Source organism: Zingiber officinale, chromosome 3A (genome assembly GCF_018446385.1).
Source record: "Zingiber officinale cultivar Zhangliang chromosome 3A, Zo_v1.1, whole genome shotgun sequence".
Lineage (NCBI taxonomy): Eukaryota > Viridiplantae > Streptophyta > Magnoliopsida > Zingiberales > Zingiberaceae > Zingiber > Zingiber officinale.
Window position 1 is genome coordinate 21,719,677 of NC_055990.1, and position 72,089 is coordinate 21,791,765.

The window sequence follows — 72,089 nt, forward strand, 5'->3', positions numbered from 1 at the left end:
AGGGTGGACCATTTGGCGTCCGTCAAGTCCAATGGCTGCTTCCGTGACGCCACAGAACTAGGAAGATCCAATCGAGGAATGACGATTGAGCTGATGGATCCGACCGCCAAGATCGAGTCTTGTCGGCCGCGTTTTGTTTTGTTTTTTTCCTAGCTCTTTCCTCCCTCTCTCGTCTCTCGTTCGTTTTTGTTTCTAATCCTCATTCCCAAAGCAAACCACCACTTGCGGAATCCTCATTTGTTTCACTCGCCGGAATCGCTCCGGTTTTTGATCGACTTTGGTTTTTCTTCTCTTGATTCTGCTTGTTTGTTTGCAAAAGATTGCTGTTTTGCGGAACCCTGGCAGCGATAGCTCCTGAAGTTCGCGTCTTTGGGCGATTCCTTTTGTTCTATTTCCGTTTGATGGGTGTGGCGCCGCGACCGATCTATGTTTTTGTTCAACAATAGGAAAGATTCCTCCCGCTCGGGGCGGGGCAAGATGGAGTCCAAGCAGCAGCAGCAGGGGAGGCCGCGGCTGGAGCGGCGAAACGCGGTCAAGAAAGTGGAGCATGAGGCGGCGGAGGTATCGTGGTCCTCTTTTGCCTCCGCCCCGTCGGAAGAGACTCACAATCTCCGGGGCACGCGATCTTTGGATATCTTGCCGTCGGGGTACGCGCACCAAACCAGCTTCCGGATCGGCGGCAGCATCGAGGGCGAGGTCCATATGTTATGCCGCAGCCTTGGCCTCGACGGACCAGATGGGTTTGGAATTTCTATTGCCGACTGGGAGAGGCACAAGGTGAGGTCGTCCTCCGACATCCTTCCGAGGTCAAGGCTTCTCCAGATGGACAGTTCGACCCATACAGATCTCACCTTTCCGTCTGAAGACCTCACCTCGGCATCTGACTCAGTTCCTTCTGAGCCTATTTCAGCATCTGGAGAAGAACAAATTCACCAGACGGATCCCACAGAGAAAGATGTACAGCTTCGGCCAGATGATTTTGGCGTTTCTATTGCCGACTGGGAGAGGCACGAGGTGAGGTCGTCCTCCGACATCCGGCCGAGTTCAAGGCCTCTCCAGATGGACAGTTCAGCACAGAGAGATCTCATCTTTTCGTCTGAAGATCTCACCTCGGCATCTGACTCAGTTCCTTCTGAGCCTATTTCAGCACCTGGAGAAGAACAAGTTCACCAGATGGATCCCGCAGAGAAAGATGTACGGCTTCCTTATGCCCAAACAGCTGGAGCTACAGTTTGTGACCCCGAACCTGCAAAGTCTCCTATGACTCCCGTTGCTGGTGGAGATAGAGGAATCAGAGGAGTTAGGCCTCCGGCTCTTTCTTCTCCAAGGCCAAGGCTCGACAACAATCCACCCCCAATTCTTAAACCACCACCATCAATGAACCGCCCAGTCATCGATCATGAAAGCTCGACTTGGGACATTGTTAGGTCGTTTGCACAAGAGGAAAGTGATCTTGATGCAGACAGGTGGAAGCCTGAGGATTTGGAGAACAACGAGGATGAGGAGATTCATGTGGCAGATGAAGTCAGTGAGGAGGAGTTGCGGGAGATATGGTTCGGAGAAACGTCTGAAGATTTCACAGGGACTTCTTCTTACTCAACAATGAATGATGATGACTCATGCAGTACAACTACTGAGACAATGCTTACCATATCGCCAAATGGGAAGTTAAGAAGAAAGATAAAGTCCTGGACACGTGGTGTTCTCCTGGGAAATGGTTCCTTCGGCATGGTGTATGAAGGGATGAGCGAGTAAGTATCAGAATCTCTGCAACTCCTTGTTTATCTATGACTTAGATCCTTGATGCTTTAATTCTTTTACTGCATGATTATGATGACTTCCAGTTGGATTATGTTCATCAAGTAAGTTGATTATTGTGAAGAAAGCCTCTCTATCTATTGCATTTGATTATGATTATCTTAACAGAATTCTTTCCATTCTTGATTTTTGTTAGAAATATCCACACAGTTCTTCCTTTTTATAAGTTGTGCTCTATCTTACATATTGATCAACTTAGAATTTAACCCAATAGTTTGCTCACCAATATGTCTATGACTACTGTCGTGTCTAAGTGGTTATGACTACTTTCATGCCTCCTCATGCATGTCTTAGTTGTTTAATTTGAATTATCATGAGTGTCATCTTGTTTGAATCATGTGTATTAACCCTTTGCTTATTTTCTATGAATTAGCCATGTGCTTAGGTTCTTTTACTCATGTTTATGTTGTTAAGTTACAGGTTAGGATTTTTTTGGAAAACGACTTTACTTTTGGATGCCAATTCCTTTTATATACCCATGAGATAGAAGGGTTCCCTCATTCAATTTTCTTACATTCACTCATGATAGGAAGTTACTGGTAGAATTGGAGGCTAGTTTAGAAAATTGAAAGATTACAACCAAATGGCAAGTTGAGTCTTTTCTAAGCACTATGCGGAGGTGCTATTCTGAAGTAGTAATTGCACTACTTAGCCATAGACAAATAATCCAACACGATGGAAAACTACTTTAATTTTATGGGAAACCACTACTTAGATAAAAAAAATACATGTTAGTTCATTTCTATTTTTGTTTCTTTATGGAGTTTTGGTAGCTGAGACTTACTAATATTTGACTATTCTTTAAACATGAACCAAGTTAAAAACTTGAGTATGTTCAAGTATATTTGGTTTTCAGATGCGAATTTTTATGAGTAAGAGGAGGTTGTAAGTATTACCTTTATCTCATGTTACACCTTAAAGTATTTTCACATTTCAACTACTTTGATGGTCTTATTTTCTACACCGAAGATCATTTTGTTTTTCATCTTCTCTGTCTCCTCTCTCCATCCAAGTCAAGGTTTCTGTGTGGTTAATCTGTCTCTTTGTGGGTTTGCAATTTAGCTTTTAATCATCCAAATCTCGTGGCATGTTTATATTTGATATTTTATTTTATATTTGAGACCTATTTGTTGTCAAATGAAGTTTATTTTAGTGGGTATTGTTACTATTTTTGGTAAATGCCATAATGATGCTATTTGGTGGATCTTGCTGCATTCGGAATTTTTATTTTTGTCCTTCCTCAACTAACATTGATAGTTATGCATCAGTGACTCTATTTTTCTTCAACTAAGCCATGTTTTTTTCCTTTTTCCACATACAGAGAGGGGTTTTTTTTCGCTGTTAAAGAAGTGTCCTTGCTTGACCAAGGAGCCAATGCCCAGCAATGTATTTTTCAACTTGAACAGGTGAGTGGATGTTAGTTGGAATCGAGCTTTGTTTTCTTTTCTGCATTAATCTGTTCTTAGCGGTGTTGAATGTAAGTGAAAGTTTAGCTAACACTTCTTTTCTGTGTTATCATTTTGATTTATCTTCCAGGAGATTGCACTTTTGAGCCAGTTCGAACATGAAAATATAGTTCAGTATTATGGCACAGACAAGGTATCCTGTTTCTCCAATCCTGCTCTTTTACTTTCTCAATTCTCATGATCTTCTCTTCTGATTGATACTTTGCATTAATAGACTAGTCAATGAACAAATTCATCAACAAAAAAGTTTCTTTGCTGAAAACTTTTTTTTTTATCATGATTCTCATTCCTTTTACTTGCCTTGATTATGAGAAGCATAATATTTCTGTAAGAAAATTTTACAAGTTTATCTAGTAGTGAGATCTTTCACGTTCTATCTCGATGCCTCTCATTGAATTTGAAACTAATTGTGTGCATTCTATAATTATTTAATACATGTATTTTATAGGAAGACACAAAATTATTTATCTTCCTGGAACTCGTGACACAAGGCTCTCTTGCATCCTTATATCAAAAGTATTCCCTGCAAGATTCCCAAGTTTCAGCATACACCAGACAGATTCTAAATGGCTTAAAGTACCTTCATGATCGGAATGTTGTGCACAGGTGATGCAACTTGTTTTTGTTTGTTTTTTGGTTCCCGTAACATATAATGCTGAAGTTATGAAATCTGTATTCCATGATAGTGTTTCTTGTGCGATGCCCTAAGATTGAACGATGAGGGTTAAATAAGCTATATTCTGGAATAGTGTTTGTGGTTCAAACATATAAAGTTTAAAGTTGATATTAGATGTATGCATATCCAAGGAAGTGTCACCTTTCCCCATCCCTTTTTGGTGGAATGCTACACCCCAACTTCCATGATTTTAACTTCTTAGCTGCAGTTACGCCAATCCTCCAGAAATAGCTTGAAATTAAGGACCGACATCAAACCGTGTTTGTGACTTTGTTCCAACTATTTGAGGTTGGCTATATAATCTGAGATATTGCGATGGCAAGATTTTAGTAGCGTGCCATCACTTGGATCATGACGTAAATGTTAATATGGGTCCAAATATGATTTAGTGACATTTTCTTTACTTCTTCCAAGTGTTATTATGTTTATTAGTTGGTAAAAGGTTTTATTAAGACTAACTCTTTTTCAGAGATATTAAATGTGCAAACATATTGGTTCATGCAAATGGCTCTGTGAAACTCGCTGATTTTGGATTGGCAAAGGAGGTCGGTAGCAACATGTACATTTTTTTTCAATACATGTTCCATTTGGGTAATGCCATTATTTTTATACATAATACTGCTTTGTGAACATTTACAGATGACCAAAATCAGTATGCTGAAGTCTTGCAAAGGCAGTATATATTGGATGGCTCCTGAGGTTAGTTGCATGTACATTTTTACGAGAGTATACAAATTGACTTTTCATGAGTTACAAGTTTGATGCTACTAATTATATTGGGCAGTGGAAGTTTTTTTCTTTTGCAAAAAGTGTTTGTAGCATGCATAACAAACACCATAGTAAAGAGTATGTACTCGTATGGTTGTTTTACTGGAAGTTCATATCAGTAAAACTAAATCCAAATAAAGAATGAATGAATGACTGGAATAGAGAGAAGATTTTAGTTTTGTTTAATGGTCGAGGCTATTGTAATGTTAGAAAGTAGCCAATAAAAGAAGTTATATTATAACTGATAAAATAAGAACTACTATATCAAAGCAATTAGATAAAGGTCTATGATAAAATGAAGGGAAAAAGAACAGCTTAACATGGTTCGGATACATTTGAAGATGGCAATAGATTATATAGCTAGTGATTACAGTGGGAAGTGTACTGAATAGTGGAATGTTTAAAAAAATACTAGGTGAATAATTTTAACATTACTACTGATGATATTCTCAGGGATAAGAGTCATATAGCCGAGCTCAAATAGTCAGGATAAAAACAGTTTGAAAATAATGATAATTTTAGGCTTGGACCTAGGGGAAAGAGTAGCTTTCATCTGAGATGTTAACTAAGATTGTTCATTCTCTCTTGATATTCACGTGATCTTTTCTTTCTCTCTCTTTGACTTCTTTCCATTTAATAGAGTTAAATGGACTTGAAATTGCCTAATTAAGATACCGAAAGTGAGTCATTTCTATGCTCCTTGTAAGCAAGTTCCAACAATTCAAAAATTACCCTTTGAAGTTGCTCGACTATTCAAGGCAGTATATTGAACAGAACTAAACCGGATCATCACACAGGATCTATCTCGACCACACAGTACTGAGACATGGTAATTGACAGAGTCATTTGATATTGCAGTTCCCACTACTTCAAAGAAAATACCACATTCTGACATTTATATGTTCACTTCGAATCTGACTATTTATTGTGAAATTCGGACTTTAACCTGCCAAAATCTAAACTTGCCTGCAAGCTTAAATTCCAATCCATTTTTCTGCAAAACCTTGCAAACCAATTAGTGAAGTCACTGATGCCGCAGATGATATTCGGCTTGACATCTTCTTATTTTCAACTTTCCAGGTTGTTAATCCCAGAAGGTCATATGGACCTTCTGCTGATATATGGAGCCTCGGATGCACCGTTTTGGAGATGCTTACTCATCAGATACCATATCCTAACCTGGAGTGGGTAAGTAATTCGTGTCACGATTATGTAAATACTATTCTCCTTTTAAAATGCTTTAGATCAAACCACTTGGCTAGTAGTTTGGTGACATTTTTCTTCACCTTCTAGTTATCCAATAGCCTATTTTCTCTAATGGGGCATGTGATTCATAGGAATAGCTACTCTATTCCTTATAAATTCTCACGCAATAAACATTTCTGTGTGTTTGGTTTCGAAAAAAGAACTTGAGAGACCAGAATTCTTATGTTTGGTTCATAGATGTATTCTTACACTTCATCAAATTCACTTGCGGGTTTACGTAAACCTGATTACAAACTTGTCTTCAAATTCAACTAAAAATCTGGTTATCTTTGTCTTCAGTTTGCAGTTTAAGCTTTTTCAGCAATGTTCATTGTTGTTTTCTCTCTTTCAGCTTTTTTTTTGTTCTGCTGAACTTTAATACGAATAAATTCCTCTACATTGCAGGCACAAGCTTTGTTTAGAATTGGCCGTGGCGAACCACCTACAATTCCGATATCCTTGTCTAAAAATGCTCGTGATTTCATTAGCTTGTGCGTGAAAGTGAACCCCGAGGATCGTCCCACAGCTTCTCAACTGTTGAACCACCCATTCGTCATGAGATCTAGAGTTTCTCCGGGATCGAACTCTTCCTCCTTCAATAACGAGCGATGACAATTCGCATACATGCCAATACGAGACTTTTAAAGCATCTAGGTGAGGTTCTCTTGGTTCATTCAGAAGTTTAGAAATCTTATTCCTATTTTTACATTTCAACTCTGTACTTCTCACATATTCTTCAGAAATCTTATCCGATCATATGATTCTTCACTGTCAGAATCTTACAGTACCACAAGCTGGCGAGTCAACACAATCAGGTTGCGCAGTTGATCTCTCGTTTACTCGAAAGTTGATCCATGAGGAAAGGGCCCATGGAATTTGGCCGCACAGGAAGATCGATAATTCGATATGCATTCCTATCGCACAAGGTGAATGCATGAACTTTGTGTTCTTGACTTGAGCAAGTATTATGAGGTCGTATTTAGTTGAGACAGGAGTGTTCTAATGTGGCCCTCGTCAAGGTGGTGTTTGGTGTAAAAGTGTTCAGTGTGCTTTTCTTTTTTCAAGTGCAACTTGTTGGTAAATTAGGTTTCTTTTTTCTTTTTAACAATTAGGTTGAAATTGACTTATGTGATGCCTTTGGAGCTTGTACAAATGATATTTAATTATTTTTAAAAAAAACTTTGCCATAACTCTTGTGGTCTTGATTAGAGCCATCAATTTGGATCCGTCTGGTTAAAAGGAATTAAGTTAATTAAGTTAAAATTTTATCAATCAATTTAAAGATGGGTCTAAATAGGTCAATTTGTGTAAGTTGCGGATCTAAATGAGCTAACATGTGACGTATAAGTTAAAAAATAAATAAAATTGAATTATGGATTTATGATGATATATATTTTTTTTAATAAAAATTATAAAATGTTTGTGCCAATCAATTTTATTAGGGATCTTTTTAGAAATATTTATTTATGAAATATCAAATTTAACGAATTATAATAATAATAATTATTATTATTATTATTTTTGGGTGGCCTAATTTATTTTGGGTTGGATTTGATTGGACTGAAAATTTCTCAATCCATTATGATGGATTTTTAATGGATCGAGTTGGTATGTTTGGCCGCTTTAGTTTTGATATCCTTAGTAGAAAGGATTGTGTACTTAATGGAGGGTTGTGTACTTAGTTGGAAAGTCAAGACTGAGGGAGAGAGATTTATAAAATTAATTACATAAAACTCCATCACTCACTACATACTTTATAGTTCGGATCTTCTGTCCCGAAACTTTTCTATTCGCAAATTTTACTGGTGATCGGACGGTCCAGATTACATCTTAAGGCATCATGACATCTTTAAGATATGTGCAGTATCTTTGTGATGTGCAAGACATCCTTGAGATGTAATCTGGACCGTCCGATCGACAGTGGGATATAGGGACAGAGAAATTTCGGGACAGAGGATCCGAACTGTTGGAAATGGGGATAGTGGGGAACGTGGCCCATGTTCCCCACTACACATAATGGAAAAGTCCATTATGCCCATAGTGTATTTCCCTATATAAAGGGGATCCGTCCAAGGCTCAGGGTGCGTTGGAGACGAGAGTAAGAGGAGAACATTCAAGGCGGCGGGATTTGGTTTGTGGAATTGCGGAGGGCTTTCCGATCTTGTGATCGCTCTTCCGACAGCGAGTCTTCGCCACTGCCGACTGCGGATCTGCGGGAGATCGCTGTAAGTTTTTATCGCATTTAATTAATTCGTCTATCATGCATTTAGAACATATTTTCTACATTGGTATCAGAGCGCGTAGTTATTTCTAAATGCTTAGAGACGAATTATGAAATCTCTATTTGGAAATTTTCTATGTCGTTTTGTCATTTCCCGTCGTTGTTTTGCACGACTAATATGTCGTAGCATACACGTTGTGCCAAATTTGTAAAATCGCTACCGTTGAATTTGCCAACGACGGCAGTCTTTGGCCGTTGTTGGCGTCCTGGCTAGCCGACTATGTGTTGGTGGCTAGGACGGGTAGAACTACCGTCGGCGATCTCGTCGAGCCTATAGATGACTGGTTTATGGTACCGGAAAGGATCGATTGGCACCGGCAGAAGGTAGGCATGACCGGCGACTGTGTCCGTCGCGGCGTGGGCGGTTTCCGCGGTGTGATTGAAGAAGGCAGCGTGGCAGCGTGCACAACGTTCACAGAATGCGTGGCGTGCGTGCGTGCGTGCATGGGGACGTGGCGGCGAAGAAAACGGCGAAGAGATCAACATGATGTTTCTGTTTTGTTTTTTTTTCTCAAAACAAAACGAAAAAAAACATGCAGTGCTGTGATATGTTCACACTTGAGCCTTGCATTAATTTTTTTTCCAGTACTGTGATATGTTCACAGAATTACTGCATGTAATTAAATAAAAAAATGAAACTTTTAGTTTCGTATGGTTTTTCCATGCAAAATTTTTAAGCTTCTGTGTTTAAAATTTTTTTTATATGCATGATGAAATTAATTAAAATTAGGATTATAGATCCATTTTTAATTAATTATATGGGTTTAATCTGGTTGGTCCAATTAGACCTGGTTCAGGTTAAATTATTAGTTGGTTTAATCGAACCAATTTGATTCAACGCCAAATTAATTTGGGTTGATTAATTAGAGCTTAGACCAAATATGATCAAATGACCAGATTTGTTCTAATAGGTCAGATTTGATCATAACAATTAGATTTGTTCTAATTGATCGGACTTAAACCAATGGGCATTGGTTTGATCAAACGGACCTGAATTTGATCAATAGGTCTGAAATTGGTAAAAATGGACTTAGAGAAAAAAGTAACAGAACATAGGTACAAAAATCCCTGTCCAATTAGATTAGTTCTAATTAAAGACAATGGACCAAGCTTAGGATCTGGATCCCTAATCAACCGATCCAATGGATCTGACCAATTAGATTAGTTCTAATTGTCGACTTAACTCCTGAAAATTGAGAAGATTTGTTTTTCTTGATTTATTATGTTGGTACTATGCCTGTATAAATTGAAATAAGCCGGTTTTGTACTGGTTAGTCGGTTTTGTACTGACTTATTTATTTTCAATTTTTCAGATGGCTAGTCGTGATTTACGACAACATGAGCTTTGGGAGGAGATTAAGGAGCTTGATTTCGACTCTGTTCTAGGACTCGGATGGCTTATTGGTCGGCTCGATCGGTTGTTCTGGAAACTCGAGCGAGAAGAATTCCCAGTAGAAGACACACACAGAAGATTTGCTCTAGTCTACTCACTGCCAGAAAACCTTAGGCAGATAGCATTCCAACTTTGGGATGATTATGATGGACACATCTCGTATTCAGAGATGTGCAGACAGTTGCTTCATCTCTATTAGGATCCGGAAGAGTTCGAAGAGGACCCGGAAATGATCGAGGAGGAACCAGAAGAGGATCCAATTGTGGATCCAATTGAAAATCTTGAAGCTATCTTGCCTGTGATTACCCCAAATGAGTCCAGGCTGAGAGGGATTATATTAGCCACTGCACTAGTGTCTGTCCTAGTGGGAGTGGTAGTTGCCTATCTAGTTTATTAGAGTTCTGTTATTTTTATTGTCGTTTTGTATGAACAATAGTTAGTCTATTTCATTCATGTCAGTTGGTTATATGTTAACAATTTGCAGCATAATTTTATATTAATGATATGTTCATTTATTTATGCTGTTTGCTTGACATGATGTATGATTAGTTCATGATATATTAAATGATTAGTTCATTTAATTAAAAAAAAATACATGATATGTTAAATGATAAGTTCATTTAATTAATGAATTCATGATATTATAAATGATTAGTTCATTTGTTGGGATGTATGTAATAGAATTGATTAATATTAATTTGATTGGTCATACGGATGATGAGTGAAAACATAGTTGTCACTTGATTTTGTAAACCAACTCAAAGTAATATTAAGTCAATCATAAATTGCATACATATGATATACACTGAATACTAAATAATGTGTTTATTTATGATAGATTATGGCAACCAAAAACATAATAGCTGAACTCAACAAAGGTGAAAAACTTAATGGGGATAACTACAAGATCTGACACCTCAAAATACAATATGTACTTGAGGAACAAGAAGTTCTAGAGGCTGTAAATCAGGTTATGGAAGTACCTGTAGATGGTCCCACTGCACAACACAGACGAGATCTTGATGCCTATAAGGCATGGAAGAAAAAGGACTCCACTGCAAAGGGTATATTGATTAGTTCAATGGTAGACGACCTAGCTTTTGAATATGAGTCATATCTTACGGCTCATGAAGTCTGGGTTGCCCTTAAAGAAAAATACAGTGGAGTAAGTCTGAGCAAGCTTCGACAGCTGACAATTAAATTTGACAGCTAAAAAAAGCGTCCGAATGTATCAATGGTTCAACACCTCAGGGAGATGTCGAACATGATTCGGGAGCTTAAAACTGCTGGTCATGAGTTGACTGATGAACAATAGGTTCAAGCAGTTATACGTTCACTTCCAGATTCTTGGGAAACCATGAAGCAGACCTTAACTTACAGTGAGAGTATCAAGACTTTCACTGATGTCTCACGCCATGTAGAATTGGAGGCGGAGAGAGTTGAATCCGCAAGGATTTCTGGACAAGCCTATGTGGCTGTAGGTTCTGCAGGATCATATGGATCCAAGAAAAAGAAATGGTTCAAGAAAGGGAAGGGAAAAAAGAGGGAAGCTGCTGTTGTGGGATAAAGCCCAATCAAGAAGATAGTCAAGAAGACTGGAAAGAAACCTAAAAACAAGTTGACTTGTTTTAATTGTGGCAAAAAGGGCCACTTTGCTCGGGAGTGCAATGAGCCGAAAAAGGTAAATCCAAGTGTGTCTTCTTTTCAAGAGCATTTTGTTGCTAGTTCAGTGTTGTTAGCTGATTCTTATCCTTTGTGGATTATAGATTCGGGAGCAACCAACTATGTAGCTCGGGAACGAGTTACATTTGTTGAGTACCGTCAGGTACCAGCTGGCAACAAGGGGATCTATGTGGGAAATAATGCAAGAGTTGAAGTCAAAGGAGTCGGGACTTGCAAACTCAACCTACGTGGTGGTAGAGTTTTATTTCTACATGATGTCCTGTATGCTCCTGAAATTCGACGGAATCTTGTTTCCGTTACGTGTCTTCTTGATTTAGGATATTGTATTAATTTTTACAGTCGGTCTGTTGAACTTAAGATTGACTCAGTGTCAATCGGATATGGTTTTTTAACAAATGGTTTTATGGTTCTTGATGTAGAACCAGATGTCAATTATGCTATTGATGGTTGTTTTTCAAACATTGCTTTAACTAGTGATGTAGATATAACTAATCAGGTTTGGCATGCTAGATTAGGACACATAGGACAAGAACGTATGAATCGGTTAGCTAGAGAGGGTCTATTGGGCACTCAAGCTAAGATTCAATTGTCTATATGTGAGCATTGTCTTGCTGGAAAAGCAACTAGGAAACCATTTGGTAAGGCTATTAGATCTGAATCAACATTGCAGTTAATTCATTCAGACATTTGTGGTCCAATGAATGTGAAGGCTAGACATGGAGCTTCCTATTTCATTACATTTATTGATGATTTCTCTAGGTTCGGTCATGTGTATTTGATTTCTCACAAATCTGAAGCATTAGATTGCTTCATTCGTTATATGAACGAAGTTGAAAATCAAACGGAACGTAAAGTTAAGACTTTACGCACTGACCGTGGTGGGGAGTATTTGTCTGATATGTTCAAGACAATATGTAATGATAGAGGGATTATTAGACAGTTGACAATCCCTGGAACTCCATAGCAAAATGGGGTAGCTGAAAGAAGAAATAGGACTCTTCTTGAAATGGTTAGGTCTATGATGGCGCAAGCTAATTTGCCAATTTCCTATTGGGGAGATGCATTATTAACTGCAGCCTATATACTTAACAAAGTGCCTTCAAAGTCAGTTTCATCTACCCCATATGAACGTTGGAAGGCAGAAAACCAGATTTGAGTAATCTGAGACCCTGGGGGTCAGCTGCTTATGTTCATGATAGTTCTCACAAGTATGGAAAACTGGGGCTTAGAGGTAAGAAATGTATCTTTATAAGATATCATGAGACCTCCAAAAGTTATGTTTTCATAGGTGAGCAACTAGATGGAACCATCTCCGAAATAGACTCGAGAGATGCGACTTTTCTCGAAACAGAGTTCCCAATCAGAGGTGATGTTGATAAAAATGTTCCTCTATTTGAGGAGGATGAGATATTATCAACAAGAGAGGTGTCAAAGTCTAGTCAACCGAGTGGGAGTGATATGCCGAGTCATGAGTTGACTTCTCAACATCTCAACTTACGGAGAAGTGTTCGTAAGATCAAACCTAAGAAGAGGTTTGATATTGAGAATGAGGCATTGGTTACACTTCCAATTGACGACGAGCCTCAATCTATTGAGGATGCATTGAGATGTAGAGTTAGAGAAAATGGAAAGCTGCAATGGTTGAAGAGATGGAGTCCATGATTCAAAATCATGTTTGGGACTTAGTCGATCTTCCTCCGGGCGAAGGGCTATTGGGAATAAATGGATTCTCAAAATAAAGAGGAAAGCAGATGGATCGATTAACAGATACAAAGCTCGTTTAGTTGCAAAAGGATATACCCAAATGGAGGGTATTGACTTTGAAGAGACATTTTCTCCCGTAGTGAAATTTGTATCAATAAGAGTTATTTTGGCTTTTGTGGCATATTATGACTTAGAATTACATCAAATGGATGTAAAAACCGCTTTCCTTAACGGTGATCTTGACGAAGAAATCTATATGGTTCAACCAGAAGGTTTCATTGCTGAAGGCCAAGAGCAAAAAATATGTAGACTTAGAAAGTCTATATATGGGCTAAAGCAAGCGTCAAGACAATGGAACATAAGATTTAACGAAGTCGTTTTATCTTATGGTTTCGAGATGATCAATGAGGATCATTGTGTTTTCCTGAAAAGGGAAAAAGGAAAATATGTCATTTTATCATTATATGTTGATAATATGCTGATAGCTGAAAATGACATAGGATATGTGAATGAAGTCAAGAAGTGGCTGTCATCACAATTTGATACAACAGATATGGGAGAAGCTGAATACATCTTAGGGGTGAAGATCATAAGAGATCGTCCTAAAAGACTTTTGGGTCTGTCACAAGAGTCTTATATAAATAAGATGTTACATCATTTCAGCATGTCTAATTGCAACATAGAACATACACCTATTGTGAAAGGTACTGTGTTGAGCAAGAGTATGTGTCCTAAAACTCCAGAGGAAATAGCTGAGATGAATAAAAAATCATATGTCAGTGCTATTGGTAGTTTGATGTACACTATGTTGTGTACACGTCCCGATATCAGCTATGTTGTGGGCTTGGTCAGTCGCTTCCAGTCAAACCCAGGACCGAGACACTGGAAGGCAGTAAAAAGGATATTCAGATATCTGAAGGCGACAACAGATTATTGTCTCTGTTTTCAAGGATCAGATATGAGTCTGAAAGGTTATTCAGATGCAGATTGGGCTGGAGACCTGGATGATAGAAAATCCACATCAGGCTATGCATTCTTGCTGAATGGTGGCGCCATCTCCTGGAACAGCAAGAAACAAGCTTGTGTAGCTTTGTCGACTATGGAAGCTGAATATGTGGCATGTTCAGCAGCTGTGCAAGAAGTAGTCTGGTTGAGAAGGTTTCTGAAGCATCCGAAAATTGTCTTCTGTGACAGTCAAGCTGCAATAGCTTTTTCCAAGGATCCCAAATATCATAGCAAAGACAAGCATATAGAAATTAAATATAATTTTGTAAGGGATATTGTGGCTAAAAGAAAAGTCATTCTTGAGTATGTCCCTACACGTGTTATGCTTGCAGATCCTTTTACTAAGCCAATGACTAAAGAGTCATTTAAAGAACATGTAAAGTCTTTGGGACTTCATAGAATGTAACAATATTGAAATAACAATCAGACTTTGTGTTATGATTGTGTCATTTGCCATAATTTATTCAGTGTATATGTTGTATTTGTTACATTCATGTAAGATCTCGGTGAGCATGTTGGCAGGTGGAGATTGGTTCACTCACATGGGCAATCATCTCTGTTTGTTAAGTACAAATAGGGGTAAAACCGTTACTTATGAAACAGCTTACGTAGCTGAAATTATGAAATTAGAGACAAATTCATAAGTTGAGGTCGCCTTGATAATTGTGTCAAGATGAGATCATTTATGTGTAAATAATGATCGAAGTAAATGAACCCACCATTTACTGAACCTGTTGAAAGCCAGATTAGAATTCATATGTTGAATTCAGGATTAGACGTTAGGTATGTCTAGATCGAAATCTGTACGATGTTAAATTTAAAGACAACATGCACTCTTTTTAGTAAAGAGAATAACATCGTAGCATGTGATTCATACCACATGTGCTATTGCGACAATAAAGGTAGTAGGAGAATGAATCTCTTCTTCTCTATGTGAGACCTTTGAGATTATATGTTAATCTCAATTTTTGCCTTAGTGACTATTTAGCTGTCTACTTGAAGTTTTAATCAGTGTCTGCTACTTTAGCGTGTATCCTATGGCTATGGATGATTCGGTCTATGGAGCATAACTAGGAAAGCGACTGATTAAAATGAATTGATTCTAGCTAAAAAGGAAGATTAAATATATTTACATCTTTTGTTATTATTCACTGGTCGACCCATTTCTGTTATGTACGGAAATGAATATGAATATTGGATATGGAACATGCTCATGACATAATGGTCATTATAAGGGATTAGATATGTTCATATCGATGTAAATGAAAATTATTTAATCTGGGTAAATAGCAAGACATTGATATCTTCAAGATAATGGCTGTGTGTCACTTGAAGATTGGATGGATTCTGGATAAAGGCTATGTGCCACCAGGAAAGAGGCTATATGCCATGAAGAGTATGTCTCTAATTTATTTGAGCAGCTAAGTAAAGTGTAACAACTTTATTAGCATTGATTGCTCAAAGAGTGGCTAAGTCAAGGTGTAACAATCTTCTTAGCGACTATCGCTCAGTGTGCTTGCTGTCGCACGAACCATTTTCTCTAAGTATGGATTGGATGTTCTCATACGGTCTATGTGACCAAACTCTCTAATAGTCTATGTGACTTATTAAGTCTTTGTGACTTACCCGAATGAACTAGTCTTAGTGACTTACCTTGGACGAGTGGGAGATGTTAGAAATGGGGATAGTGGGGAACGTGACCCATGTTCCCCACTACACATAATGGAAAAGTCCATTATGCCCCTAGTGTATTTCCCTATATAAAGGGGATCCGTCCAAGGCTCAGGGTGCGTTGGAGACGAGAGTAAGAGGAGAACATCCAAGGCGGCGGGATTTGGTTTGTGGAATTACGGAGGGCTTTCCGATCTTGTGATCGCTCTTCCGACAGCGAGTCTTCGCCACTGCCGACTGCGGATCTGCGGGAGATCGCTGTAAGTTTTTATCGCATTTAATTAATTCGTCTATCATGCATTTAGAACATATTTTCTACACGAACTACATATTTTGTGCCTCCTTTTTTTCTAGACGAGATCCTCTGTCTCGAAAATATCGTGTCCTCATGTCCCAGCGCCGATCGGACGAATTAAATCACATTTCAAGGATGCAATATACATTATGAAAATATCATAACCATTCTATCGACGCTGGAATATGGAGACATAATATTTTCGGAACAGAGGATCTCATCTCCCTTTTTTTATATATACTTTTTTGTTCAAGTAAACGTTGTCTCGAGCATCATGGTGAGGTAGAAACGAGGAAGTATGTGAAAGGAGGAAGAGCTCGAGCATGTATTAAGATGTGTCCGTGTCACATTTTTTTTAAAATTTTTTAAATGCAATTTTTTCTCATCGCCTCATTCTTTTTTTGTTCCCTTTTATTTTCGTAAAATCAAATTTTCCTCGTCATTCTCCTCCTCGCCGACGATTCTAGGTTTTCCAGCCCTCCCTCACCGCGACGTGCTCTCTCTCGCGGCACCCTCCTGCGAATCTGGGTTTTCCAGCCCTCTCTCGCCGCGTGCTGATAAAAAGGAAGATTGTGCTGAAGTTGGAGAGAGCGCGGTGATACGGTTAGATAGGGTTGCGGTTAGAGAGGATTCCAGACTCGCCATGGCCTCGATCTTCCCCTTCTCTCCCCCTGCCATTGTCGCTCCCCGTTCCCCAGTTCCAATGGGGAGGCCCTCTTTTAGAATCCACGTTTCTTCCTCGTCTCCGTCTCTTTCGAAGCCTGAGGTCGTCGTCACCAGAGAACGAGGCAAGAATGCGAAGCTCATGAGCGCTCTGGTAGTCTTCTTGCCTCATTGTGCCGGACTGTTCACCGGCCGCTGTTCTTTTGTTCCGTTTGCAATTCTCATGAAATTAAACTTAAGATCTGATCTTCATGCACTTTAATTGCGTTAGTTCTGTAATTAATTTGGGATCTTCTTTTATGTTACCATGTGGAGATGAGACCGATTGACCTGATAGTTTGTTCTTGTGGCTGCTCCTGATTTCCTAAATTCTCCATAGAGTAGTGTTGTGCAAAGAGAGGGCAATACCTCTCAACCTTTCTGAACCGCAGAAGAAGAGGAAGAGAGAAAAGAGATTGCGCGGAACAACAAGACAAAGACGCACAAAAGAGAGCAAACACCAGGAAGAAGAAGAAGAAGAGAAAGAAAAAGAGTTACCGTGGTTCGGCGACTTGCCTACTCCACAAAACGGCCGAAGCTTTATTAGAATTCTCTTCTACACAAGAGAATCACATCTAATGATTCTTGTGTTGTCTGATCTACAATGAGTTTACAATGATCCCTATAAATACTGCTAAACCCCCAGACCCGGTAAAATCGTAACAGAATTTGTTATGAAAAACATAACAAAATTCTGTTATATAAAATCTTAACAGAATTTTATTACGAAAAATCTTAACAGATTTTTCTTCCATGATATCCCTTCATCCAAATATGAGCCACTCGTCAACAATCTCCACCTTGGCGAATATTCACCCCTTCGAAGAATACGAATATCTGGACAAAACTCCATCTGGATCTCTGGGTCTGGGCTTCCTTCCTCTAGCATCTAGAGATATGGATCAAGTTCAAGCAATGCTTAAACTTCTCCGTGTGACTGTCAGGCTACAGTGTGAACCTTCTCAAGTTGAATTTCCCCGAAAGCAATCAACTCTCTATCTTGTGAAACCTTACATCAATGTGTTTGGTTCTCGCGTGATACACTTGATTTTTTGTCAAATAGATAACACTCTGACTATCGCATAACAACTAAACTACACCTTACTAAACGCCACATTCTCTGACCAACTCTATAAGCCATCAATCTTCCTTCGCTGCTTCAACTACAGACATGTACTCCGACTCCATTATAGACAATGCAATAATAGATTGTACCATAGAATTCCAACAGATAGATCCTCCTGTTATAGTGAACATAAAACTCCTATCATGTAAATCTCCTGGATAGTCTGTATCAACGTACCCAGAAATTGAAAAATCTTTCAATTGTCTACTGAACATGATGTCATAAACAGTTGTATTTCTCAAGTACCTGAAAATTCAATTCACTGCATCCCAATGTAGTCGACCAAGATTTGAGAGAAACTTGTTCACTATACTCACTGGTTGCGCAAACGATGGCATACATCAGACAATCAATTGCACTAGCATAAGGAACCTTTGACATCTCTTGGATCTCGTCATCCGTCTTTGAACACTGTATCTGGATAACTTCAAGTGATGCGCCGGTGTGCTCACCGACTTTGCATTCTTCATGTTGAACCTATCCAACACCTTCTCCACATAGCTACGTTGAGACAACCATAATCTCCTGCAACTCTATTCCTGTGAATCTCCATCCCAAGAATCTTCTTGGCCTCTCCCAAATCTTTCATATCAAATTCCTTGCTCAGTAGCCTCTTCAATTTGTCAACCTCTCTCATCTTCTTTGCAACAATGAGCATGTCATCTACGTATAGTAGTAAGAAAATCGATGATTCATCTTCAAGGCCCTTCACATATATGCAGCGGTCATACTCGGATCTTCTATATCCGCTTTGAATCATGTATGAATCAAAACGTTTGTACCATTGCCTAGGAGATTGTTTCAGTCCATAGAGCGATTTCTTCAACTTACAAACCAACTGCTCTTGTCCGGACTGACTAAATCCCTCAGGTTGTGACATAAAAATCTGCTCCTCCAAATTTCCATGAAGAAATGCCGTCTTCACATCCATTTGCTCCAAATACAAATCGTGATGTGCCACCAAAGCCAATACCACTCTAATTGACGTATGTCTTACCACTGGAGAGAAAATTTCTTCATAGTCAATCCCCTTTCTTTGTGAATACCCCTTTGCTACCAACCGAGCCTTAAACTTCACTTCTTCTCCCTCTGACATTGCTTCTTTCTTCTTGCACCATATAGTTTTCTCTCCTTCAGGAAGTTCCACTAGATCCCACGTTTGGTTCTTATGCAACGACTCCATCTCCTCTGCCATAGCACCCGTCCACCTGTCCTTCTCAGAGCTATGTATTGTCTCCTGAAAAGATGTAGGGTCTCCGCTACTAGTGGTAAGTGCATAAGATACCAAGTCTTCGAATCCGTATCTAGTGGGTGGTTTTACAACTCGTCTCGTTCTACCACTAGTTATAGTGCGATGCTCCGTGTGCTCGAGCTAGAATCATCAGTCATGAGTCTCTAGCTCCACTGCACAATATCTTTCTCTTTGTTGCTTTGTGGTGTTTCCTTTCCTTCTTCCCGAGTACGTTGTAACATAACTTTCTCGTCAAACACCACATCTCTGCTGATCACCACCTTGTTTGCCTTAGGATCCCAAAGCTTGAAGCCTTTAACTCCTTTCTGATAGCCCAGAAAAATGCACTGCTTTGACTTCGCATCCAGCTTTGATCTTTCCTCACTAGATATGTGCATATAGGCTGGACATCCAGAAACTCGAAGATGAGAGTATTCTACTTGATTCTCTATCCATACTTCCTTTGATACTTTGCCTTCTAGTGCTGCCCTTGGTGATCCATTAATGAGATAACATGCCATGTTAACCGCTTCCGCCCAGAAATTCTTTGCAAGCCCTACATTCAGCCTGAGACATCTTGCATTCTCAATGATTGTCATGTTCAATCTTTCCGCTACCCCATTCTACTGAGATGTCCTGCGAACTGAGAAATTCCTCATTATCCCATGCTGCTCACAAAATTCATGAAATTTTGAATCTGTGTACTCAGTTCCATTAGCTGACCTAAGGCATTTGATCTTCTTTCCGGTTGGTTCTCCACTTCAGTTTTCCATAGTTTAAACTTTGCAAAAGTTTTTGACTTGTGTCGCATAAAGTATACCCAGACCTTTCATGAGAAATCATCAGTAAAACTCACAAAATACAAGTGTCCTCCACGTGATGCTACACTGGCTGGTCCCCAGTGATCCGTATGTACGTAGTCCAGAATCCCCTCCATCTTGTTTGTTGTCATCTTAAATTGCACTTTGCTTTGCTTCCCAAGAACACAAAATTTGGAGAATTCAAGCTTGCACGTCTTGACACCCTTCAACAAATCTCTCTTGTGAAGTTCTAGCATCCCACGTTCACCCATATGCCCTAGCCACATATGCCACAAGACCGTACTATCTGATTTAGACCCCATCGAGGCGACTCCACTTACAACTGTAGTCCCTATCAACTTGTAGATGTTTCCTGCTACCTTTTGTCCTTTCATTACCGTCAGAGCTCCCTTGCCGACTTTCATCACCCCGCTCACTGATTTGTAATTACAATCAATACCATCCAGTGTGCCTAGTGAGATCAAGTTCTTCCTTAGCTCTGGTATATATCTGACATCACATAAAGTTCTGATCACACCATCAAACATCTTGATTCTGACATTCCCTATGCCGATAACCTTGCATGATGCATCGTTTCCCATCAACACTGAACCAGAATCCACTGCCCTATAGGTGTCAAACCAATCCTTGTTTGGAGTCATGTGATATGAACATGCAGAGTCTAAAATCCATGCATCCGTCAGCTGCTCCGAACTTAACATAACTGATAGCATATATCCATCACCGCTCTTTGAATTTTCTTCTTCAACTATGTTTGTAGACTTTGCCGAACTACCTTTGTTCTTTGCAACATATTTCTTTATCTCTGGACAATCTCTCTTGATATGACCTTTGCCTCCACATTTGTAGCACGTGATCACCTTCTTCCTTATCGATTTAGAACGAGTCTTGTTGTTGTTACCCGATCCATGTCGAGATTTACTCCTACCACGCTCTTGGTTGCTTATTACCACAAGTCCTTCTCCATAAGAAACTTCATCGCTTGTTTTTTTCCTTTGATGAAAATCTAGCAACGCACCTGTGATTTCCTCCAATTTCAGAGTTTCCTTACCCCATATCAAAGTAGTAACCAAATTCTCGTATGTAGAAGATGAAGGTAGAAAATTCAACAACATCAGCGCCTTGTCTTCGTCTTCGATCTTCACATCAACTCGCTTCAGATCACTTACAATCTGGTTCAATACGTTGATGTGCTGGCTCATTAACCCGAATAATTTTCGCTGAGATACGACTTGTTTGTCAATGATTACCGGCTTTTCAGCTTTTGCCAAACTGTCACCGGTGACTCCTCGTCCATGACATGGTACATCACGTCATCCGTAAGACAAAGCCTGATTGTTGCTACTGCCTTCGCCTGAAGTTCTTCCCAATCTGATTTCTCCATGCTTTCCGGTTTTCTTTCTCCTAGCGCCTTCACCATGCCTTGTTGCACCAACAAGTCCTTGACCCTTCTCTGCCATAATCCAAAGTTTCCGGTTCCGTCAAACTTCACCATATCAAACTTCGCAGAAGTCGTCCCCGACATGTTGAAGAAATCTGCCAAAAACCTGGAGCTCTGATACCAATTGTTGTGCAAAGAGAGGGCAATACCTCTCAACCTTTCTGAACCGCGGAAGAAGAGGAAGAGAGAAAAGAGATCGCGCGGAACAACAAGACAAAGACGCACAAAAGAGAGCAAACACCAGGAAGGAGAAGAAGAAGAGAAAGAAAAAGAGTTACCGTGGTTCGGCGACTTGCCTACTCCACAAAACGGCCGAAGCTTTATTAGAATTCTCTTCTACACAAGAGAATCACATCTAATGATTCTTGTGTTGTCTGATCTACAATGGGTTTACAATGATCCCTATAAATACTGCTAAACCCCCAGACCCGGTAAAATCGTAACAGAATTTGTTATGAAAAACATAACAAAATTCTGTTATATAAAATCTTAACAGAATTTTATTATGAAAAATCTTAACAGATTTTTCTTCCATGATATCCCTTCATCCAAATATGAGCCACTCGTTAACAAGTAGTATACATGGTGGATGCTTTATTGCAAAGTTGTTGAACTAAATATCCATTTACTGTAATTTTAGACCTTTACGATAAAGCTCTGCTGCCTTACAGAAAAGAGTAGAGTGCTCGTTGTTTCCACAAGAAAGCTAAAAGGGTAGTTCTTCTGTTCACATTACTGTTGCTGTATTGATCAGATTTTTATTAGTTTTTAAATAAGCATGTCAATTAAATGAATTAGTAATTTATTCTTGTTGTCATTGCTACAATTTCTTTTAACTGTGTCATAATATGTCGTTTATATTTTACAATTTCCTAACGTGCACTTTCTCATGCACATTTCTATTCCATTGGAATGTTTTCAAAAAGCTAAATTTTACTTGTTCTACTTCTGTGCATGCGCCACCCATTTTTACATGTAGTTCCTAGTATTCTTTTTTAATATTTAACCTCCCACCTTATTTGTTGATTACCCCTTAGCCAAAGTACATGCTGAATTGTGGTTGGATCATGTAATTGTATATATTAACACAGTTAGCTTAGGATTCTCCATGCTGAACTAATCTAGTGTATTCACTACCCGCCCCACATAAGGCTAGGCTGGAAGCTTTCCTAATTAATGATGTGTGAGTTTGAGCCTATTGTTGACTAGATAGTGTAGATTTTAAAAATGTCTCCATGGATTCAAGATAAATCCCAAGTTAAATGGGCCACATTACATAGGATCAATTTTCCTATCATAGGAAGCCCTTCATTGGATTGCCACACCAAGCCTAATATTAGGTTTATTTTACCATTTATTATCATTCTGTCACCCAAGAATTGTCTAATTTAACATGGTAGGCTTTAACCTTTTCTCAAACTACTTAATGCCATATTCATTGAAATTCACTCAGTAAGTTCAAATACCAATAATGCTAGCCAACAATTATTCTTGTGGGAACAACCCCTTTTCACACATTTATGTGGACTTGAATCATCTAATTAGATCCTACTCCCTCTCCTTGCACAATAGCTGGATACTATTTCTAAATTTTGTCAACTTATTTTTGCAAATAAATAAATAAACAAACATGTGGTGCATAATTTCCCATCTTTATGTTCTGTTGTAGGCGAAACATGACATTCAGTGTTTAGAGGTTCCTCTTATTGAGCATACAGAAGGACCTGATGCGGGTAAACTTCCGTCCTTGTTATGTGGTGAGTTTTGAGTTTATTAATTTGTTCTTCTATTTTGTTAAATGTCAATACTTGGTCTGGCTTTATCACCTGTACTTGTCTACCTTTTAGCTAAAATGTGAGGTAAGCCATCTGAGGAACCTTGAAAATATGCAAGAATTACCTATCAACCTGTGGAAGCTTGTTATAGTTGATATTATTTTATTGTTTTTGTTATTTAGAAACCAAAATTCCTAGTCCCTAAACACTAAAATAAGCAACTGTGCATCCACCTTTATGTTGTTCTTTTATATTGTGTATGCAAACATATTTTTTAAAGACTTGTAACATGAGTGATTGAGTTATACACATGATTCAGATGAAACCACTTGCCTACATCTAATCCAAGAGAATATAGTTTTTTTTTTCCTTTTGATGCATGGAAAATGGTTGATCTGACTTCTCCATGGCATACAAGCATTCTAGGTTGTACAAACTAAAGAGAGATTATTTATTGTGTAAATTAAAATTGGAAGTTATTTTCTGTTACAATTAAGTTATTCTTGTATGTAGAAACATGCATTCTACCTATAGGTGGTCGTATTATAAGGTTTGCTATATCCAAATTTTGCCATGCCGAAACATGTGTGCTGAAATGTATGTCTGGCAGTGAGAAAAGGATAAGTGGTATGGCAACTTGAAGGAGATTGTTTGTGTTCTCATAAGGTAATATAGAATGCACAATAATGAACGATATTTCATCTGGGTATTGCTAGAAGGGTTTTGAGCAGTCATTGACTGTGCAACAAAAGTAGATCTTTATTGCTAAAAGGGTTTTGAGTAGTCATTGACTGTGCAACAAAAGTAACTCTTAATCGATTCAAACCAGGAAAAATTAGTATTTGAATCTGATGCTGTCATAGGGTTTTTTGGTTTCTTCAATACATTTCCAAAATTGATCTAGCACATATTAGAAGGAAAAATATTACCTTAAAAAAATTTATGAAGCAATTGAACATGTATCTAAGAAATTAAAATGTATTGATCTTACAGGATCTGTAAGTACAACTTCTAATTATTTGCTTGGTTTTGTATATTGTAATTATAATATTTTGAATTAGTTTGTTTATGAGACGGAAAGCTTTTCAAAACTTTTCTTACAGCTCAACATAATTTCTCACGGATCTTTGTACCATTTAGGTGGCATAACTTTTCACAAGATCCATAATCCTATTTTTTTCAGAATCTGAATTTGATTGGATCGTCACAACTTCCCCTGAAGCTGCAGCAGTGTTCCTTGAAGCTTGGAAGTATGAATTATAAAGTGGTGATGTGCACCCTTTTTCATAATGATTTGTGATTCCTTTTAAATTATTTCAAAAGATCTATACCTTCTGTGAATTCTATGGTGGTGTTACATTGTTTCTTGATTTTTTATTCTTAATAATGGATTTAAGACATAATATCAGGTTTCAAGGTTTTCTTATAATATTTTTAAATCCAAGAACATGCAATATACTCAAAATCAAAATTAGGGCCTTTAGTTTTATTCTTTCGAAGTACTTCCAAGTTAGACACTAAAACATGCAAGCTTCAATTTTCTTTTCATGTAATTGTGATATTTGAATACACTATGTCAATTTGTCTTGATTCATTATATGTATTCACCTTCTTCTTTGTTTGCCTTTACATTTTTTTTCTCTAAAATGTTCTTTGTTTTTCCTGCAATCTTTTAAATTGCAGCCAGTGATTTTGTATCCATGTGTTATGCATTTCACGTGAAATCTCATTTTTGTTGGTTTTGGAAAAAATTGAGACGGAAAATTTCAACGGAATGTTACTTATTTTTCTATATGTTTCTCTATGCCATCTCAATCTCCTAGCAAAAAAATTCTTCAAAAGGGAAATTTTATGAAATTGTGCTATGACCTTCCATGCTTTAGAGATAAGAGCACTGGGTGGTCAGGAAATAGTAATTAAAGTATTGATATCATGGAGGCGAAAATGCTAAGATGGTTGTGTAATACTAATATGAAAGATAAAAAGAAATACTATTAGGTAGTGATTAGGTGTAGCTCCAAGAACTTTCTAGTTAAACAAGTTGAATTTATTGGAGTGGAAAGCTAATTATTAACTTGAAATAATAAAATTGTTATCTAACATGCAAGTGTGGTTTGATTGGATTACTCGTGAAAGTTTCAACAATATCAGGGCTGCTGGAACTCCCAAAGCACGCATTGGTGTTGTTGGAGCTGGTACAGCAAGTGTTTTTCAGGACGTGCTGCAGTCATCTGAGCAGCCTCTTGAGATTGCTTTCTGTCCCTCGAAAGGTATTAAATGTTGTTGCCAGATAGCAAATGCTATCTCATTACCATAAGAGTTCCTTTGCATATTACTTATTGCATGAGTAAATCAACACTATTTTTCCTCCAGCGACTGGAAAAGTGTTAGCTTCTGAGTTGCCAAAATATGGTGAGAACAGTAAAGTTTTGTATCCTGCATCTGTAAAAGCTGGCAATGAAATTGGTTAGTAACATTTCCTGGTTGTTTATTTATTTTACTTTCTGAACAAAAAAGCATCATGTCACAAAATAGTGCACTATTTAACATGAGTGATAGAGCCTGATTCAATTTATGAGTTTCTGTTGAACCAACTGTTTTTGGTAGCTCCTCAGGTTCTCATCCTACACCCTACACCCTACACATTCTAAGCTATCCTATTCTGCCTTGCATGAGGCAGCACACCACTTCTGTTTTTCTTTGTAACTTTGCTCACTGGAACTATAATTTTGTTTTAAATATTTTTTTTTCCTTGAAATCATTGACTCTGCTGGATGAATGATACAGAAATTGGACAACAATAATCACTAAATGGTAGCTGATGAGAGGAAATTGTTTAGTATACATATGTGTTATTTCTATTGGTTTTTTTGACTTGATTGTGCATGAAGTGTATATAATTTAACACACCTATATTATAGGGGCTGGTTATTTGTTTATCTCCAGTTTCATTATTAATTTTCAGTATACTGATATCATTCATTTAGAGGAAGGATTGTCAGCTCGGGGATTTGATGTTGTAAGGCTGAATACCTATAATACTGTAAGATTCTTAATCTTTCTTTCTAAGCACTCTTGAAGTCTTTTTCTTTGATCACTTCTAAGAATTGGACATGAGTGCTAACTATCTATACATATGTATACTTGTTTGTCAAACTTCCAACTTTTCTTTCTATATTCTAATATCAGCATTCAAGTTTGATAACTAGCTCATGTACCAGGAATAAAGCTATATCTTCCTAATTGTATGACATAGAAAGATTAGTAATTACTTATTTTTTTATTGAGGTATGCATGTCTAGGGATCACATGAGTATTGAGATAGGCAAATTCAAGGCAGCTCCTTGTGAAAATAAGTCGCTGGTGAAGCTTTTAGGACACTGAGAAAAATTGAAGACCTAAAACAGACTTGGGAAAAAAAGTATTGATAGCAATCAGCTACTTTTGAACTGTGCTAACTCCTACCAAAAAAAACCAAGTGCTCTTGGATAAGAACCATTGTGGAAGCTACCAAATAGGTAACTGAACACAGGTTGCTAATATCTCAATAACTGAGATACTAACAATTATGGCCGGTAGCGAAGTGATTTGCATGCTTATTAAATTAAGTTTTGTTTATGAAAAAAAGAAGATACCATGTTATTCATCCTAGTAAAAGGTTTTAACAAGTTAATCTTTCATGTCATTCATTTCTTTGGGTAATATTAGAATTACTAATTGCACAGACTAGAAATCCTGGGTACTTTTATCATTGTACAACATTTAGTTTGCATTTTCCAATGCAAGCACTTGTGTGTGTGTGTGTGCGCGTGCGATATTTATCCTTCTTGTTTTAGTTTTGTGGTCTATTTGTCTCCTTTGCCCATGCATATAGATAGATTAATAGAATCCAGGTTTAAAGTTGGTACTGTTAATGCATTCATTTGTGGTTTTTTCTGTTGTGGAGTCCTGTTCTATTTATCCTGACCTTAGCACTAGCACGATGTGTTAGTAGACCTAAATTTCCAGCAAGATCTTCCACTTGTCTTTTAAGTGCATGAATTACTTTGGCCTGTGTGGCTTCCTAACTCCCTATATCTCATTACTGTCATGAGGAGTGAGATATATTAACAAAGGATGTTCTACTGACTATTAGATACAATGTTTTAGAACAAAGATGAGTAGAGGATGGATGAAGTGATATAGGGGTGTATAATGAGTTCTTTATTGTAGGAAGCTGATGGGTTCCATTAGAATAGTATATCACTTGACTGCCTTATGCTAGCTCTCTGCTCATTTTTTTTAGATAATGCAACTACATTAAGGGCCCTGGTTATCCCCAGCTTAACTAGGTGACTTCTTTTTAAAAATATCTTAGGGTTAAATGGATGGGAAGTTGTGCCTTGGAACTTGTAGTTGGCTGACCTAGAATTATACAACTTGGTAATCTATAATTTGGAAGTTGGCACAAAAAGATGTTTTATGGAAAAACATAGATGGGCCATTCTTATCCTTCCTTCAACTTCCTTTGCTCTCATCATATTATTAACTTGTATTCTTATTACATCTTACTACATTTCACTATAATTTACCCTGTTTCTGGTTAAAAGATCAATTTTGTGCATGACTTCCTGTCAGCTAGCTGTTGAACGTGTGGAGAAAAAGACTTTGGAACTTGCTCTTTCTTCTCCAGTTGTAGCTGTGGCTTCCCCTTCTGCAGTCCGGTATAAACAAATGCCTATTTGTGTCATTTTTTCTTTCATGTTTGTTGCATTGTTGTTTGCTCTTTTTATATTTTTTTTGGAGGCAAGGAGACAAGAATGGAACAACATTCCTATATTTTACTTCTGTAAAACAATAGTTTCTGGCTCTTTACTGGTATATTTGAAGCTAAGAAAGATAGCAACTTTATACCTACCTTCTTGATATTTATCATTGTAGAAATCGTTTTGCTCTGTGTGGCGCTTCAATTTGTTTCGCCCTTCTACCTGAAATGGCATGTTCTTTTGCCGGCTTTTAATTTTAAAGATGATTGATTAATTCATTTACCAATGTCAACAGTGCATGGGTTAATTTTATCCCAAAAGCAGAGAATTGGGACAATTCAGTTGCTTGTATTGGCGAGACAACTGGTTTAGCTGCCAAAAAACTAGGTTTGAAGAATGTGTACTATCCAAAAAATCCAGGTCTTGAAGGGTATTCTCCCCATTCTCTCCCTCATTTTTAGCTTGCAGTAAAATTTGTATTGCCTCATGCAAATAGTTCCTTCTTTTCATCCGTATCATTATTTGTATATGGATATGATCACTTGGCTAGCTGCGACATTAGCTTTCTATTTGATATTTTGGATGCCTTGTTTTCTTGCTGTATATTATTTAGATCTGCAGTCGCATATGGCATTTAAAAAAAAATGGATAACCATTCGTCAATACAAGACATCAGAGAAGAAATAAAAATCAAATACATACAAAAATTTTGGAAATCGAGACACCATGATCAAGATAATTTTGTTATTGTCAATCATTAACTTATCTTGAATTCTTGCAAGCATAGACATGGTAGTCAAGGTAACGTGTGCTTCTGCACGTGTCAAGAAGTACCAGCTCAGTATCAATGTAATTAATACAGAGAGAACTCGGACAGGGAAACAATTTTAAGTCCCCATGCACTTTTAATCTCATGTAAACACTCGTGTTCTTTAAAAGCTAATATTTTCAAAAAACAACTTTGGTCTTGACAGGTGGGTTGACAGCATACTAGAAGCTTTGAGAGTTCACGGTGAAGGCCAACAGGTTCATATATTTCTAAGATCCTTTTTAGAATATTTCTTTCTGAGACTTTTCTCTCATGACAAGAACCATGCATTATTTTTTTTTTTTTTTTAATTTTGTTATCAGGCACTGTTTTGCTGAGAAGGAAACAATCATGGAACCAAGAAGTTTTTTTTTTCTGGTCATTTATTGGCTATGCAGATTGACAGATCTTTAGTTAAATGCTTTAGTGTTTGAACGAATTAACTAAGTATTCTATCTGAATCCTAGCTAAGAAATATATCGACTAAATGCCAATTCTTTCTGTACATAACCCTAATGTCTGAAACACGCAGAGTGAGATAAATTACATTAAGGTGGTTAGAGTTCAATGCAACAAAATGATTGTTTGTCTTCGAGACATGTTGTTCCTACTTAGAAGTTGTTGCAAGTTGATTTATAAATCAATTTGGATTATTAAGTTATAAAATTATATTTTGTACATCAGAAAGGGTGAACCGACCAATTGTAATGTTCCAAGTTGTCAAAAGTTTCTACGCCAAGTGTGGGTTTCTGTCGCAAGCACGGAAGGTGTTCAACTAAATGCCTGAAAGAGATATTGTTGCCTGGGCTGTGATGCTGAAGGCCTATGCTGATGGAGGGGACTACTGGAGTGAAATGATGCACCTATTTGTAGAGATGTTGTGCGAAGCCATCACACCAAATTCTGACACAATGCTGAGCCTACACCTGATCTGGGTGAGCAGCTCCAAGCATTTGCAGTTAAGTGGGTATTGGATTCTGATGCTTTTGTTGGGAGTTCCTTGGTCAGTGTCTATTATAGAAATCGGAGCCGTGGTCTTCGACAGAATTCCTCAGACAGATGTAGTCTGCTAACTGTTTGATATTGGGGTATGGAAGAGCTTGGATAGCAGAGGGCCTCATATCTTTGTACTCTGAAATGTGCTCGAAGGAATTGATGCCGAATCAATCTACATTTGTAGGACTGCTCAGCGGATGTGCACATTCTGGTTTGATTGTCTTGTCAAAGCAGTTTTATGCTCAAGTAATTGTGCGGGGATTCGGTTTCAATGAGGTTGTCCAAGTGATGCTCGTTGATATGTATGCAAAGTATGGTGACATTGAATCTGGTCGCATTGCCTTTGATATGTCTACGGTTAAACAGAAGGTTGCTATTTGGAACTCACTAATTTGCGGCTATGGAAAGCATGGGCGCAGTCTGGAGGCCCTGGGAGTTTTTGATTTCATGGAATTTGCCTCTGTCCATCCTGATCACACTACTTTCACCTGTCTCCTATTAGCTTGCAGCCACTCGGGGTGGGCAGATGATGGACGGAGATTGTCTTGCTTGATGCAGAAGCGATATGGAGTACCATCCAGAGAGGAGCACTATAGTTGCATGGTGGATCTCTTCGGGCGAGCTGGAATGGTGAAGGAAGCCTATGAACTTATAATTAGATCAGCATGCAAATTGGGACCTTCTGTATGGGGTGGTGCTCTACTGGGTGCCTGTAAACTCCATGAAGATTCAACTATCGGAGAAATTGTCGCAGAAGCTCTTTGAGCTAGAGCCAGAGTGCTCAGGATCATATGTTGCATTGTGTAACATCTACTCTGTGGGGAAGCAGTGGCAGGCGAATGACGTCAGAGAGTTAATGGATGATTGGAATATATCGAAAGATACCAGTCACAGTTGGATCGAAGTTGGTGGACTGGTGCACAACAGGTTCAGAGCAGGCAGTGGAAGCTTGGATTACACAACTGTTTGAATGAAGTATATTTGGTTTGTAGAGACTTGACTTGCATGCTTTTGCCTGTGATACATACAGAGAGAGTTACATTATGCAATCCATTTCTTCGAATCCATGAGTGTCAAGCTTTCCAGATTGTGGTAACTGAAGCTAGCTTTTAACATGTTGCCAGAGCTACATTTTGCAATCCATTTCTTCGAAACCGTAAGTATCAAGCTTTTGAGATTGTGGTAACTGAAGCTAGGTTGTAACATGTTGCCAGAGCTTTGTCGAGACTGAATCATAGTTTGCACTCGTATACTTCATACCTTTGGGAGAGATAGGTGTGAGCTCCCTTTCTTATCCAATTTCATTACCCCTTTCTAATTAAGTGTGTCTCGGATCGTGTTTTCTATTAGGCTTAGCGTTTTCATATGCTGGTTTTTAGATCTTGTTGGTTGGATGTCTTCTCTTAACTCTGGCGGTGGTTTCCGATGCAAGAAGCTCGATTCTAGTATCTCTTCTAGGTCAATGCGAATGGATTTTTTTTTTCTTCAATTATATGCCTTATTGTAAATATTTCAGACAGGATGGTGCATAAACGATTGATGAATGGTCATCCGTGGATGGAATCATGTTATCTAACTGGATAACGGTAGATTGGGGAGACAGCTGAGTGCAAAGAGTAACCTTGTTCGCTTGTTTTTGTCCACTTGGATTGCGCAATGAAGGTTAGTTTAGCAATCACAATACGCTTGTTCTCAGCGCTCCCGTCAATCTGTTCTAGGGTTAGCCGGATAAGGTAAATCACGGACGATTATTAGCATTTGAAATAGTGATTATTAGCATTTGAAATAGTGATTATCATATAAGAGAATTATTTATCTCGATTTTATCAAAATTTGAATTCTAAATCTCATAATAAAATATTTCATGCGTTAGTGATTAGATTCATCCGAAGGGGCAATATGAATGCGATGGGAGGCGTGATAGGTATCATGGACATTGGCTGAATTACAAACATGTGGCTTGAAAGGTTCAAACATGTTGACAGAGTAAATGTGACAATGCTGATAAAAAAAAAAAAAAAAAAATCCTAGATACATATACTTCACTATAAAATCAATTTTACACAAATATTCAATGGTCCAAAAGTCACGAGATAATACCTAATTCATGTCCTTTTCCTCTCAATTTTTTGACCAATCAACTGTCCAAAAATGTAAATCGTCTGTTTCTTTAGCTCAAAAAGATGTTGTCTCAAATATTATTACTGCGGACTGTTGCAAATATCTAGGTTTACAATTATTCTCTTGGTGTCATATCAAGGTGAGGTACTTTCTTCACACCCTGTCCATGATATACTGAATTTCCTTCTCACTAAAAGACCTTAGGGCATCTACAGTGCCTACATGGCAAACGGGAAAGAGCTCCCTCCCATAAGGGGATTAAATGAAGAAGCGCCTCTATGATTATCGAGCCGTTTTTTCAAATTTTTTATTTTTTTATGTTAAAATATTTTTTTTTAATATTTATAAAAAAAACAAAAATCAGCATAAAAAATAATGGCTAATTTTAGACGTTGAACAACGACTAATTTTTAACAATTATTCAACGATCAAAATTTAATTTTAAAAAATCTATAAATATATCTTCAATCTTATTTTTTTTTATTCATCTTATCATTTTCTTCGTTCTCCACTTATTTCTTCTTTTCATTCCCTATTTATATTCGAGATGGTTGAAAATTTCAATACTTATTTTACAAATCTTTTAAATTCTTCTTCAAATACGTAAGAAAATATATTTTCTCAAAATACTCACATTCCTCGACATGTCTAATATCTTCATTTTTTTTCTCTCAAACGCAATACCTTCCAAAGTTTCAAAACATTTTATATGTTCCACAATATCTTTCAAATTTCTTAAATTTTCAAAATTCTCAAAATTTTATGACGAATCCAAGTAACGCCGCTCAAGCTCCATTTGATATGTATCCACCGCAAGATTTATTTTCACTTACTCAACTATTATTCATACTTTGGAATGAATCAAGAAGGGTTACTATTGATCCATCTATCAGTGACAAAAAATCTCTAACGCCATCATTTGTTCCAGCAACTCAATGACCACCACACTCATCACAAGAAGAGTGTGAAGTTGAACATAAGAAAGATGATTCGAAACGAAGATTTTGATCTCTCGATGAAGACGTGATCCTTGCAAAGTCATGGACAACTATCAGCACTGATGCAGTCATTGGTAATGACTAGGAGCATCAAGTTTTTTGGAAACGTATAGTTGATTACTACAACAAGCATCGACTCACTAAATCTATGACGAGAAGCTATCAGTGGCTAAAATCGCATTACTATAGGTTTGCACCGATAGTAAATGAATTTTCCGTAACCTATAATAATTTTTATACTCGTCATCAAAGTACTTGGAATGATGAGAATGTGTTGGAGAATGCACTGAATATATGGAAAGCCAATAACAATAACAAAGACTTCAAGTATATGTATGTGTGGCGGGTTCTTAGAGAGTATGAGAAATATGTTCCACAATCAGTTGCTCATTACTCTAGCAAGAAGACAAGAACATCTGAATCAGGGGGAAACACTTCAACATCAAATCCAGATAAGAGTATTGGTGTGGATGATTCTGAAGTTTGCATTCGCTCTATAGGGCAAAAGACAGAGAAGAGGAAGAACAAATCCAAAGTGGGCGACACAATGGAACAAAACATCAATAAAGAATGACAAGATATTAAAGAATATCAAATCCATAAAATGACTTTACTAGAAGTCGATATGTTTCATAAGGATTATGAAATTCTTATGAATGATACTAGTGAGATGACACTAGGACAATGGTTGAAAAAATATATTTAAATTTATTTTTATATATTATTATAATTTATATGTTTTTATTTGATGTACTATAATATTTATATATATTTTTTTAATTATTAATATTATTTCATGTTAGCAATTTATGGATTTAAATTTTATAAAAATTTAATTATATATAATGTAAAATATGAAGAAAAGATGAGAAATATATGTAATTATGAAAAGTGTGGAACCCATGAAGGAGTTATTGAGAGATTTTTTTTTATAATGGAGAGATGTATGAGATTTTTTTACTTTTGATGTGGTACGGATTTAACAACAAAGGAGCTCTCTAAGCAGGCGGGATCCTCTGGTCCGTACTTTACGAACCAGAGGATGGACCACATAGGTTGTGTTGGGGTTCAATCGAAGTCCCACATTGGAAAGATTTGGTAAAAATTATGAGGTTAAAAGGATGCATGATATCTTCATTGGCATGAGACATTTTAGAGAAAGTCCAAGAGCAAAGTCATGAGGGTCTAGGTCCAAAGTGGACAATATCATGTTATTATGAAAATATGTGAACATACTTTGAATATAATATTGATTAATTTGGATGTACCCCATCTACTAAATAGATGAGATCTGTTCAAATCAACTAATGAATATAATGATCCATCTTTTAAAGAGGATCTATTGTCTTTTTACAATCCAGAAGATCCCCTCTCTTTTCTAAGAGCTCCGACTATTATGGATACTCTTAAATGCAAACAAGCACAAGTCATTGCCCTCACTCTAATTATCTGGAATAAGGAGTGTCCTCTTCGATGCCACATCATCTCATTCTTTCATATTCCATAATGTTAAATTACCCAATTTATTGATAAATAGCATTGCTTAACATCAGCAGAATTGTTTCTTCTATTTAAATTTCTTGGGGCATAAACATATATAGCAATGATTTTATGCTGCACATTAAAGATCTGTCTCCTACCAGAAAGAAAACAGTTAGTGAACGAAAGAGGATGGACAATTATTCATTGGATAAAAGTTGCAAAATATTTTCCTCCGACTATTTCCATGGAGGGAAGGAAAGAGGGAGAAAATTTTAAAACATTTCAAAACTTTATTTGTTAAAAACATTAAAAAAATATAAATAAAAAATAGATTAAAAAATAATGATGTTTTTTAGATCAGATTTGAGATTTCTGTCCAACTCAGATGAAGGCAATATTAAAAAAAAGTCTTCCTTTTCTCTTCTTCTTTTTTACCAAAGAAAACTTCTTCTTTTTGCCAAAGAAAATGGAGTGAAAGTGCCACTGAAGAAATATTTCCATCAATTATTTTTGGATGTTTATTTCCTTCCTAGTGTCCATCCCTCATTGGAAACATTCCCTAAGTGAGTGGATATCACTCAACTCCAAAGGCTAATATATTAAATCGTACTTACAAAGCATATCTTAATACTTCTCCCAGTTGCAGGTGTATTTTTTGCATTACCTATTCTCTCATGACGGTACGATAATTAAGACATAGGATATTATTATATAAGATCTTAAAATTAAAACTCAGCGTGTCCGAAGATGCTTCCCCTCATACCTTGTCACCTGTACTAATGGCTAGTATCTATCCATGATTTAATTCCTCTGTATTAACGATGAATTGATGAGGACGTTGGGTATGTGAATCATCTTCAATCCCGGCCCAGAGGTCGGGCCGTCCTGGGCGATTGCCCAGGGCCCCAAGTTTGGGAGGGACCCGTAACAGTTATATATATATATATATATATATATATATATATATATATATATATATATATATATTAATTGTTTTAAGAATTAAGTTTTATAAATCTTCACTGTGCACATGCTCTTCCGCCGTCGCACAAGCACAAGGCTCAAGTTCTTGGAGGGGCCCATAACTTTTAAATGATTATATAATATATATATATATATATATATATATTGATCCGGAGGTAAGAACAGGGGACCATCGTTCTGGGGAGTCAACGCCACGTGGAAGTCAAAGGGCCGGGTGGCCGACCGGATAGGGGTTGGTTGAACGCCCGACCGGCTGACCGGGCTCTAATTGAAGGCGCCCCAGCAGGAAGCTGGGCCCCGGCGCTCATGGTACAAGATCGTAGGGCCGAGCGGAGGGCACGCTCGGCCGAAACATGAGGTAGCATACTGCTAACAGTCTCCACAAAACACATCACCGAGAATCTTAGTAGATCACTATGTGTGCCCGACCGGACGTAAGGCAGAGGCTAGCCGGCCGGACGCCCGGTGGAGGGCCGGCCGGACACCCGGCCGGAAGCAAAGGGGAAAAGGACAAAGGACATCTTTTTATGACAGTGGGTATGTTCCACGTTTAGGCCATACTCCAAATCTTACGACAGAGGGTTCCGCTGTCCCATCGAAGACATGCTTGGACTGTAGCAGTATGGGGTCAGGTAAGCTCACTGACAGGCCCTTACTGGGGTATGGGCTAAGGACACGTGTACACCTCGGTACGTGTGCACCCGCTTCCCTCCAGCCCTATATAAAGGCCCTCATCCATCGCCGGAGGTATGCGTTCTACAACTTTGGGAGCCACTTTCTTGTTGAGCTTTGCCTGACTTGAGCGTCGGAGGGTCGTCGCCGGGAACCCCTTCCCGGCACGACTTCTGTGCAGGTTCACCGGAGGTCCGGGCGGACAGTCAGCCGATCTACGTCAGCCGCTTGGAGAGCGCCAAGTGCCCAGCGTCCGTTGATTCAACTTTCGGACAGGATCAATTTGGCGTCGTCTGTGGGAACGCTCCTGCATCCGAGCGGAAGCAATGGACGAAGCTGGACGACAACACACGGTGACACTTTCCACGGAGGAACTCGACGCTCTAATCGAGTTGAGGGCCGCTAAGCTTGTGGAGCAAAAATAGAAAGCACCAGCCGAGCGACCGGAGCAGCAAGCAACGTCAGCGTTTGGTGGCCGAGCGGAAGCACCACAGGCCACCGTTGCATTCCATCGGGCCCTATTCCGCACCCCTGAAGCCGCAGCAACTAATCGAGATCGGGGATCTTCTTCGGATGAAATGCCTAGACGAGACGAAAGAAAAGGGAAAGCCCCCCGAGCGGACGCATCGCCCGAGCGGATTAATCGTCAATTTTCAGAGGCTATTCTACGAGACCCTCTGCCCAAGCACTACGTGCCTCCGACGATCGGCGAGTACAATGGAACCAGCGACCCGGACGATCATTTGGGTAAATTTGACAACACTGCAACCCTACATCAATACACAGATGGGGTGAAGTGCCGAGTTTTCCTCACCACCCTCTCCGGATCGGCTCAACGGTGGTTTCGGAGGTTGCTGGACGAGTCTATCACAAGCTTCAAAGACTTCCGTACGGCCTTCCTCCACCACTTTGCAAGCAGTCGGCGCTATCAAAAAACCAGTGTTAGTATGTTTGTCATCAAACAGGAAGCCCGCGAATCGCTCCGAGCCTACATCCAGCGGTTCAACAGAGTGACCATGGACATTCCAACGGCCACCTCGGAGACCATGATGAATGCCTTCACACAAGGCCTCGTGGATGGGGACTTCTTCCGATCACTCATTCGGAAGCCGCCCCGAGACTACGACCACATGCTACACCGGGCCAACGAATACATCAACGTGGAGGAAGCGCAAGCGGCCCGGAAAAAAGAAACTCCGGCCGAGCGGGCTCCTCATGCCGAACGGAAGCCTCAAGCGGCTCATCAGCCACCCAGAGGACCAAGGGCCGAAGCAATCCGCTCCCCCCATGCTAGGCCCCACGTGCAAGAGGTAGCTGCCGCACGACCCAAGCCAAAGAAGAGATGGACCCCAATGTTCTGCTCCTTCCACCGGACAGACACGCACAACACAAGGGATTGTCGGAGTCTCCCCTTGATCGCTCATCCCGTTCCCCGGAGTGGCGGTCGTCGATCGCCATCATCCGACAGGCGATAGAGAACTCATGAAGCCGATCGGACGATAGCTGACAGGCGACAACAGCAGACTCCCGAGCCGCATCGCTCTCCGAGGCGGGAGAATCTCCGGATGTCCAGGGAACGTCCCCGACCGTCCGCTCGGGAAGAAGAAAATAGGAGCAATACTTCCTGAGGCGAGATCAACATCATAGTTGGTGGGCCGACAGGAGGAGACTCCAACCGAGCAAGGAAGGCGAGCGTCCGGCAACTACAGATCCATGCAGTCGGCTGCAGCCAAGAGCGGGCGAGTGGACCCGAAATCAGTTTCGGGCCCAGGGACTTGGAAGGAGTTGAAGTACCCCACGACGACGCTCTGCTCATCAATGCGGTAATAGCCAACTATACTATTCACCACGTTTTTATTGACACAGGGAGCTCGGTCAACATCATATTCAAAAAGGCGTTCGATCAACTGCAAATTGATCGAGCCGAGCTGCTGCCCATGACAACCCCCCTTTACGGATTTATGGGCAACGAAGTTCAGCCGGTCGGACAAATCCGGCTAGCCATCTCTCTGGGAGAAGAGCCGCTCAGGAGGACGCGGACAGCAAATTTCGTGGTGGTCGACTCCCCCTCATCATACAACGTCATTTTGGGACGACCGGCGCTCAGCGAGTTCCGAGCGGCCGTCTCCACCTTCCACCAGAAGATCAAGTTCCCCGTCGAGGACAAAGTGGGAGAAGTACGGGGAGATCAACTAGCAGCTCGGCGATGCTACGTCGAGATGGTTCGAGCAGAAGCCAATTCCGCTCGGAAGTCGCCACGGATCGAGGTGAACGCTATAACTGAAAAACCTCCCTCTCTAGTTTATGAAGAAAAAGAGGAAGTGCAGATTCACCCGACCCGAGCGGAGGCTACAACTTTCATTGCGTCTGACCTGGAGGAAGGCCAGAAACAGGAAGTGATCAAATGCCTCCAGAGAAACTATGATGTCTTCGTCTGGTCAATGCACGAGCTGCCCGGAATTTCACCAAGCATAGCGCAGCACGAGCTACATGTCCGACCGGACGCTCGGCCGGTGAAGCAGAGAAAAAGGGATTTCAGCGCTGAACAGAATGTCATCATCCGGGCGGAGGTTGAGAAGCTTTTGGAGGCCGACCATATACGCGAGGTTCAGTTCCCGAGCTGGCTGGCGAACGTAGTATTAGTCTCCAAGCCGGGCAACAAGTGGAGAGTGTGCATAGATTTTCGGGATCTCAACAAAGCTTGCCCGAAAGATTTTTATCCTCTGCCGCGGATCGATCAGCTGGTGGACTCCACTGCAGGCTGCGAGCTGATATGTATGCTCGACGCTTACCAAGGCTATCATCAGGTGCCGCTCGCCCGTGAAGATCAAGAAAAAGTCAGCTTCGTTACAGCCGACGGCACCTATTGCTATAACGTGATGCCGTTCGGATTGAAGAACGCGGGAGCTACCTATCAGCGGCTGATGAACAAAGTGTTCAAGGGGCAGATCGGGCGAAATCGGGAAGTATACGTGGACGACATTCTTATCAAGTCCGTCCGAGCGGCCGATCTCTTCAAAGACATGGAGGAAACTTTCCGAACGCTACGGAAATATGGAGTCAAGCTAAACCCCCAGAAGTGCCTGTTCGGAGCAAAAGGAGGGAGTTTCTTGGGTTACATAGTGACCGAGCGGGGTATCGAAGCAAATCCCAGCAAGGTGAAAGCTCTACAAGATATGCCGCCTCCAAGAAATCTGAGGGAAGTGCAGCGTTTGACCGGTCGGATAACTGCTTTGTCCAGATTCATCTCCAAGACAGCCGACCGGAGCCTGCCCTTTTTCAAAATACTGCGCAAGGCCACTAAATTTCACTAGGACGAAGAATGCGATCGGGCGTTCGAAGAATTGAAGACATATCTGAATTCTCTGCCTGTACTAGCCAAGCCAGCCGTAGGTGAGCCTCTTTGTATCTATTTATCTTCAAATGAGCAAGCAGTCGGCTCGACATTAGTGAGGGCGAGCGGAGAAGAGCCTGTATATTTTTTGAGCCATATTTTAAAAGATGCTGAATCTCGCTATACTGGGCTTGAGAAGTTAGCCTTCGCGCTGGTCCTCACCGCTCGGCGCCTCCGTCCCTACTTCCTGGCGCATACCATCATTGTCAAAACTAATAGCCCGCTCGGATGAGTATTATTGAATCCAGAAGCGTCTGGACGGCTTATTAAGTGGACAACGGAGTTGAGTGAATTCGACATTCAATATCAACCCGGCTCGGCAATCAAAGCGCAGTCCTTAGCGGATTTTGTGACTGAGGTGCAGAATTCAGAGCCGGAAGCTATGTGGAAAATATTTTTGGACGGATCATCCACTCGGCTCGGAAGCGGGATTGGAGTACTGCTACTCTCTCCCCAAGAAGAAAAGATGCACTTATCCGTCCGGCTGGATTACAGAGCTACAAACAACGAAGTTGAGTATGAAGCCCTCATAGCCGGCTTGCAGGCAGCTCGGCATGTGGGAGCCGAACGGGTGACTATACATTTAGATTCTCAGTTAGCCGCTCAGCAACTCTCTGGTACTTTTGAGATTAACAACGCTCGGCTCAAACTTTATGCTGAAGCCTTTGAGAAGCTCAGAGCCAATTTCAGAGAGGTCATCATCCAAAAGATACCCCGAGCAGAAAATCAAGCGGCCGATGAGTTAGCCAAACTTGCAAGTGCAATAACGTCGTTCGTCACCCAATCACCAATCGAACAAGTATCTTTGGTGGCGCACGTCGACCGGATGGAATCCCTCACGTTCCTGAGCGACTGGCGGACACCCATCATGGAGTTTCTCCGCTCAGGTGCTATATCGTCCGATCGGGATGAGGCCCAGCTACTAAGGAGGAGAGCCGGTCGGTTCACGCTCATTGGAGATCAATTATACAAGAAGGCCTTCTCTCGCCCACTGTTGAAATGCGTGAGCTTGGAAGACGCGGCTTACATCCTCCAAGAAGTACATCAAGGATCCTGCGGAGGGCATCCGGGCGGACGATCATTGGCCAAAAAGGTCTTGCTGGCCGGGTACTTCTGGCCAACCCTACAAGCAGACGCCGCTCAGACCGTTGCGACTTGCCTATCTTGCCAAATGTATCATAATTTCTCTCACCGACCGGCGGAAGAAATGAAGGCAGCTACTGTGTCCTGTCCATTCGACCAATGGGGAATGGATATTGGAGGTCTGTTTCCTATGGCGACCGGACAGCGGAAGTTTTTGCTGGTGGCGGTTGATTATTTTTCCAAGTGGGTGGAGGCCGAGCCGCTGGCTAAGATCACCGAGCAGATGGTCAAGAAGTTCATCTGGCAGCACATCATCTGTCGGTTCGGCATCCCTCGTCGACTTGTTTCAGACAACGGGCGGCAATTCACAGAAAAGTTGCTCGAAGATTGGTGCAAAAGCTATGGCATAGAGCAACACTTCACGTCCGTGGCATACCCCCAAAGCAATGGTCAAGCCGAAGTAGCCAATCGGGAAATTCTTCGTATTCTGCGCGCTCGGCTCGACCATTTGGGAGGAAGCTGGGTAGATGAAGTGCCGGGCGTCCTATGGGCCATCCGAACCACCCCAAAGGAAGGAACGGGTGTCACGCCTTTCCATCTGGTTTATGGCGGCGAAGTGGTTATTCCTGTTGAAGTCTGCATCGAGTCAGCCCGGATACAGAATTATGATGATGATAATGCCGAGCGGAGGAACATGGAGCTGGATTTGGTCGATGAGGAGCGAGCCAAGGCGTCCGTCCGGCTGATGGCGTACCGGCAAAGGATGAAGCAGAATTACAACCGACGCGTAATCCCCAGGTCATTCCAGGTGGGCGATCTTGTCTGGAAGAAAGTGAAACCGGTCGGCGACGTCGGCAAGCTAGAAGCTCCTTGGGCGGGCCCCTTCAAAATCATCGAAAAGCTCCGCTCGGGCGCTTATTATTTGGAGGATGAAGACGGGCGGCAACTGAATAGACCATGGAGCGCGAATCATCTCCAGCCATATTGAGCTGGGTGAAAGGTGCACTGATGTAACTCATTTTTGTATATATTTTGGGCCGCTTATGTACTTGTAATGTAGGAAGCAAAAAGATAAAACGCATTGAGCATTATCCGCCGAACGGCCTACTGCGTGAAGACCCCGTGCCGTTCGGCCGGGCGTATAATTATACGAACCAAATGCTCGAAGGCATAAACCCCGTGCCGTTCGGCCTGGCATATAAATTACACGAGTCGAAGGCTTGATAGTAAAGATCCCGTACCATTCGGGCGGGGTGTATATTATTCGAAGCACGATCGAGGTTAAAGATCCCGCGCCGTTCGGCCGGGAGCATGTTAGCCGAGTCGGAGGCTCGATGACGAAGACCCCATGCCGTTCGGGAGTATATAATAAAAATTAGCCTTAGAAGACCGTCGAGCTCCGACGTTAAATATCGAGAGACGAGCCGGCGTCTATAAATAATTCGAGCGGAAGACCGTCGAGCTCCGACGTTAAATATCGAGAGACGAGCCGGAAGACCGTCGAGCTCCGACGTTAAATATCGAGAGACGAGCCGGCGTCTATAAACCCTCTGAGCGGAAGGCCGTCGAGCTCCAACGTTAAATATCGAGAGACGAGCCGACATCTATAAACCCTCCGAGCGGAAGGCCATCGAGCTCCGACGTTAAATATCGAGAGACGAGCCGGCGTCTATAAACCCTCCGAGCGGAAGGCCGTCGAGCTCCGACGTTAAATATCGAGAGACGAGCCGGCGTCTATAAATAATCAGAGCGAAAGACCGTCGAGCTCTGACGTTAAATATCGAGAGACGAGCCGACGTCTATAAATAATCCGAGCGGAAGACCGTCGAGCTCCGACGTTAAATATCGAGAGACGAGCCGGCGTCTATAAATCATCCGAGCGGAAGACCGTCGAGCTCCGACGTTAAATATCGAGAGACGAGCCGGCGTCTATAAACCCTCCGAGCGGAAGGCCGTCGAGCTCTGACGTTAAATATCGAGAGACGAGCCGTCGTCTATAAACCCTCCGACCGGAAGGCCGTCGAGCTCCGACGTTAAATATCGAGAGACGAGCCGGCATCTATAAATCATCCGAGCGGAAGACCGTCGAGCTCCGACGTTAAATATCGAGAGACGAGCCAGCGTCTATAAATCATCCGAGCGGAAGACCGTCGAGCTCCGACGTTAAATATCGAGAGACGAGCCGACGTCTATAAACCCTCCGAGCGGAAGGCCGTCGAGCTCCAACGTTAAATAACGAGAGACGAGCCGGCGTCTATAAACCCTCCGAGCGGAAGGCCGTCGAGCTCCGACGTTAAATATCGAGAGACGAGCCAACGTCTATAAATAATCCGAGCGGATGAGGCCGATAAAAAGGATTCAATTGTCCAAGAAACTCGCTGTCAATATCGTTCGATCTGCGCGACCCAGCACCCAAAGATACTTCGTCGGTGTCTAGAGAGCGATCTCTGCTATCAAAGTGGAATGGTATGTACTCGAAATATTACATATTTAGCCGAGTGGAAGGGATGTGATAATAGGCGAGCGGACAACACACATTAACTAGCGAAAGGACAAAGTACGCGAAAGGAAAACATTGCATTAAAATTAAAACTTTAGGCCGAGCGACCTAAGTACAAAAAAGGATCATTTTTTTACAGATGACTACTCAATGTAATCATAAAGTTCCTTGGGGATGTTGTCCAGGAGCACCACTTGATCGCCGGCCGGAATAGTAGTGGACTCCGGAAGAAGACCTTTAGACTTCAGATACGTGGTGGTAGCGGTTATAGCCAAGTCGAAGGCTGTGTACATCCGCTCGCAGATTTTCTCTGAGAATTCAGGCGAGCGGATGTAACTCTGTCTTAGGGCAGCGACCGGACTCGGCTCGGCCTCTTGATATTCTTTGAGGGCCGCCTGGGAGGCAGTAAGGGAATCCTGCAGATTCTGAAGTTTCTCCGCGTCGGTCGAGCGGCCCGCCTTCTCTCTATCAAGCTGCTCCGTCAGCTCCTTTATCTTCAGCTCCAGGCACCGAGCCTCCACATTCTTCTTCTCAAAGTCGGAAATGGCCGTGTTTTTCGGAGTGGTGGCCAAGGTTATTTTTGTGTCGAGCGACTTGACTTGTCGCTCGGACTCGGCCAAGGCATGGGCTTGGTCGGCCGTCTTTTTCTGCTCGGCCGCCAACAAATCTTGAGCTTTCTTCAGCTCCTTTTGCAGCTCGGCATACGAGGGGCCTTGAGAGCCAGACGGGCCGCTAACCGCCTTCAGTTGTCTCAACTCCTCGTCCACCATCACCAGGCGGTTGGAGACAACTATCTCTTCCACCCATCTCTGGCGAGAGAATTAGAAGTTGTTAGTGGCCGAGCGGAGATAATGCATACCAAACACTGAAGAAAACAGACTTACCCCTGTGGCCTCCTGCATATGGCTATTGGCCAAATTTCGAAGGGGGATCAGCGCGACGCGCGCTCGAGCGTCAGCCCACATCTCGGCTAGGGGCCCCTTCAAGGTGATGGTGTGCTCGGGCATGGTTGGACGATCGGCCTCTGGCAGCAGCTCTTCAGTCCGGAGATGAAGAGAGACTCGTACAGTGCGGCCATGGCCGGGGGTCGCCCGACCGGCGGTCGGAAGAGGATCAGAAGCCGGCGCCGAAAACTGAGATTGAATGGTTGAGCGCTTGACTGGTTGACGAGCGGGCGGAAGGGTGCTGACCGGAATAGCCTCAATAGGGGCTGCCGGCTCGTCCCATTCAGAAGGCGTCCGGTCAGATGAAATAGCTTCAATTTCGGGCGCCTTGCCGCGAGCATGTGCAGCAGCTCGGGCATGCGGTTGAACGGTAGAGGTAGCTGAGCAGAGTGGAGTTTCCACTCGGCGCCTCTTCGAGGCGGGTTGTCCCTCTTCCCGAGCGGAACCTTCATCTTGGACAGTTTGTCCTCCGCTGGGAGTGGCTCCGCTTGCCACATGCTGTTGAGAAACCTGAGCGGCCGACTCTGCACGAGTCCCGCTCTCCCCTTCATGCGAGCCGACCGGCTGGATACCAAGCGCCTCCATCTCCTTTGCTGCCGTGGCTTCGAGTGCCGCCGCCTTTCTCTTCAGAATGCCGGCCATTACCGACTCCATGATGATGTCCGCTGCAAAGGAAAGGAGAAAAATCAGTTAGCAATCAAAGCAAACACCCAAGTAAAATTCTTACCGAAGCCGGTCGGAAGAGGAGTCCGTATGAGACTCAGACCGAAGATGTACATCACTCCTTCGTGAAGAAGCTTATTGATGTCATTTTGTAGACTGGCTAGCATGTTTGCAGCATGGAGGTAGTCCGGTCGGAGGGGGATGTTGTGGATTTTGAACAAAACAACAACCCCACAGAGAAGACGAAAAGTGTTGGGTACTAGACTGCCGAGCGGAACACCGAAAAAGTTACAAACATTGATAATGAAAGGATGTACAGGGAAACACAGACTAGCGGTAAACTGGTCGCGGAAGACACAGAAGGCTCCGCGCGGTGGCCTGTGCGGCCGAGCGGAGGGACCGACCAAAAGAAGTTCAAAATCATCGGGGATTTCAAAATTGTCGGTTAGAACATCAAAATCACGCTGGTCGAATCGGGACTGCATGGTGGTGTACCATGGGCCGAGGGACTGGTCTTCAGGATGAGAAGAACTAGCCATGATCCGAGCGGAAGGAATAAAAAAGGCGGATAGGTAGAAGAAAGGCGGCAGCAAGCGAAAAAAGGCCCCAAGGATTGAAACTGGGGAAAGAAATGCGGAGGAAACACCGGAAATAAGGAAGAAAAGATATAGAGCCTTACTGCGAGGAAAAGGATCAAGAAAGAGGCGCCGGAGAGCAGGAATGGAATCGCCGGAGCACCGAAACACCAGGGACGAAGGTAGAGATCGCGAAAGCAAATGAGGGGGATAGGGGAGAATGAAGATTTTATAGGGTGGAGGCCGGGCGACCTCCACCGTTGGATCCAGGTCACGGGAATCAAAGCGTGCATCGCACCGTCCATTTCGAACCGCTTCGATCCCATCAAAGCACCACGCCATCGCCGCCGTACGATGACTACAGTGCGCCACGTGGCATTCAGCCATTCGAAGCATTTAATGAGCGCATGCTCAGCCTTAATGTTGAAGATTGGCGCAGATTACGAGGAGGTTCAAGGAATGTGGCTGTTGACTAACCTCAAGGTCATCACTGTGGTAGGCCGAGCGGCGGATAATGGCACGGATGCGCCGCCCGGCTAGACTCGCAATCCAGTCAGTCGGACTAATCGCCTCCCTCGACTAGACTTGAAGGGGAGGCAAGTGATCCGGCGATAAGAACAGGGGACCACCGTTCTGGGGAGTCAACGCCACGTGGAAGTCAAAGGGCCTGGTGGCCGACCGGATAGGAGTTGGTTGAACGCCCGGCCGGCTGACCGGGCTCTAATTGAAGGCGCCCCAGCAGGAAGCTGGGCCCCGACGCTCATGGTACAAGATCGTAGGGCCGAGCGGAGGGCACGCTCGGCCGAAACATGAGGTAGCATACTGCTAAGTCTCCACAAAACACATCATCGAGAATCCTAGTAGATCACTATGTGTGCCCGGCCGGACGTAAGGTAGAGGCTAGCCGGCCAGACGCCCGGAGGCGGGCCGGCCGGACACCCTGCCGGAAGCAAAGTGGAAAAGGACAAGGGACATATTTTTCTGACAGCGGGTATGTTCCACGTTTAGGCCATACTCCAAATCTTACGACAGGGGGTTCCGCTGTCCCATCGAAGACATGCTTGGACTGTAGCAGTATGGGGTCAGGTAAGCTCACTGACAGGCCCTTACTGGGGTATGGGCTAAGGACACGTGTACACCTCGGTACGTGTGCACCCGCTTCCCTCCAGCCCTATATAAAGGCCCTCATCCTTCGCCGGAGGTACGCGCTCTACAACTTTGGGAGGCACTTTCTTGTTGAGCTTTGCCTGACTTGAGCGTCGGAGGGTCGTCGCCGGGAACCCCTTCCCGGCCCGACTTCTGTGCAGGTTCACCGGAGGTCCGGGCGGACAGTCAGCCGATCTACGTCAGCCGCTTGGAGAGCGCCACGTGCCCAGCGTCCGTTGATTCAACTTTCGGACATGATTATATATATATATATATATATATATTAATTGTTTTAATAATTAGGTTTTGTAAACCTTGCACTGTTGTCTGTTCTCTGTTGCACTTGTTCTTCCGCCACCGCATAAAGTTCAAGCTCTTCCAATTTTTGCCGACGATCTCCTCTTTCGTATTCTCTCTACTTCTCAGTTTTCTCTTAGATTTTTTGTTTGTTCTCCTTTCTACCGGTGACTCCACGAGACCGCGATGGCGTCACAGCGAGGCTGCGCCTTTGCCACTTCTCTACACGACTGCACCAGCACCTCCGACACGCTGCACCTGAAGGTTTTGAGCTTACGGTGCGGAGGTTTGCGAGTTGCGACGGTTGCGGGTTGTCATCTACTCATCTTTTTTATCTAGTGCAATTATTCCAATTGATTTAAATTATAGTTTTATTCAGTTTATTTAAATTATAGTATTGAAAAAGAGATTTTAGAAAATCTTGAAATTAATAATATTATAGATATTTTACATCTAGAAAAGCTAAAAGAAGTCATTATAAATAATTTTTACTTTATGAAAAAAAATTAAGGGTCTATTTTGATTATTTTACCCCGGGCCTCTTGATTATTTTGTCATATTTTTTATGCATTACCTTACTTTTTATGTTGTATTACATAAGAAGGGCACAACTCACCTCACCCAAAAAAACAGAAAAAAAAAAACAGTTATAACTTACAAGTATAAAGAGAACATTTAAAAATAAGGAAGGGTACAGATTCTGTTAGATATTAAAGAAATTTGACACTTATAAATCTGTACTTAAAGAAACTCTACAATTATAAGCACCACTTGTAAATGTTTAGAACAAATAACTGTATAGATAATCAGGGGTTAACCAAAATTCATCTGACTTTCTTTGTAATTTTTTTTTTCCCAATGCAGCATACAATCTCCGCGGCACATGATCTATGGATATCTTGCAGTCAGTATAGGCGACCGGATCAGCTTCTGGATCAGTGGCAGCAGCAAGGGCGAGGTCCATAGCCTTGGCCTTGATGGATCAGATGGTTTTGGAATTTCTATTACCGACTGGGAGAGACACAAGGTGAGGTCGTCCTTCGACATCCGTCCGAGTTCAAGGCTTCTCCACCTCACCTCGGCATCTGACTCATTCCTTCTGAGCCCATTTCAGCACCTGGAGAAGAACAAGTTCATCAGATGGGTCACGCAGAGAAAGATGTACGGCTTCCTTATGTTCAAACAGCCGGAGCTACAGTCTGTGACCCTGAACCTGCAAAGTCTCCTATGACTCCTGTTACTGGTGGAGATAGAGGAATCAGAACAGTTGGGCCCCCGTCTCTTTCTTCTCCAAGGCCAAGGCTCGACAACAATCCACTACCAATTCTTAAACCGCCACCATCAATGAACCGCCCAGTCATTGATCATTCATGCTATCTAAAATCTGAGTTAGATGAAGATCGACAGAGATAATATTAATGTTGACAGAGATGCGGTTTCGACGCACCTTGTATATGTGCGTCAAAAAAATGAATCCTCACGTGGAACCCCAAGGTTTATAGTATGAGAATGGGTGGTACTTAGATTCTACACCTACTCAGACAAGCATACAAAGCGTTAGAGATTAGAAATTAGGAAAAAAGTCTCTGACGCAAGTCCTCCGACACTCAAGTCAGGTCCTCTTTCCCGGGAAAAGCAGTATACGATGGGAAAAAGAACTGTTGAAGAAGAGTGCGTATGTGTGCGTACCTAGCCAAGGAAGATGACCTCCCTTTTTATATAACGATGCATACCTTTAGAGCCTGACCGTTGTCAGAGAATGTCATGTGTCAGGACCTGTCGGGTGAGAGAGGATGTACAGCGGTCTCCTATTGGTAGAAGGAAGGTTCCACTCTCAAAGAGTGGCAGACCACTGGAATATTCTCTGGAGTCTGACCGTTATTCTCTGATAGGAGGTTATGATTTTCTGACATTGTTGTCGCTTAGTGCTTTCTATCCTGCCCAAGTTCAGCTACAACCAGCTTGGGATGACCGTTCAAATGTGTTACCAGGACTGAACTTTGAAGATAAGCTATGGTGAACTAACTAGATTTTATCTGAGACTGTGACGAGGGACCCATCTTTCACGATTTGATCGTTGAAGAGCCAGTCGGGAGTTGTCTTAGTAAAAGTATCAGGACCATCTATAAAGCCTGAGCTAGGGAAATCCGATCAGTCAGGAGCAGGGCAGTAACTAGTCCAAGATTCATCTTATGTCTCAGATCTGGGGACCTGCCCTGCCTGTGACCGACCAAGGATTATGCAGCTGATGACGTGAGGCGATCTAACTCCCGCCTTTCCTTGACTGTTGACTATCATGTCCTCTTGACTATTGACTGTCACGCCCCCTTGACTTTTGACTGTCACGTCTCCTTGACTTTTGACCTCTTGGCCTTATCGGGCGCCTCCTTTACACACCATATCACAAACATCCTCTCCAAGTCTAGTTGAAGGAGAGGCTCAAGTCCGACTGACTAGACCCTAACACGCTTGTGACTCAACCTACATACAAGGGATTGGAGTGCGGCTGAAACTTGTATCATTGTCCCAGTGCTGCTATTGGCCCGGTGACGGTGGCGATGTTTGAACAGATGAGGGAAAAATAAACGCTCATGTTGTTGACAAGTGGTTGCAAGAGTCGTGCTCGCTTATACCTCGTGTCGGGATGAGAGTCTGTAGCCCGACCGAGAGGTCGTTAATCGTGAGAGCATACTCGTTTATAACTCTGATGGGGCGAGTGTTTGGAATGTCGACCGAGAGGTCATTGGTCGCGAGAGCATGCTCCCTTATAACTAGTGCTGCAGTGAGAGTCTGGAATGCCGACCAAGAGTTCGTTGATTGCGAGAGCATGCTGGCTTATAACTCGCACTGAGGCGAGAGTCTGAAATGCCGATTGAGAGGTTGTCGGTCGCAAGAGCATGCTCGCTTATAACTCGCGCTGGGGCAAGAGTCTGGAATGTCGACCGAGAGGTTGTTGGTCGCGAGAGTATGCTTGCTTATAACTCGCACTGGGACGAGAGTCTGAAATGCCGACCGAGAGTCGTTGGTCGCGAGAGCATGCTCGCTTATAACTTGCACTGGGGTGAGAGTTTGGAATGCCGACCGAGAGGTCCTTGATTGCGAGAGCATGCTCGCTGATAACTCATGCTGGGGCGAGAGTCTGGAATGTCGACCGAGAGGTCATTGATTGTGAGAGCATGCTCTCTTATAACTTGCACTATGACGAGAGTCTGGAACGCCAACCGAGAGGTCATAGGTCACGAAAGCATGCTCGCTTATAACTCGCACTAGGGCGAGAGTCTTGAATGCTGACCGAGAGGTTGTTGGTCACGAGAGCATGCTCGCTTATAACTCGCGCTGGGGCGAGAGTCTGGAATAATGCTGACCGAGAGATCGTTGGTCGCGAGAACATGCTCACTTATAACTCGCGCTGAGACGAGAGTTTGAAACGTGGACCTGTTGGGATATGCCTGATGCGGTGTGTGCTATAACATATTTCGTAAATATGTGCAGCGAAAAATAAAATAATAATAATTTCTAAATTATTACATCACACGCATACAAGGATACAATATACTAAACATGATCACATAATTAAATTTTTATGGAAAGTAAATTTACACTAAGTGTACCTTACGGATGACCTGTAACGAGAAGGACATCAACCGTAGTGACGTTGTCGAACCTCACCTCTATTCGTATCCATGTCGAACTCCTCAAGACAACTCCTTGAGTACAAGCTTCTCCTTCGAAAGTTACTAGCCATGAGCGAAGAATAGGGATCAAGATTGGGACTTCGAGTCATCCTTGTCTGTCTGGAAACTAGCATCAATATATCCGTGTATGGTCGTGTCACCATCTCCATAAACTAAGAACAAATCTGTAGTTTTTCTTAAGTACTTAAGGATCATCTTGACAGACACCCAATGATCCATTCCTGGATCAGACTGGTATCTGCTCATAACACTCAGAGCATATGATACATCGGGTCTTGTACATAACATAGTATACATGATAGATCCTATTACGGACGCATCCATGGAAATTCTTTCGTCTTCTGTGCATGGGCACATAAATTTCGAAAGTTGAATTCCATGCATCATAGGTATGAAACCTTTCTTGGATTCATACATGCTAAACCGTTTTAGCACTCTGTATATATATGTCGATTGTGAAAGATCAAGCAACCTTTTTGATCTATCTCTATAGATTTTCATCCCAAGGATGTAAGTTGCTTCTCTCATGTCTTTCATGGAGAACATATTGGATAACCAAACTTTAATTGACTGTAGAACTGACATATCGTTTCCTATAAGCAGTATGTCATCAACATATAATATTAGGAATATGACTACACTTCCACTAACCTTTTGATGCACACAAGGTTCGTCTGGATTTTGTGAGAAATCAAACCGTTTGATCGCCTCATTAAAATGGATATTCCAACTCCTGAATGCTTGCTTTAGTTCATAAATAGACCGTTGAAGCTTGCATACTTTATTCTCATTGACAAATGTGAAGCCTTTAGGATGTGTCATAAACACATCCCGAGCAGATTTCCATTAAGGAAAGTTGTTTTCACATCCATCTGCCATATCTCATAATCATGATGAGTTGATATGGCCAGGAGTATCCGAATGGATTTAAGCATGACCACAGGTGAGAAAGTTTCATTATAGTCAATGTCTTGCCTTTGACGATAGCTTTTCGCTACCAACCTTACCTTGTAGGTAATAATATTGCCATTCATGTCGGTTTTCTTCTTGAAAATCCATTTGCACCTTATAGGCGTAATGCCTTCAGGTGGGTCTACCAAGTTCCAAACTTGGTTTTCATACATGGAATCCATTTATGACTTCATGGTTGTAAGCCACTTGTCCTTTTCTAAATTATTCAGAGCCTCTTCGTAATAAGTAGGTTCCTCATCCTCAATGAGTAACACATCATTCGATTCTCTTATAAGAGATTAATATCTCTCAGGAATATTGCATGTCCTACTTGATCTATGAGGAGGTTGTGTCATAATCGATTATGGTTTTTAACTAGGCATCTCATTAGTGTTTATTAGAGTCTCTTGAACTTCATCAAATTCAACCATACTCCCACTTGCTTTCTGTAAGAGAAATTCTTTCTCTAGGAAGGTAGCATGCCTTGAAATAAACACCTTTTGTTCCAAGGGATGATAGAATTGATAACCCTTAGTTTCCTTAAGGTATCCAATAAATAACACTTATCAGACTTGGCATCCAACTTGTCTGATATAGTCCTCTTCACATAACCAGGACATCCCCATATCTTCAAATAAGATATGAGGGGTTTCTTACTAGTCTATACCATATATGGAGTAGTTGAGATTACCTTCGTCGGGACTCTGTTTAGCAAGTAACAACTGTCATGAATACATAACCCTAAAAGGTCCTGGGAAGATCTGCATGATCTATCATTGATCTAACCATGTCTAACAATGTTTAATTACACCGTTCCGATACACCATTATGTTGTGGTGTATAAGGCAGAGTCCATTGAGACAACATACCATTATCCCTTAGATAATTAGAAACTCTTGCTTAAATATTCACCACATAGATTGGATCAAAGTATCTTAATATTTTTACCATGTTGTTTTTCTACTTCACTTCTGAATTCTCTAAACTTTTCAAAGGCTTCAGACTTGTGTTTCATTAGATATATATACCCATAACGAGAGTGATCATTAATGAAAGTAATGAAGTAGATATAACCTTCCAATGTATGAGTTGTCATTAGTCCACATACATCAGTATGTACGAGCCCAAGTAACTCATCAACTCGTTCACCCTTTTGAGAAAAAGGTAACTTTGTTATCTTATCTTTTAAACATGGTGGCAAAAAGGTGAATACGCTTGCCTCAAGCGCCCCGCCAACCCGTCCCAGGGCTAACACGAAGGAGGTAAATCACGGGTGGCTACTAGCCTTTGGAATAGTAACTAGTACATAAGGGAGACATTTACCTCGACTTTGTCGAGATTCAAACCCCAGACCTCATGGTGGCAACACATCTTATCTTTTAAACATGAATCACATGTATCTAATTCAAATGATTCGAGAACTACAATCTTTTACAATTCAGACATGCGTTTCTTGCATATATGGCCAAGGCGACAATGTCACAAGTAAGAGGTTAATTGATTATCTATTCGGATGTGTTTATTGCTCTTTTCGATATTGAGTACGTCACTAGATATATCTAACGCTAAATGCCATTGCATAAGTTTTAGTGCCATAAATAACGCCATTTAAGGTTATATAACAACAATTGTTACTAAAAGTTAAATGAAAATCTTTTATATTTAAGCAAGAAATAGAAACAATATTCTTTATTAATGCTGGAATAAAATAATAATTATTTAGTTCTAAAACAAGTCCATTAAGAAGCTTTAAGAAGTATGTTCCGATGGCGATGACAGCAACCTTTGCTTCATTCCCAACTCGCAGACTTGTTTCTCCCTTAATGAGTCTTCTGCTATTCCTTAGCCCCTGTATGTCATTACATATATGTGAGCCACACTCAGTATCCAATATCCAAGTATCTAAGGAAATAACATGACAATTAATAATGAAAATACCTGAAGAGGATGGGGCATCGAATGCCTTATTCTTCTTCATAGACTCAAGATAGATCTTGCAGTTTCTTCGCTAGTGTCCCATCTTGCCACAATTATGGCATGAGACCTTTTGTGTCGGTTCTACTGTCTTGGCCTTTTTGCTCTTCCCTTTAGCTTGATGTTTTGGCTTCCTCTTAGAACCTTTCTTAGAGGAGTCTACTTACATCATAGTTTTATATTCACCCTTAACAAAAGGCTCCACAGTCTTGAGCATATTTATCATCTCAGGGATGATCGATTTCAAATTGTTCATCCAATAGTTCATCACAAATTGTGAATGACTTTTTGGTAAACTATGTAGAATTATGTCAATACTTAACTCATAATCCATTGTAAAATCGAGTGATGATAAACACTCTATGTAGCCGTTCATCTTTTATACGTATTGTACCGCAGACGAACCCTCCTACATCTTTGAGCAAAAGAGAAGCTTGGAGACCTCGAATCTTTCGGATCTTGCTTGCTCATCAAATAGCTCACGAAGATGATAGACAATATCATAAGCATCCAAATGCTCATGTTGTTTCTGTAATTCAGGAGTCATAGTGGCTAGTATGATGCAACTAGTAAGTACAGAATCATCCTTATGTTTCTGAAGGACCAACAGTTAGTCCGCAGTTGCATCGACATCAAGACTGGTGGGAAGAGGTTGATTAAGGACATAAGCTAGCTTCTCAGCTTTGAGAACAATTCTCAAATTTCGAAATCAGTCCAAGAAGTTTGGCCCAGTTAGTTTGTTCAAGGCCAAAATCATATACAGATTAGCAGAAGTCATAATTAAATGATTAACCTAGAAATACAAAAATGAGAATGTATAAGAGACATGATTTTATTTATGTAAATAATTTACATAAAAATTCGCTTATTTATCAAATTCAAATACCTTTATTTTGAATTTGGGAGATGGTAGTGTTGGATCATAGAGTTCGATAGAGGGGAGGTGAATATTGATTAAAACTTGTCGAAAGAGTACGCAGCGGAAAAGTAAATGCAGAAAGAAAATGGCAATGCTAATACAAGAACCTTTTACTTAGTTTGGAGCCTTTGTCGACTCCTACTCCAAGGTCCGCACGCAAGGGTGCTTTCGATGGGCAATCCATTAGCAATTCAAATATTTGATTGCAAACTAAATTACAGGAATGTTAATAGAAAAACAATACCGACAAAAGGAAGAAAACAAAAGAACAACGCGGGGTCGGAGTAGCTTCGCAGCGTCACAGGAGCACGGGAGAGCAGATTGTCAGTTGTTGTTCTGGCTCCAGCCTTGACCCTCCTTATAAAGGAGGTTCGGGGCACCCAGAACCTTCAGGGCGCCCTGGTTGTGACGTAGCCGGACCAATCTGTCACGCCTCGAGAGGAGTCCCTACCGACAAAATTTCGACAGCATCTCCCTTGTACCGGTGACAATATGAAGTATAAGTACATATAACCACAAACATACTCATCAGCAGTATACAACAGCTCACACGGCTGGATAAATAACACAACCACGCAGTTTTAATAGCAACCTACACGGATGAAACATAACACAGCGGACATCACAAATAAGAAACACAAAACCACAATACAACTAACTGCGAGCCAGCTCAGCTTGACACACTATTAACAAACCAAATACAAGATACCACAAACGATACTCCAAATAACAGAATACACAAATACAAGAACAAGTACAAAACCAAAATACAAATAGCGTAAGGAATACCAAAATCATAAGATCGTCCTCGAATGTGACATGGGACTGGCGGACAGGACCTCCAGACAACTCCATAAATCCTTTACCTGCTACCTGACGAAATAACCAGTTTACAGGGTGGTGGGTATAAAGACTCAGCGGGTAATAGACAGATAGTGCATAAGTATAGTAAAGAACTAGAGATACAAAGGTATACAGTCTCGTAGGGAACAATAGCAAATACTACGGTGATTTCATAATAAATGTCCATACCTGAAACCATATCCTAGGCTAGTAAGAGGTCACAAGTAGCAAAGATCTGCTACAGTACTGCTCATATTACAAGGGTAGCATGTAAGGTATATACATAATACCAATAAGTGAGTCAGTGTCTAAACACATACAACAGATGCATATCTCAACATATGTAAGCATAACAGCAAAAGCAATATCAGCATAATCTAGCAATAACAGCATAAGTAACAGCAGCAGCATAAGTATAATAACAACAGCGTATGCATGGATGGTCACCCCGCCCACCCCTTTGCACCATGACCCCTGTATGGTCGAGAGGCCGGATCGATGATAACTGTACGACACTCCAGCCGCCACTACTCTTGAGTGATCGAGTGGACAGTTTGCATAGTAGCTATATAGCTACGTAGCAATAGGTGTTGGAATGTATACTGAAAGCCTAAGCTTTTGTAAACATTTATTTTGAATTAAGAATCACATTTGGTCAAATTATCTACATTTGTTTGTAGTTGTTCAATTAATTTATAATGTAGATAACATAGTATGTGGTGTCACATACAGAAGATGATGTTATCAGTACCTTATAAATTATAAGCAGTAGCTCACGACCAAAATGAAAAGGAATAAACCATTGGAAGGTCGTAGTGTAATTAGGAATTAGTTTATCTTAACTATATAATTACACTAGTACACTTAGAGTGTATTGAGTAGGACCATTAGAGGTCGTTTCTTTTATACTGACTTTATAAAGGAACAAAGACCTCAGTTATTATGGAAGTGTGTGCTCTTAATCCTAATATAATAACAAGCACATATATTTGATATTTATTTCTTTAATTTATCAATGGGTGAGATTTAGTTCGATAAATCAATAAGCCCGATAAATTGGGAAATGATATCACTTATAGTGTGTGTTGTTGATTATAGAAGGAAACTGTGTCCTAGTAATATAGGTTGATAATATCCTCAAGATGAGCTCATAAGGTTTGTCATGTTAAACCCTGCAGGTGGACTTAGTCCGACATGACGATAAGGTTGAGTGGTACTATTTTTGGATTAAGATATTAATTAAATGAGTTGTCAGTAACTCACTTAATTAGTGGACATTCGACATCTTAAACACAGGGAGACTAACACACTCATAATAAGAAAGAGCCCAAAAATATAATTTGGTATTGGTGAGGTAGTTCAATAATAGTTCTCTAGTGGAATGAATTATTATTGATAAAATTAAGTTGTGTGTTCGGGGCGAGCACGGGATGCTTAATTTTATCGGGAGACCAAAACCAATTCCTCCTCTCGGTCCCTATCGTAGCCTCTTATTTATAGAGTACTATACCCACCTATACCCACCTTCTATACCCACCTAAAGGGGGTCGGCCAAGCTAGATTGGGAATCAAGCTAGGGCCGGCCTAAGCATGGTTGATGGGTGGCCGGCCCTAGCTTGAACCCAAGCTTAGGTGGCCGACCCCCATTAAATTTAAAAGAATTTTAATTTTTAATTTTTATTATGTGGAAGATATAATTTATTAAAGAGAATTAAAATTAAAAATATCTCTCTTAAAAGGATCTACAAAAGATTAAAGAAAGAGATTATATCTCTTTCCTTATTTGTAGATTGGAAAGATATTTTATTTTTTTTTCTCTTTGAAAATTATTCACATGATGAAAATTAAAATTATAGAAATTTCTTTTTATCAACCATGAAGGGATTTTAAAGGAATTTTTTTTTTAAAAAAAAAAAATTCCAAAGACAAATAAGGAAGTTTTAATTGTTGATTAAAAATTGGCTTATTTGTTCTCCATGAGGTGGCCGGCCATTATACAATCAATTAGGAAATTTTATTTAATTTTTCTTAATTAATTGTTGTCAAGGAAAGTTAAGGAAATTTTATTATTATTAAATTTTCTTATTTGCCAAGGCTAAGGAATATAAAAGAGGGGGTTGGGGTGCCTTCATGAGGTAACAACCTTTATTATTCTCTCCCTCTTTTCCTTGTGTTGTGGCCGACCAACCTCTCTCCCTCTCTTCCTCTTTGTGGTGGCCGAAACTCTTCCATTGCTTGGAGCTTTTGTGGTGGCCGGATACTACTTGGAGAAGAAGAAGAAGAAGGAGAGAAAGTTTGCATCCCTTGGAGTTTTGGTTGGTGTTTTCTCTTCATCCTTGGTGAAGCTCTTGATTTGGCCGAACCTAGCAAGGAGGAGAAGAAGGTGTGTTGGTGGTTTCTCATCTTGGAAGATCGTTGCCCACACAACATCCGAGGTTAGAAGAGGAATACGGTAGAAGATCAAGAGGTCTTTCTAAAAGGTATAACTAGTATTTTTCCTTTCCGCATCATACTAGTTATTTTTGGAAATAATACCAAATACAAGAGGCATGTGATTCTAGTATTTCGAATATGTTTTTCGATGTTGTGTTCTTTTGTTTTTTATTTTCCTTGTGATTTGATTGTTCCTTTCGGTTAACCTAAAGTTATTTTAGGAAATTAAATATTAACTTTCCTTAAAAGGTTTTGTCTAGTCGGTGGTGGTTGCTCCCATATCCAAGAAGGCCATGTGCCTCGCCACGTCAGTACTGGGAACCAATTTTGGAAATTAATATTTAATGAAATTAATAACTTAGGTGATTTGGATCAAACGTGTAAAGTTCCGCAGGAGATCCAAGTCAAAACCTAAAAGAACAAATAGATTAAGTTTTGGATCAAAAGTGTTAAGTTCCGTAGGCGATCCAAAATTTAATTTAAAAGAACACATGGTAGCTAGGACAGACCTCTGTACAAAATTTTTGTACAGTGGAACCTTTAGGTTTTCCGAGTAGCAACCAACAATAGGGTCACTGCTACTCACTACTCCAGCCGCCACTACCCATGAGTGGTCGAGTGCGGCACGACTGGACAAGTGGTACGATCCAGCCACCACTACCCATGAGTGGTCGAGTGTGCAGCCCTGGCCAACGACCCTCTCAACCATAAGGGAGACATGGTCGTCAGCATGCATGCAATTGTTGGAACCCCAAGGTTGTTTAGGTGTGATCAACAAGTTAAGTTAGGTCCTGTGTGTTTCTAACCTTGTGTCTAAGTGTGTAGGAGCTTAGGAGCACAGGTAGTCGAGCGGAAGACGCAGCTAGCGATAAGGACGGCAGTCCGAGGGACGAGGTGCTGCGGAAGAGTACACCAGTGGACGAGAAAGAAGCGTGCGGTGGTTCTGAGGGACGAAAGCTGGAGAGGAAGATTGCTCGGGGAGCAAGAGACGCAGCTAGTGAGAAGGTCGTCACGGGGTGCGACCGAGGGACGAAGACTGCGGATGAGTACGCTCGTGGACGAGAAGGAAACACGCGGCGATTTCAAGGGACGAGAAGCCAGAGCGGAAGGATGCTCGAGAAGACCAGAAGTTGGGTTCGGGTGAGCCCTTTTTCGAATGGCAGAGATCACCCAAGCAAGTGGATCCGGAGCAGAGGACCCGGACGAAAGTCAACTGGAGTTGACTAAGCATCCGGGGCGTCCAGACCAACCCGGGGCGCTCGTACCAATCCGGTGCACCCGGACCAGCCCAGGGCACCCGGAACCTTTCAGGGCGCCCGGAAGTGAGTTTTTGACCAAAACGCGTTTAATGCGTTCTGAACTTTGGGGGATAAAGTTTTATCCCCCCAGGGCGCCCGGAACCCTTCCAGGCGCCCCGACCAAGGCTATAAATATAGCATTGGTCCAGAAGCTTTTCAACGAACTCCAAGTAAACATTTCCAACGCTTGTATGCTTTAGAGTTGTAGTTAAGCTTCTGTTTCTGCGCTCTAACGTTGTAAGAGGCTTCTCCGCCTGAAGGAGTTTTTAGTGCTTAATCTTCCTTGGATTAACAACCACATCAGTTGTAACCAAGTAAATACTCGTGCCTCTTCCTTTATGTTTTTGATTTACTGCTTTGCTTTTATTTTACAAGTGTTAGCTTAAAGAGTTCGAGGAAGGGTTGTTTGCTTTTGTTTTTGCAGGATATCCAACAACCCCCCTTCTAGCCGGCCGCAACGGTCCTACAAGTGGTATCAGAGCAAAGACGCCTCAGAAGGACTAACCGCCGTTTGAAGCAACAAAACGATGACCGGAGCTAGAGACTACCCGCCAACATTCTAGGGGGAGTTTGCCGTTTGGAAATAAAAAATGGAGGTATATTTAAATTTAGATTTTGGTATTTCTTTAATAATGAAATTTGGTTATGAAGAACCGAAGAACGCTTACGGAGAAGAAATCGATAAACGTCTCTTGACCCACAAGCAACGTGAGGAGTTTATGGCAAACGCGCGAGCTAAATTTCACATTCTAACTGTAATACCAAATGAAAATATCAATAGAGTCAGAGAATACAAAAGCGCAAAAGAACTTTGGGAGAAGTTCTTAAAGCTCTACGAAGAACCTTTGGAAGCCGACAACTCAATGGACATCAAGCCGCCGACAGAACAGTCCGAGAATGAAGAAACTGCTGAGACAGCCGAACTCCATCCCGAAGCTACAGAAAGCTCATCCCATATGAGCACCAATAAAGGGGGAGAGACTTCAGAAGAAAGCAACTCGATAGGGGGAAAATCAACTGCTGACAAGGTAAGTCAGGTATGGTCTCCACCTTCTGAACAAGTAATTAACTCATCGAAAGAATTCTTCGAATCGCAAAATGCTTTGACAAAAGATTCTTACGAATCACAAATTATTTTATCAAAAGAATTTTGCAAATCAAAATATTGTCGAAAACTTTCTTCGAATATTTTTTCGAATTACAAATTACTTTCTCGAAAAAGTTTTGCGAATTAGAAATTGAGTCATCGAAAAAGTTTTTCGGATTAAGAAATCTGTTATTAATAGATTCCTGCAAATTAGAATTTTTGTTAAAAAATTCTTGCAAATTACAAAATATTTCTTCAACCGAATTTTGCACATTGTCGAAAGAATTTTTACAAATTATATTGTCGAAAAATTTTATCAAGTTAGAATTTAAGTTATTGAAATATTTTTGTGAATTAGAAAATCAAAAAATAACAAAAAAATGACATGTTAAAAGATCGAATAAAATTTTTAGCATGTTTAATACCTGTTGCCTTAAATATGAAAAATTGTGATTTAAGAAGTTATGATAAATTAAAATGAAAATTTAAAACTTTCTAATAAAATCATGAGAATTAAAAATTAAATAAATGCATAGAATTTTTTTTATTTTTCTAAATATTCTCAAAAATTGTTTAAAATTTTTCTTGCATAAAGTTTTCGGCTTAGAAAGTTTTTTCTTGATAACGAATGCATAGAAATTTTTCAAAAGTTATTTTTGACTTAGAAAATTTTCTTGACTTAGATATTTTCCAGAAAATCATTAAAATAGAATCTTATAAAATCTCTAAGTGTCAACCCTTAGATTTTTTCTTGCAACCCCAATTTTTTATGTGATCAAAGGGGGAGAAGAAAAAGTATAAGTCTAGGGGGAGGTAGAAAATTGAAAATTGTAAATTTTTGAAATTTAATGTTTCTATCTTTTTGCACTAAAATGTAAATTAAGTTAGTTTTATTTTATGTCTATTTTTGACCCTAACTTAACTTGGGTTGATCACATCAAAAAGGAGGAGATTGTTGGAACCCCAAGGTTGTTTTGGTGTGATCAACAAGTTAAGTTAGGTCCTATGTGTTTCTAACCTTGTGTTTAAGTGTGCAGGAGCTTAGGAGCACAGGTAGTCGAGCGGAAGACGCAGCTAGCGAGAAGGATGGCAGTCCGAGGGATGAGGTGCTGCGGAAGAGTACACCGGTGGATGAGAAAGAAGCATGCGGTGGTTCCGAGGGACGAAAGTCGGAGCGGAAGATTGCTCGGGGAGCAAGAGACGCAGCTAGCGAGAAGGTCGGCACGAGGTGCGACCGAGGGACGAAGACTGCGGATGAGTACGCTGGTGGACGAGAAGGAAACACGAGGCGATTCCGAGGGACGAGAAGCCGGAGTGGAAGGCTGCTCGAGAAGACCGGAAGTTGGGTTCGGGTGGTCCCTTTTCCGAATGGCAGAGATCACCCAAGCAAGCGGATCCGGAGCAGAGGACCCGGACGAAAGTCAACTGGAGTTGACTAAGCATCCGGGGCGCCCGAAACTGTCCGGGGCGCCCGGACCAGCCCGAGGCGCCCAGACCAGCCCGGGGCGCCCGGAACCCTTCCGGGCGCCCGGAAGTGAGTTTTTGACCAAAACGCGTCTAATGCGTTCTGAACGTTGGGGGATAAAGTTTTATCCCTCCAAGGCGCCCGGAACCCTTCCAGGCGCCCGGGACCAAGGCTATAAATATAGCCTTGGTCCAGAAGCTTTTCAACGAACTCCAAGTAATCATTTCCAACGCTTGTATGCTTTAGAGTTGTAGTTAAGCTTCTGTTTCTGCGCTCCAACGTTGTAAGAGGCTTCTCCGCCTGAAAGAGTTTTTAGTGCTTAATCTTCCTTGGATTAACAACCACATCGGTTGTAACCAAGTAAATACTCGTGCCTCTTCCTTTATGTTTTTGATTTACTGCTTTGCTTTTATTTTACAAGTGTTAGCTTAAAGAGTTCGAGGAAGGGTTGTTTGCTTTTGTTTTTGCAGGATATCCAACAACCCCCCTTCTAGCCGTCCGCAACGGTCCTACAGCAATGACATGATGCGTAATATACAACAATCATCATATATATAAACAGATAATAGATATGCTACATGAAGCCAGCATGCTCAATAAGGTATGTAAATGTACAACATACAAAGCATGTAAAGATAGTAACTAGTATCCATATATCTAATATCCAACATCTAGCATCAAGTATCTAGTGTCTGGTATCCAATATCTAATATCTAGTATCTGGTAACTGGTATCTGCTAAATAGCATAGATAGCAATGAGAGACTGTATAGAAACAGAAATGAGTAGCTCAAAGATTGTGTGGAAGTATCAAACGTAGGAAAAATAAAAGTGGAGTCAAGATAAACACAGTATCTATCTGAATATAAAGCTCATGCACTAGGGTCAAAATACTATAGAGATAAAGCAAAAAGTACCCGCCTTTATCCGTAGATCGAGCTAAACAACGCCACGTCGAGATGTGTCTCCGACTAGTATCCTGCAATACAGAATACATAGTACTGCTAAGTTTTATCACAAGCCAAATAACTACTCCTAATCTTAATCCAATTAGGAAATCCCACTTCTATAATCAATTAAGTCATCATGAACCACTTACCAAATCCAATCAGCAAATGATTTCATCTAACACCTTCATTTAATCTGTGTCTTAAAATTACTAATCACTTATTAACTAGGTTACACATATTAATAACCTCAATCCCGGAAATGAACCAATCCTTTTCTCACAATTAACACCTCCAATTCTATAACTAGAGTCAATCTAATGTAGCAAAACAAAATAATGAATTTAATTTAGTATCAATCCAATTCTATACATATCTTACCACCATCCAGAACTATAGCCACTTGGTGAAGAACCCAGAGGTTGCTACGATGAAAAGGAAACCACTCAAACCCATAGCCACTCACAGAAGATCCTATGAAACTGTTGTCGAAAGCAGAGCTGGAGCTACAATAGCTGATCCAATAACTGCACACAATCCAAACCATTTTGCATTATATTAATCACTCCAAAACCATCACAGCTTACCCCAATTTTATCTACTGTCGCCTGGTGAAGGGCTCCCGATGAAGCAGTGTGGATAAAGGAGTTCCCCACTCGAAACCAGGTCAACGGAGATCCTAGAGATCATTCTATAGAACTTGCGCTCACCTCCTCGAACCCACAGAGACGACACTGCTCTTGATTGTCATCCACCTCTTCAAGTTTTGAGTCTGATCAATTACGTTCAGGTGCTGGCAGTGGCTAATTGATGAAGTCAAAAAATCAGAAACTAGGGCTCAGATGTGGGTGTAGTGTCGTGACCTAGCATCGTCGCATTTGGCCACTAGACACGAGAGGAGGTGGCATGAGGGCGGGGAATTGGACAACGATCTGTGGAGAGCGAGACGACAATGGGGGAATCTGGAGGGGAGGAGTGCACCGGCGACGGAGGATCGAACACTTGCTACGGTTGGCGATTTCGATTAGAGCGACTCCAGCGAAGAGCGACGATGAAGTTGTGCCCGCAACGAAAATGAGAAGATGCTTAGCGATTGAGTGAAAGGGAGAAGAGGAGCGAACGACGTCGGCTCGGGTAATGGCTCTCGACGCCGACGGCGATGGATCTGGCGGCTGTGGCTCGTCGGAAAAGAGGACTGACACTGGCTTGGTCGGGCAACTGCGCAGAGGAGGGTGGAGGTGTGCGGCGGATGAAGAGGGGAAAGAGGTGTCGGGGAAGAGGTAGGTTCGAGCGAAGAAATAAAAGAGGAGAAGGATTAGGGTAAATATATATAATATAAATTAGGGTTAGCTTAATTAAACTCTAAGTTTCTCCTTAATCAACTCCCAGTTTTGGGTATTCCAATGAGGCTTTCTCGTAGCCCAATTAACACATCACCTCTAAATACATCATACGAGTTCCAATTAAATCTCAGAAAATTTTTAAAAATTCCTGAAAAATTCAATAAGATTATTTATCAAATAATCTTATTATTTAATTATTATTTGAGCATCGTATTTTACACAATCAGTGAGCTCCACGCGATGAAATGACGCTAAGGATAAATTTTTGCCTTCGGGCGCCCGGGTACTTCCTGGGCGCTCGGATCCATCCCGGGCGCCTGAACCCCAATTTTCCAGCAGCTTCCTTCTTGCAAGAAAACGTTAGTCCGGAGGCAAATATACAATACATATATCCTGCAAAACAAAGTGTTAGCACAGTTCAAGTTTAACAAGTAGAGTATTAATTAGATCCCGTCTCTCCGAGACCAGAATCTAGTCAAGATCTTGACTTAGAGTTTCGAAATGGTTCTAAGTCGGATCGGCACCTAAGTGTTGGTTAATCCTAGGAAAATGTACCGGTTCCACTGTACAAAAATTTTTGTACAAGTGTCGAACCTTTCCTTAAATAACCTATTGTGTTCTTTAGAAGTTAAATAAGGAATCGCAGACGTAACTTAACATCATTGATTCCAAATTTAGTTTATCTGTTCTTAATGGTTTAGATTTGAATCGCAAGCGGAACTTAACACTATTGATTCAAATCTACCTAGGTTATTAATTCCATAAATATTAATTTCCAAAATTGGCTTCCAGGACTGCATGGCGAGGCACATGGCCTTTTTGGATATGGGAGCAACCACCACCGCCTAGGCAAAGCCTTTTAAGGAAAGCTAATATTTATTTCCTTAAATAACTCTAGGTTAACCAAAAGGAATAATCAAATCATAAATTCGAAAAAGAAGAAAACATAAAATCGAAAAATAAATTCGATAAACTAGATCTAATTGCCTCTTGTATTTAGAATTCACACAAAGAAAAATAACTAGTATAATGCGGAAGAAAACTACTAGTTATACATTCTCTTTGTAAGCTAACGACCTCGAGATCTTCTGCCGTATTCCTAGCCTCGCCTTGGACGTCGTGTGGGCGACGATCCTCCAAGATGAACACCACCCAAAAGCTTCCTCCTTCTTCTTCTAAAATCCGGCCACCACCACTACAAAGGAGAAGAGAGCAAAGGGAGAGGAAGAAGGGAGAGGGCCGACCACCAAGAGATCACCCAAGCAAAAGAATAAGAGTTGTATCTCATGAAGCCCCCTCACCCCTTCTTTTATATTACTTGCCCAAGGCAAATAAGGAAAAACCTTTTACAAAAAATAAAATTATCCAAGAGTTTTTCCTTTTCCCTTTTTATTTTTCCTTTTCTTTTCTCTTGATTGAATCAATCACCAATCAATGGTTGAGATCAATCCTATTTGGTTTAGGATTGGGATTGGTTTAATCCTATTGGCCGACCCTTGCTTGGGCACCAAGCAAGGTGGCCGGCCACAATTAAAAGGAAAGAAAAAATAATTTTTTAAAAAATTTTACAAGAAGAAATCCTTTTATAAAATTTACAAGCTCTCTTTCCTAAAGTATGAGTTAAAAAAGGAAAGTTTCTAAAAAATTAAAACCATGTTTTAAAATTTAAAAACTCTCTTATAAAATTTCCTTTTTTAACATGGTGATAGAAAATTTAAATTTTAAAACTTCTTTTCCCTTTTTTCTTAAACCATGAGGATGCTTAAAAAAGGAAAGTTTTAAAATTTTTTAAACTCTCTATTTAAACATGTGGCCTAATTTAAATAAGGAAAGTTTTAAAAAACTAAAATCTCTCTTTTAAAACTTATAGTTTTCTACAAAGAGAAGATTTTAAAAATTCAAAACAACCCTCCCTTTTTGAATTATTATGGCCGACCCCTACAAGCTTAGTCACCAACCTATAGGGTCGGCCCCTTTCAAGAGGATGTGGCTAGCCATTGCTTGGTCACCAAGCAATGGTCCGACCCCCTTCTTGGACACCAAGAAGAGCCTTACATTTGAATGGACTTGAGGCTATAATGAGGTTACGACAGGGACCTAGAGGAGAAATTGGTTTTGGCCTTCCGATGAGCTTGAGTATCCCGTGTTCGCCCCGAACACACAACTCAAGTTCATCGATAATAACTCATTCCACTAGAGAGTTATTACCGCACCAATCCCAAATTACATTATGGGCTCCTTCTTATTATGAGTGTGTTAGTCTCTCTGTGTTTAAGATTATGAATGCCCACTAATTAAGTAAGTTACTGACAACTCACTTAATTAATATCTAGCTCCAAGAGTAGTACCACTCAACTTTATTGTCATGTCGGACTAGGTCCACCTGCAGGGTTTAACATGACAATCCTTATGAGCTCCTATTGGGGACATTCTCAACCTAGATAACTAGGACACAGATTCCTTCTATAATCAACAACACACACTATAAGTAATATCATTTCCCAACTTATCGGGCATAATGATTTATCGAGCTAAACCTCACCCTTTGATAAATCAAAGAAATAAATATTAAATATATGTACTTGTTATTATATTAGGATTAAGAGTACACACTTCCATAATAACTAAGGTTTAGTTCTTTTACTAAGTTAGTACAAAAAGAACATACCTAAATGATCCTACTCAATACACTTAAAGTGTATTATTGTAATTTATTAATCAAGATAAACTAATACTTAATTACACTACGACTATACTGATGGTTTGTTCCTTTCTATCTTAGTCGCGAGCAACTGTTTATAATTTATAGAGAACCGACAACATGATCTTCTGAGTGTGACACCACACTCCATGTTATCTACTATATAAATTAATTGAACAATTACATTTAATAAATAAATGCAGATATTGACCAATGTGATTCTTTTATTTTAACAAATAAATGTTTACAAAAGCTAGGCTTTTAGTATACACTCCAACAATCTCCCACTTATACTAAAAGACTAAGCTGCCATATCTGTTGCCTTACATCTGATTCCCATCCCCTCCACATGCCGATCAAAAGCTTTCGCCGGAAGGGCCTTTGTGAAAGGATCTGCTAGGTTATCTTCTGATGTAATCTTGGCGACGAGAACTTCTCCTCGCTTGATGATGTCTCGTATCAGGTGGTACTTGCGCTCAATTTGTTTACTTGCCTTATGAGCTCATGGTTCCTTCGAGTTTGCAACTGCACCACTATTATCACAATAAATTGTGATGATCTTGAGCAAATCAGGAATCACATCTAAGTCCATTAGAAAGTTCCTGAGCCATATAGCTTTTTTGGCTGCCTCAGAGGCTGCCACATACTCAGCTTCCATGGTTGAGTCCGAGACGCATTTCTGCTTAATACTCCTCCATGCAATGGATCCACCTCCTAGAGTAAACACATAGCCTGATGTTGACTTACTATTGTCCCTATCTGATTGAAAGTCTGAATCCGTGTAACCCACAGGGAGTAACTCGTCTGCTTGGTAAACTAGCATATAATCTCTAGTCCTTCTCAGATACTTCAATATATGCTTTACCGCAGTCCAATGTTCTTGTCCAGGGTTACTCTGATATCTGCTGACCATGCTCACGGCAAAACAGATATCAGGTCTCGTACACAGCATTGCATACATAAGACTTCCTATAGCCGAAGCATAAGAAACTGCCTTCATTTCCTCCATCTCCTTTGATGTCTTCGGAGACATCTCTTTAGATAAGGCTACTCCATGCCTAAAAGGTAAGAAACCTTTCTTGGAGTTCTGCATGCTAAAACGAGCAAGGACTGTATCTATATATGAAGCTTGGGATAGACACAACATTCTTTTCTTGCGATTCCTTATAACTTTGATCCCAAGAATGTGTGCACATTCTCCTAAGTCCTTCATATCAAATTGTTTAGACAACCATACCCTTACGTCCGATAATACTTTGACATTGTTGCCAATTAACAAAATATCATCTACGTATAGTACAAGAAATAGCACCACGTTTCTGTTACACTTCTTGTATACACAAGACTCATCCGGACACTGGATAAATCCATATGACTGGATTACTTCGTTAAACCGGATGTTCCAAGATCTTGAAGCTTGCTTCAATCCGTAAATGGACCGATTAAGCTTGCACACTATATGCTCTTTGCCTTTTTCAATGAACCCTTCTGGTTGCTTCATATGGATGTTTTCTTCAAGACTTCCGTTAAGGAAAGCTGTCTTGACATCCATTTGTCAAATCTCATAATCCATATGAGCAGCAATGAATAAGAGTATCCGGATAGACTTAAACATGGCTACCGGCGAAAAAGTCTCCTCATAGTCGATTCCCTCTTTCTGAGTATACCCTTTCGCAACAAGCCTTGCTTTAAAGGTTTCTACCTTCCCATCCATCCCTCTTTTCCTTTTGTAGATCCACTTGCATCCAATGACTTTTACACCATCAGGTAGTTCTACAAGCTCCCAGACCTTATTAGAGTACATAGAATCTATTTCAGAATTCATTGCCTTTTGCCAAGATACTGCATCTATATCTTAGAGTGATTCATCATATGTCCGGGGATCAGGTTCATGTTTACCCGGGATCAAGTCCGAAGACTCTCCCAAAAACATGAATCTCTCAGGTTGCCTCACAATCCTCCCACTACGACGAGGCACCATCTGTGGTTGTGTATCATGTGCAACACGTGTTGCAGTCTCTTGTGATACTTCATCTTGTACTGTTGGTACTAAAGTGGACGTGTCCTCTCTAATTTCTTCTAGAACTATTTCACTCATGGGCTTATGGTTCATTACATAATCTTCTTCTAAAAATTGAGCATTGGTGCTAACAATGATCTTCTGATTTTTAGGATTATAAAACAAACCACCTTTCGTTCCCTTAGGATATCCAACAAACAGACAAACTTCTGTACGTGATTCCAACTTGTCAGTATCTCCCTTCAGCACATGTGCTGGACTACCCCATATCCGGATATGATTCAGACTAGGCTTGCACCCATTCCATAATTCCATGGGAGTAGAAGGAACTGTTTTAGAAGGTACCATATTCAGAATGTACACTGTTGTTTCTAAATCATATCCCCAAAACGAATTCGGTAATTCTGAATAACTCATCATTGATCTAACCATTTACATAAGAGTCATATTCCTTCGTTCTGCCACACCATTCTGCTGGGGTGTACCAGGTGCAGACAATTGGGATTGAATCCCGACTTCTGATAAGTAATTCCTAAACTCTCCAAAGAGGTATTCGCCACCACGGTCAGACCGTAGTGTCTTGATACTTTTACCAAGACGTTTCTCCACATTAGCCCTATATTTTTTGAACTTGTCAAAGCATTCAGACTTGCGGCACATCAGGTAAATATATCCGTATCTTGAATAATCATCTATAAAGGAGACGAATATTCATAACCACCTCTTGCCTGGATAGACATAGGACCACACAAATCAGAATGAACCAGTTCTAATGCATCTTTGGCTCTATACCCCTTGGCCTTAAAAGGTCTCTTGGTCATTTTACCTTCCAAGCAGGATTCACATGTTGGAAAGTTTTCCAACTCTAATGAACCCAATAGTCCATCGGCTACAAGCCTTTGAATCCTACTTAAATTAATATGTCCAAGCCTTAGATGGTAAAGATATGTTTAGTTCATTTCCGAAGGTTCTTTTCTCTTATTAGAGTTAGAAGATGTGTTATTAATTTCCATATTTTGCTTTGTGGGAGAAATTGGATTTAAAGTGTATAAATTGCCAACTAATGCACTAGAACAGATAATCACCTTATTTCTCTTTATAACGACATTGTTACTAAAAGAGACTGAATATCCATCCAAATACAGTTTAGAAACTGAAATTAAATTCTTTCTAAAACTGGGTACAGAAAGACAATTTCTTAAAATCAAATTTCTATTCCTATCAAAAGATAAGTAGACGTCTCCCACTGCAACAACCGCTACCTTAATAGCATTGCCCATGTAGACGGTTATCTCTCCATCAAATAGTCGCCGGGTTTCCTGGAACCCCTGCAAAGAATTGCAGACATGATTAGTGGCTCCCGTATCTACACACCATGTGCTGGTAGATAACACCGCTAAACATGTTTCAACTACTAGAGTATGAGATATACCTTTATTGTTCTGGTTCCTACGAGGACAGTCCGCCTTCCAATGTCCAGACTGCTTGCAGATGAAGCACTTGCCCTTCGGCTTTTTCATTCCAGCTTTTTGTCCTGTACTCTGAGGTTTATTCACCTTCTTTGCTGAAAAGACCTGTTTCTTCTTCTTCTTGCCTTTCAACTTAGAAGTAGAACCATTTTCAGCATAGTGAATCTGAGAACTGTGATGAAATATTCCTTCTGCTGCCTATAGTTCTGTCAGAAGTTCCGCCAACGTATACTTTCTTTTGTTCATGTTATAGTTCAGGCGGACCTGCTCAAAACTTTTGGGTAGTGTTTGGAGAATTATATCGACCTGGGTTTCCCAATCGATTTCTCCTCCAAGGACTTGTATTTCATTCAGATAAGCCATCATTTTGAGGATATGGTCCCTTACAGGTGCCCCCTTAGACATGGTGGCTGTCATTAGCTTTCTCATTGCCTCTTGCCTAGCAGTCCGACTCTGGTGCCCAAAGAGTTCTTTGAGATTGTTCATTATATCATAAGCTGTTGGTAAATCTTGATGCTGATGTTGCAATACATTTGACATTGATGCCAAAATGTAACACCGCGCCATCTCATCAGCTTTTACCCATTTCTTATGATACTCAATCTCCTCTGGCATAGAGTCACCGTCAGGTGCATCAGGGCAAGCCTCAGTCAGTACAAACTTATAACTTTCAGCAGTAAGAACTATGTCCATGTTTATTTTCCAATCAATATAGTTGAGACCAGTAAGTTTGTTTGTTCTCTTTCAGTATAATGGCTAGTGGGTTGAAAGTCATCCTAAGAATCACAAAAATAAACTTTGGTCAAGACTCTAAATTTAGAATAATATTGATTCCTCAAACAATACTATTTTAAATTAACCAACATCTCAAATTACCGTGAATATTGCATGCCACGTTTGTGTGGACATATACAAATTCAACATTTGTAAGAGGAGAGTGTGACCCATTAATTTTATTATCCTGTCATCCTAACTTTATGACAAATAAAATTAATAGTTGGTTTCACTTTAGTCACACAAGACAATAGCAGTGACTCCGTTGGGGAGGATACTATTGAATGCATCTAAGTGTATACCATTACTTGATACTAAGTCCATTAAATAGGATTATGCCCCTTCAGTTGGAGAAGATCACACGCTCCTAAATAATTTCCTTTAACCATCCATAAAAGGAAGTTTGATCAAGTGATCCGCAACAAACCCATCCGTTGTGGAGGGAGGCACTCAGAGCCAACACGCAAGCTTGTTGCATCACTTACAAACCAGTAATGGAGACCATGGGATTTATTAAAATCCCTCTCCCACTTAGTTATTTAGAAATGAGGATTTTAACCTATGCTAGCATTCATCACATGCATATAAACATCACAGTAAATAAAAGCAATAAATTTGGAAATTAATTTTCCAACTATTATGGCATTTTCCATCACTGTCTTCAGTATGCTCCAACCCTAGCTGCTGCCATCTTTAGCCACCGCTAACGGGTCGAGTTGTTGTATCCTTCTTGCTTCTTATTCCGCTGCGCCTCTGGTGCTCCAAAAGTACCTAGCCTCGCAAGAATCCGATCCGCGACAAAAATAGAATTTTACATATATCGATCCTATATTCCACGAGGGAATGTACATGTATTCTAGATCGAAAATAAAATTCTAAAAATATTACAGCTCCTGCTGTATTTTATACATATAATCATGCACACAAATAATGCCCTTGACATGTCCAAGGGTCCAATCACACACAATATCAATAAGCCATAATAGTTGGAGCCTGCAACCAAAGAGTTAGCACATCCTACTATTTTTCTGCCTAAATTATGTATGACATGTGCATAACCTATTTGAATTCTAAAAATACACAGAGGTAAACCCTAGCTCTGATACCAATTGTTGGTTAATCCTAGGGAAACGTACCGGTTCCACTGTACAAAATTTTTTGTACAAGTGTCGAACCTTTCCTTAAATAACCTATTGTTTTCTTTAGAAGTTAAATAAGGAATCCCAGACGGAACTTAACATCATTGATTCCAAATTTAACTTATCTGTTCTTAATGGTTTAGATTTGAATCGCAAGCGGAACTTAACACTATTGATTCAAATCTACCTAGGTTATTAATTCCATAAATATTAATTTCCAAAATTGACTTCCAGGACTGCATGGCGAGGCACATGACCTCCTTGGATATGGGAGCAACCACCACCGCCTAGGCAAAGCCTTTTAAGGAAAGCTAATATTTATTTCCTTAAATAACTCTAGGTTAACCAAAAGGAACAATCAAATCACAAATTCAAAAAAGAAGAAAACATAAAATCGAAAAATAAATTCGATAAACTAGATCTAATTGCCTCTTGTATTTAGAATTCACACAAAGGAAAATAACTAGTATGATGCGGAAGAAAACTACTAGTTATATCTTCTCTTTGTAAGCTAACGACCTCG

At 40.8% G+C, this 72,089-nt stretch overlaps 3 protein-coding genes across 4 annotated transcripts; all 3 read left to right on the forward strand.

The window, feature by feature from the left end:
• The first annotated feature begins 169 nt into the window (after window positions 1-169).
• LOC122051385 (mitogen-activated protein kinase kinase kinase 1-like) lies at window positions 170-7,163 on the forward strand. The gene is made up of 9 exons (XM_042612509.1): window positions 170-1,751; window positions 3,140-3,224; window positions 3,355-3,417; window positions 3,733-3,890; window positions 4,430-4,505; window positions 4,600-4,659; window positions 5,809-5,916; window positions 6,379-6,627; window positions 6,749-7,163. Exons 1-8 carry the CDS (start codon window positions 427-429, stop codon window positions 6,583-6,585), a joined length of 2,082 nt encoding a protein of 693 aa, XP_042468443.1. The 5' UTR covers window positions 170-426; the 3' UTR covers window positions 6,586-6,627; window positions 6,749-7,163.
• Window positions 7,164-16,332: 9,169 nt separating this feature from the next.
• LOC122051386 (uroporphyrinogen-III synthase, chloroplastic-like) lies at window positions 16,333-30,920 on the forward strand. 2 transcript variants are annotated; one of them, XM_042612511.1, is made up of 10 exons: window positions 16,333-16,822; window positions 22,996-23,083; window positions 24,285-24,351; window positions 25,253-25,371; window positions 25,475-25,567; window positions 26,089-26,144; window positions 27,719-27,804; window positions 28,142-28,276; window positions 28,821-28,872; window positions 29,339-30,920. In XM_042612511.1, exons 1-10 carry the CDS (start codon window positions 16,649-16,651, stop codon window positions 29,345-29,347), a joined length of 879 nt encoding a protein of 292 aa, XP_042468445.1. In that variant the 5' UTR covers window positions 16,333-16,648; the 3' UTR covers window positions 29,348-30,920. The 2 variants fall into 2 exon arrangements, with proteins under 2 accessions (XP_042468445.1, XP_042468444.1); XM_042612510.1 differs by lacking the exon at window positions 29,339-30,920 and adding an exon at window positions 28,978-29,200 and having other exon boundaries at window positions 16,346-16,822.
• Window positions 29,810-33,343, forward strand: LOC122050256 (pentatricopeptide repeat-containing protein At5g04780, mitochondrial-like). Its single transcript, XM_042611177.1, has 3 exons — window positions 29,810-30,334; window positions 30,378-30,577; window positions 33,022-33,343. The coding sequence occupies exons 1-3, from the start codon at window positions 29,810-29,812 to the stop codon at window positions 33,341-33,343; spliced, it is 1,047 nt and encodes a 348-aa protein (XP_042467111.1).
• The last annotated feature ends 38,746 nt before the right edge of the window (window positions 33,344-72,089 follow it).

What these genes read in the sequence shown, in the direction of transcription:
- LOC122051385 (XM_042612509.1), top strand. Translation starts at nt 427, where the DNA reads ATGTTTTTGTTCAACAATAGGAAAGATTCCTCCCGCTCGGGGCGGGGC. An exon ending in GTATTTTTCAACTTGAACAG is followed by an intron (nt 3,225 to 3,354) that starts GTGAGTGGATGT and finishes TTTATCTTCCAG; the next exon opens with GAGATTGCACTTTTGAGCCA. An exon ending in CATATCCTAACCTGGAGTGG is followed by an intron (nt 5,917 to 6,378) that starts GTAAGTAATTCG and finishes TCTACATTGCAG; the next exon opens with GCACAAGCTTTGTTTAGAAT.
- LOC122051386 (XM_042612510.1), top strand. Translation starts at nt 16,649, where the DNA reads ATGGCCTCGATCTTCCCCTTCTCTCCCCCTGCCATTGTCGCTCCCCGT. An exon ending in GGCTGAATACCTATAATACT is followed by an intron (nt 26,145 to 27,718) that starts GTAAGATTCTTA and finishes ACTTCCTGTCAG; the next exon opens with CTAGCTGTTGAACGTGTGGA. An exon ending in GCTTCCCCTTCTGCAGTCCG is followed by an intron (nt 27,805 to 28,141) that starts GTATAAACAAAT and finishes CAATGTCAACAG; the next exon opens with TGCATGGGTTAATTTTATCC.
- LOC122050256 (XM_042611177.1), top strand. Translation starts at nt 29,810, where the DNA reads ATGCCGAATCAATCTACATTTGTAGGACTGCTCAGCGGATGTGCACAT. An exon ending in CATGCAAATTGGGACCTTCT is followed by an intron (nt 30,335 to 30,377) that starts GTATGGGGTGGT and finishes AACTCCATGAAG; the next exon opens with ATTCAACTATCGGAGAAATT. An exon ending in GGTGGACTGGTGCACAACAG is followed by an intron (nt 30,578 to 33,021) that starts GTTCAGAGCAGG and finishes TCGTCATCAAAG; the next exon opens with TACTTGGAATGATGAGAATG.